This window comes from Schistocerca piceifrons, chromosome 2, assembly GCF_021461385.2.
Source record: "Schistocerca piceifrons isolate TAMUIC-IGC-003096 chromosome 2, iqSchPice1.1, whole genome shotgun sequence".
Classification (NCBI taxonomy): Eukaryota; Metazoa; Arthropoda; class Insecta; order Orthoptera; family Acrididae; genus Schistocerca; species Schistocerca piceifrons.
In genome coordinates, this window is record NC_060139.1 from 122,192,841 (window position 1) to 122,264,929 (window position 72,089).

Sequence of the window (72,089 nt, forward strand, 5' to 3'; positions counted from 1 at the left end):
TTTGAGATGACAACTATATTGACACATGAACTGTGGGAAAACAAACACAAGAGAATCTAAGCATTTGAGATGTGGTGCGGCAAATGTAGGTTGCAAATCAGGTGGACTGATAAAGTAAGGAATAAGGTTCTGCACAGAATCAGAGGCAAGGAATATTTGGAAAACAGACAAGAAGGGACAGGATGATAGGACATCTGTTCATACATCAGGGAGTAACTTCCACAGTACTAGAAGACAGGGTGGAGAGTAAAAACTGGAGGGCAGAGATTAGAATACATTCACCAAATAATTTAGGATCTTCATTGCAAGTACTACTCTGAAATGAAGAGGCTGGCAAAGGAGAGGAATTTGTGGTGGCTACATGAAGTCAGAAGATTACAACTCAAACAACCAAGACACTAACATTAATTTGCCAATTAGGCCGGTATTACACTACCAAATTTCTATGTCCAATATCTTTGTCAAAGATATTTGATGGTGTAATAGGGACTTTGTCAATGTCGTCCAATATTTGATCAAATCTAGGGCATCGCTGTAGATTTGATCAAAGAAATCGCTTGTCTTCTGTTCACTGCAATGTGACATGTTACCACATGGAGCACTAGCATCACTGTAGCGTTCTGTCGTCTAGTGTTTTTATAAACATTGCCGGTAAATACAATTGGTGTGTGCCGGCAACTACAAAATTAATAGAGATGTATGAAGCTGATGAGGTGCTTTACAACGTGAGGCACCCTGAATACAAAAATAGATTAAGAAGATTGAGACCTGACCTGACCTAACATAACCCTCTCCTGTAGCAGGGAATCTGAGTGTTAACAGTGAGCCTGTCTTCTGAAGATGTAGCAGAGCTTAAGTGAATATTGTGCTTTGTGATATGAGGATACACTTCACTGAGCACATACAGAAATGTATGCTCATCCATTTTTAAGTAATTTATGTACAACCTGACATCTTCCGCTGTAAGCTCACGTAACAAGTTTTGCTGAATGCTTCTATCGTTTCATAGTAAAACCCACGGCTTCACCCTGATTAGATTAGTTTTTCGTTCCATAGATCCGTACTGAGGAGATCCTCGTGGATGTGGAACATGTCAATTTTTTTAAAGCTGAAGTAACAATACTAATAGTATGAATAAATACAATACATCATTTGTTTCTATTAAAAATTTTGTCAATGGAGTAGGAGTTGGCCACTAGTAAGTCTTTCAGGCTCCTTTTAAACTGATCTTTATTTGTAACTAAATTTGTTTCCTGGCAAATTATTGATACGAGTGATCCTGAGTAGTGGACCCCTTTTTGAACTAAAGCAAGTGCTTTTAAGTCCTTGTGCAGATCATTTTTGTTCCTGGTATTGTATGTATGAACTGAATTGTTTGTTGGAAAAAGATATTTAGGACAAATTAAGGAGTAAATATACTGAGAGGCAGTAGTTAGTACACCCAGTTCTTTGAAGAGGTTTCTGCAGACGTCCGTGAATTTACTCCACAAATAATACGTATTACACGCTTTTGGACTCTGAAAACTTGTTTGACTTTAAGATTTACCCCAAAATATTATCCCATATGACGACATGGAATGAAAGTAGGCAAAGTATGCAAGCTTTTTCATTTTTATGTTGCCTATGTCTGCTAACACTAATTGCAAATACAGGTGACTCTGCAGTTCTGTGGTGTACTCTTCCCAACTGAATTTATTATCAAGTTGTAATCCCAGGAATTTAAGACTGTCTACCTCATATGTATGGTTCCTTTTTCCCCCACTTCTTTTCCGCATGTGCACACAATGCAATTGTGGTACGTGCAACTGCTGCGGTTAATAACAAGTTGTCAGCAGCCATCTTTAACTTTGACGAAAAATTTGATGACAGTGTAATACCCCTTCTAGTGCTACGTCAAAGATCTTTGTCAAATATATTTGACGGAATATTTGATCACATCTTTGATCAAATCTTTGACAAAGAAATTTGATAGTGTAATACCGACCTTACCAGTGAAACTTCAATACGGTAGGCTGACATCTTGGGCCAACTATACATACATCTAAGTTGCAAATATATCAATTAACTTGTCCACAACACACCACTACCATATATTAACTGTATTGCTACTTGGCAGCACTCTGACCACTTCTATTCCTGACAGGCTGTGTGAACTAAATATAGTTCTCAAAAATACAGAAAACAAGGGCAAATAGCAACATTACTCAGTTTATATTCATTTAAGAAAGTATGCACATTTCATTTACTGCAAATCCACTAACCTTAAAATTTTACATGCAAAACCCAGAAGCAGGGAACTACACTTTTAGAAAATATTTACCTTGATTATCTGTATCAATCCCATTCCCAAACCAACTATCTTGCAACTTGAATTAGGGTCTTAATTTATACTGTCTAAATTAAGATTTGTCAAATCAGTGTGATACTCCATTCCAAATTTTCACACAACCAGTTTCATATATAAGTATGCCATCAATCCAAATCACTAGAGCCTTCCATTGTAGTTTATCACATGTTAATAGCAAAGATTTCTCTGAAAAAGTATTCTGTCAAACTGAACACATCAAATTTAATATGTAGCCACACAGCCTTAATTTAAACAAAACCAATTATTTCAAATCTTCATTGAAACCATAATTATGGGCTGGAAAATTCACCGACACCAACACGACACTTCTTCACACTCCAAGTTTCACTTGGAATGTGTTCCATTGATATTGATCCTGGTAAATGCAGACGTGACTAGCGAGCACTTTAATAGAACCATTCCTCTAAAAATTCAATCTACTTTTCTCCACAATCTCAAAGTACTCAAAATAATATCCCCCTGCAACAAGATCAGGATACTACAAAACGCTCTCATTTAAATACCACTTCGGTTTTTTTGTTTGTTCGTCTGTGCTACAGTCCACATCTGAAAAACTGTATTTCAGGAAAGCTTCACAATGAAAGACAGTACAAAATTGATTAGAAAACTTTATTCAATTAATGTACAATAAAACTGTACAACTCCATGTGGAATGAAACAATTTAATCGAAGAGACCTGAAACAAAAGATTCAGAATTAGGATTTCGAAATCTGCCACTGAAAATTAGTAATTGTACTGCAAATGCATCATAGAATTTTTATCTTCACTTGTATCAGAAGCTAATACAGTTAATCATCTCAAATCTAAATGTATATTTCCAGATTTAAACTTATCTCTCAATCACAAATTACATACATATTTTCACTACATTTATAATTGCTCGTCCTTTGCCAACTACAACTGAAAGTAACATTTTCCGGGTCTAGTGTAGCAGGGGATACAACCCGTCGGCTTTGAACAATGATGTCACAAGTCGCCAGAGAGCATGTATTACAACGATGAAAGAGCTGAGGAGAATGTTGAGAAACAAAGGAATGCGAGAGAGAAACTTTATTTCACATATGTAAGCGCCAGTAGTATTTTCACATTAACGATATCGCGTGTTTGTATCTTAGCATTTCTCCGCAAAATACAATGGAAAGAAATGAATGAAATCACTAGCAAAGAATACATCACGTTACATGTATGTCAGTTTTATCTCAAGTCTTTCGAACTGTATTGCTTAAGTGCAGTACGGGATACAAGTTCAGCGTAGTCGATTTCTTAGTTTCAACTAGCATTGCTGTCCTGCTGTTCACTTGAACTATGTATCCCCTGCTTCACTAAACCGCAAATGAAACCCGATACAAATTAAAAGCTCATTTGAAGTGTTTTGCTTAAGTACAGTCCGGAATACTAGTTTGTCGTAAGGCGATTTCTTCGTTTTCACTAGCATTACTGTCCTGTTCTTCACCTGAACGATTTATCCTCCGCTTCAGTAAACCCTAAGTGGAACACGGGATACAAATTGTAGATGTGCTGTTTATTTCGTCTCCGCTATTACTAACATAAAGCAGTATCAGCTTATTCTATCTTGTGAGATTTTTTTTTAAAGCCAAGAAACACTTATCAGCTACTGAAGCATCTGAATCTAATATCAAGCGATCGCTTTTAGATTCACATTCAATTATTTTAATGATACCGCTTATTAGAACACAGAACTGCTTTATTATCTATGCCTCGAAGTGAAGACATTACTATCTATGACTAAGGAATGACATTGTTCAAAGCCGACGGGTTGTATCCCCTGCTGCACTAGACCCCATTTTCCAATGACTATCAACATGAACTTTGTAAGTGAGAGATAGCTGCAGAAACTTGCCGTCATTAAACATTCTTTGTAAGTACGTAATATCCAACCAACAACATGTTATTCTGATTATCATAACCTACAAAGCTGTACAGGGCCATATTCCATTTATGAAGTAACTCACCAAAACCCATGTCATCATCAGATTCCTCCGATTCTTCTTTCTTTTTGGCTTCTTCCTTCTTTTCAGCTGGCGCAGCCTCTGGAGCAGCACCGGCAGCAGCTGGGGCTGTAAAAACCAAAGTTTCATAGTAAATTGTTTTAATAACGTTTCAAAACCGCCATAAGAAACTTGGAAATAAAGTTTTGACTACTGCTGGAAAGCACACTACACAAATAGTTCAGCAACTCTCAAAACAGGCTAGCATTGCCCTGTATTTCCTCTTTGATGAAAGAATCCGTAAACTACGTTAGGTATAATAATGCAAATACAACTAATACACAGCCCATGTCTTATTAGCTTATATATCCCGTCGAGCGTTTAATTGTTAATGCCAAACCCAGATTTAATATAACGTTCGTAACTTCGGCATAAATTCATTTCCCCCTGGAGAGCGCAAAATTGTGCTAATGGGAAGAAATACAACTGGTGGGGCTCTAACGTCTTACTGTTAAGTACTCAATTGCATATACCAACACAATTCGCGTAATTTGAATCTGAGTATGTCGTGGACTTGCCTAATGTTGGCAAGTAACTAATTTACAAACAAATACTACTACTATTACTACTACTACACATAAAGAAAGAAAATAACTACCAAGAAGAAACACTCACCTGCTCCAACAGCGGGACCAGCTCCAACGCCAGCACCCACGTTTGTGATTAAATCTTTAACATTAATTCCTTCCAGTGCCTTTGCAAACAATCCTGGCCAGTACGGATCAACATCCACTGCTGCTGCCTTCAGAATAGTCTGGATTTTCTCGCCCTTAAACAAAAATTTTATATTATAACCAATGTCACTGAGAATCAAACAACGTTACGCAGTTAGAAATCACTTACAGTTACTGCGACCTCATCGTCAACAAGAATCAAGGCAGAGTAGATGCACGCTAATTCAGACTTGTTAGACATGATGTCCTTAGTATCTCCTTTGCTACCTAATTTCAAGTGCAAGTCGCCAAACAGGCCTTAGCTCCTTACGAGAACAAGCACATGTGCAAGAGGAAGCCCGTTCGTCACAATTCCCACTTCTTCATTTCAAAGATGTTGAATTTCCGCTGAAGACAAAATGCAAGTACTTCATTTGATCGATGGTCAAACAATCAACACAAAAAGTCGATTCACACTTGAAGGCACGGAATGTCAAATAATCTACAATCTATTTCAAATGACGTCGACAGAGCGGAAACGGGCGTCAACGTTTACTGCTAGAGGCCAATTCCCACTTTCCGCCACGTCGCATCCCGTCACAACATTCTGCAAAGCATTTCAAATGGTGCTATCCACGCTGGTCGCCCCGGCACGTCACGTCACGCTACATATATTTAAACAAATTTTTTTCAGTGTCTGAAGATTTCAGTTCATTTCTTTATGAAACACTACAAATGGATGACAACTTTAAAAGAAAGTCCACCTACTAATCAATTTGTTTCTATCCACAATACTTTTTTCATAACAAGTTGCACCCACATTACAATCCATTTCGTTGTACAATAAGAAATAAGACACCAATATCTATAAGTACCCACTTTATAAATGCAGTAGAGGGCGAGTAATTTAGTACACTTGTATCATACAATTTAGACTGCTACGTCAATGCTTCAGTTAATCTTTCTTTATTTATTATAAATTTTAAAAAAGAAATAACGAAACTAAACAATTTATATCAAATAACGAACAACAAACAGTTTATATAAACCAAGAAAAGCGCGATGAAAATAGATAGGAATAACTGCGCATAACTGTATATAGGGAGGAAATGAGCTTGGGGGTCACTTGGTCAGTAACGGACAGATGACCGTTAAAACTTTCTTCCTGAGAAACTGTGGCGGTGCTCTGCTGTGACAGGACGGATGGCGCCATTTAAATGCATTGCAAAATGTTTTGACGGGACGGAAAGTGACGTGACGCGATGGCCAGTGTGAATTGGCCTTGAATGCTCTTCCACAAAAGGAGGCCAGGTACCTGATAGCGAAAGAGAAGTTTTACAGTACCTGCACAGAGAAGAAGCCTATACTGTGCATGAATAAGAACATAAATTGATAAGTAAATTTTATCAAGTAACCTTTCTTCAACACTGAATAAATCAGCTCTATTGAAGAAGAAAAATGAAGGTAGTTGTTTCCACATTATTTAAACTTGGAAACGGAATGGATAAGATAAATGTAACGTATTGCCTTACAAATACTGTCTGATGTATTTGTATGTACATATTTTTGATAGCAAATACATGTCGATTTCTTGAATTGATTGAATGACACTTTCCTTGTTGTTTCACTTTTCAGTAGTCTACCACACAAACTTTATCAAGAACATCCACTATGAAGTTCACTTTTGCTGTTAATAATCTTTAGCATTAGCTGTTCCTTAATTCTGACACTATAATAACATACCGTATTTCATACACCATTTTCAGTACTGGGTTAAGAGAAATGACATGTTGATGATCCGCCTATTGTGAGCATACGACCATTTGACGTTGACGTCGCCTGCCGTTCTGTTACCATCTATTGGAAGTCCGCAGTTCGTGATCTAGTGGCTAGCGTTGCTGCCTCTGGATCACAGGGTCCCAGGTTCGATTCCTGGCCAGGTTGGGGATTTTTCTCTGCCTGGGGCTGGGTGTTTGCGTTGTATTCATTAATTCATCATCATCATCATTCGTGACAGTGGTTAGTCTGGACTGTGTACAAAAACTGGGCAGTGTAAAGATTGGGACCTGGTACAGGCGCTGATGACCAGCAGTTGAGCGCCCCACAAACCAAACATCATCATCGCCATCTGTTGGAATCGTCTTTAATAGCGGTTAAACTCCATGACTGTTGGAAAAATCTTGAAATTTGTGGTAAGGTCTTATGCGACCAGACTGCTGAGGTCATCAGTTCCTAAGCTTACACACTAACCTAACTTAAACTAACTTATGCTAAGGAGGACGCACACACCCATGCCCGAGGGAGGACTCGAACCTTCAATGGGGTGAGCCGCGTGGACCATTGCAAGACGCCTCAGACCACATGACTACCCCACATGGCATGACTGTTGATTAAAGTTCTTGGAGAAATGCAATAAGCTAGCAGGCTTCTGTATTTCTTCAAGTAACTTACAGTCTCTGTTCGAAGAGCAGAATGAAACCACCATGTGTAAACTCGGGTTCCCAGTGGCAACAAAAAATTTTCGTATGGACCATCCTACCACTGCACCTGCCAACCAGCCGGCTGTGAGAACACCTTGCCGATGACAGAAAATTTAAAAGCCATTCAACTTACTAGTTTGTGCAACATCGTCTACTGTCACTCAAGGGTTTCAGCAAGTGCCAGTAAGTGGATCTGCACTCATTCAGCATTCATTAATTCGACACCGGTCTTGAGTTGTTTGTTTGCACATATAGTCAAAAAATAGCTTTGTCATCGACTATATACACTATGTGATCAAAAGTTTCCAGACACCCCCCAAAACATACGCTTTTCATATTAGGTGCATTGTGCTGCCTCCTACTGCCAGGTACTCAGGCACTCCATATCAGCGACCTCATTAGTCATTAGACATTATGAGAGAGCAGAATGGGGCACTCCACGGAACTCACGGACTTCGAATGTGGTCAGGTGACTGGGTGTCACTTGTGTCATACGTCTGCAACCGAGATTTCCACACTGCTAAACATCCCTAGGTCGACTGTTTCCGTTGTGATAGTGAAGCGGAAACGTAAAGAGATGCGTACAGCACAAAAGTGTTCAGGCCGACCTCTTGTGATAAATGGCAGAGACCACTAACAGTTGAAGAGAGTAGTAATGTGGAATAGGCAGACATCTTTCCAGACCATCACACAGGAATTCCAGACTGCATCAGGATCCACTGCAAGTACTATGACAGTTAGGTAGGAGGTGAGAAAACTTGGATTTCATGGTCGAGCAGCTACTCATAAGCCACACATCACGAGGGTAAGTGCCAAACGACGCCTCACTTGGTGTAAGGAGCATAAACATTGGACTATTAAACAGTGGAAAAACGTTGTATGGAGTGACGAATCATGGTACACAATGTGGCGATCCGATGAACGTCATCTGCCACTGTGTGTAGTGCCAACAGTAAAATTCGGAGGCGGTGGTGTTCCGGTGTGGTGGTGTTTTCCATGGAGGGGGCTTACACCACTTGTTGGTTTGCTTCACACCATCACAGCACAGGCCTACATTGCTGTTTTAAGCATCTTCTTGCTTCCTGTTGTTGAAGAGCAATTCGGGGATGGCGATTGTATCTTTCAACACGATCGAGCACCTGTTCATAATAAACGGCCTGTGAAATGAAATGAAATGTCGTGTGGCTAGGGCCTCCCGTTGGGTAGACCGTTCGCCTGGTGCAGGTCTTTCGATTTGACGCCACTTCGGCGACCTGCGCGTCGATGGGGATGAAATGATTAGGACAACACAACACCCAGTCCCTGAGCGGAGAAAATCTCCGACCCAGTCGGGAATCGAACCCGGGCCGTTTGGATTGACAGTCTGTCATGCTGACCACTCAGCTACCGGGGCCGGACAGTGGCGGAGTGGTTACACGACAATAACGCCCCTGTAATGGATTGTCCTGCACAGAGTCCTGACCTCAATTCTATAGAACACCTTTGAGATGTTTTGGAACGCCGACTTCGTGCCAGGCCTCACCGACCAACATTGATACCTCTCCTCAGTGCAGCACTATGTGAAGAATGGGTTGCCATTCCCCAAGAAACCTTCCAGCACCTAATTGAACACATGCCTGCGAGAGTGGAAGCTGTCATCATGGCTACAGGTGGGCCAACACCATACTGAATTCCAGCATTACCGATAGAGGCGGCCACAAACTTGTATGTCATTTTCAGCCAGGTGTCTGGGTACTTTTGATCACATAGTGTAACTAAATACTTGGTAAAATTTTCTTAGACTTTGTAATAAGAGTTTCATTTCATCCTTCAGCAGCCTTTTACCACTGAATAGAATGGAAATAACTCAGTATCATTTACCGCAGTGCAATGTATTCATCTGCAGGTATGTCAATATTTTAAAGGTATTTTGATTTCAGTATAATGATAACAAGTTTTTGCCCCAGCCCTGAGTGCAGATATTAACTTCTCAGAACTCTGACAAAGAATAAAACAAAACAGAACTGTTCAGATAAGAGCCTTAGTTTCAAATGCACCTATAGGGTACCATACTGTAAATAGCAGCCAGCATTTCATAAAAATCTTTGAAGCTGTGGTTTGAGGAACGCAAGAAATGTATGATATGGTAGTATGAGCGACTCTGCTAGGCGCATACCTCAGTGTTACCTGAAAGCACACTGATATCTAACTTTTATGTACAGGATGAAACAAGATCAGAATTAAATCAAACTTTGTTTTACTCACTCAAATTTATTTTTGAATATCGCTTCATTCCCTGCAAGACTCCTTTATTAGCATGTTCGACACCCATTATGATTTGTATAAGACACCTGTTTCCTTATTCAGTATTTGAGAGGTCCATTCTCTACATTAGAAGTTCTTGAGGTGAAATCTACACACAACTACGTTTACAACTACGAGAATAACTTCAGTAGACACCATCTTGAAAACTTTGCTAGTATAAAATCCGACCACACATGTGAAAACATTTAGCGGCCTATCAAGGTGATGGTGCGGAACTGAAGTATGGGAAAATTCTGCAGCAAAGCACATAAATAGAGTATTCGTCCTTTAAAAAGATTAAAAAACGGTCATTAGGATTTTGAGCAACCTTAGATGTAATGAGTGAAACAAAGGGACGTTGAGGTGTAAATCACTTACACTGCCATTAATTTGGATCCCTAAAACTGTACAAATTATTTTAAGATACAAGCAGCACAACAGTCTAAACAAAGACGTCCATACTTACAACGCTGTAAGAGACGGTGATTATCGTCTGGAAAGACATAGCTCAAAAGGTGAAGACAACACCCTCTATTACATGGGGTACAAACTTCTGAAGTATATACAAAGTTTGAAGCGAAGTTTCGTTGAAGTGGCTTTAAAGGAGTATCTTGCTAATAAGTGATAATAAATTTCCCTCAGAGGGTCAGACTGCCTTCATTTGCAGTACAGTAGTCGTAGGTAATTGAAAGATATTGGGTTTTCGTAAGTGATCCTAGAAAGTTGTGACATGAATTGTACCATATTCCCACAACCCAAAAGAAATATCGTATTTGTCTATGGACAATAAATAAGTGTACGAGTTTGTTCCCTGCAGAAACAGGGCTTAAAGCTATATTTGCACAGCCAGTGAAAACTTGCATATGAATATCGCATCACTCCGCTTGCCAGCCAACAGGCCTGTGGAAACACCCTACTGATTCACTATCACGCCAGTTTACATGACAGTCAGAGAACAAAAATCCATTTAACCTACTGGTGATTCCCCCATCCCCACCCAATAGCTTCAGAAACTGACACTAGCTCAACATGCTCTCATTCTGCTTTCTTGTACAGATGAATAACTGGCATTATCACACAGAAATGAGCTCTGCATTCATCTACATACATAAATACTTAATAATGTGGCAAAATGTTCTTAAACCTAATGATACGAATCTCATTCTAGGCTTTGGCAGTGCCTTTCAATCACAGATTATCTGGGATGAAAATTTGCCTTGTATGACGAGATGTGTTGAATTATGCTGCTGTCTCTTGATGGGTATGCAGAGCCATGCACTGTTAGTGTAAGAACGTCACTAGGGGTGCAGCAATTGGAGTAAGGTACATATAAAATAGCAATGACAGTCATATTCACAAATTTTGTTCTTTTGTGGTGAAAAGTCATGCTCAACAGTGGTGAGTTTCAGTATGCAGCTTTTAACAGGCACATTATTGATTGATATGCAGGAATATCTGTTGTACGCTCATATGGAAACAACAGCTTATTCACGATAAGAAATGACGTTGGTGAAGTGAAAAGACAGGACTTCTGGTAAGGTCAGTAGAGGATTATCAACACAAAAACCAAATGGGGGTAATGCATGAGTAGGTCTAACAATGGATAAAAAATATTAATACAAGTAACGCAATATGAACAGCAGAGTCAACGCATTATTGTAACCCTGCAGGAAAGAAGCTAGTTCAGCGCTATCAGTTGATATTCCTAATAGCTCCAGAGATGATGAAGAGTTTCAAATAATCTGTGATGAATTAAAATAAATCATTCAGATTATTAAGGGAGAAGCAAATTTATTTCTGATGGGGGACTGGAATCCAACAGCAGTAAAAGGAAGTGAAGGAAAAATATTAGAATAAAATAGAGAAGCCCAAAAGAATGAAAGGAGAAGAGAGCTGGTAGAATTCTGCAAAGAGGGTGATTTAATATTTGCTAAAGCTTGTTTAAAAAATCTGAAAGAAGGTTATATATGCGAAACAGACCTTAAGACTGTTGGAGATATGTGAACAAAATTTTTTCTAGTGCATATAGTTATGTGTATGATACAATGTGTCAACTGCATTAGACCTCTATGAAATGGCATTCTATGGTTATTGATTGGCAACATGGTCTTGTGCATAGCCTATATATAGAATGTTTTATGTGTTAATAAAGTTTAAGTTTTATTTTGTTCCTAAACAATTTTTACAGCCAATTCCCTGCGATAAGGTAAGGAATCCAACAAAGTCAATGAGAGGTTTCACATAAATTATATATAGAAAGACACAGATTTTGTAACAAAATTTTAAGCTGAAAAACATTTCCAAGAGCAGGACAGATATGGATTCCTCTCGTAATGTATTGGTTATGAACAGGATCATTAAGAGATGAAATACTGAAAGTAGCAGAGGATCAAGTAAACAAAAAGCCAAGCCCAGTAGAAATCTTTGGTTAATACATGGGATATTGAATGTAACTGACTAAAGGAGAAAATGTACAAACGCAGCAAATAAAGCATGCAGATGGGAAGACATAAGACTGACATGAAGTGCAAAATTATGAAGGAAGATAGAAGCATGCATGACAATGGGAAACATAGGTACCACTAACAATAAATTTAGAGAAACTTAGGAGGAAAGAGAAGCATCTATATGAAAATGACAAGCTCAGATAGCACAGCAGTACTAAGCAAACAAGGGAAGGCTGAAATGAGGGAAAAATATACAGTGTAGGGTGTACCACAGTTCCTATTATAGGCTTCTAGTGGTGCAGAGTAGACTTATTAGATAAAGTTTAGATAAGGGATCCATTTCCAGCAATGTAACATTTGGACATAAAAAGTATGAAGAGTGGATCACTTTTAAATCTCTCACTTCACAAATGCATGCAAACTGAGAAGAGTGTGCTGTCATCAGTCCCTTTTATAATTATGGCATTGTAAACTATTTTCGTCCGACTACAATAACAGCTGCAAAAAATGGTACATTCACAATGAGGAGGTTGATTGTGGTATTCCTTGGATGCACCACATTCTCAACTTTGAAGAGGATAGTCTTTGTCACGTCGAAGAGAGGTGGATGACAAGTACTTGAAACATCGCCCACGTCATATTCCCTGCAGATCACACAGCTCAAAGCTCATTGTCTCCACTGTGTGCGTAGTGTGAAGTGGCAGATTGGAAACTGTTTCAGTCTTCAAACTTATTTTACATTCAATGGTACTTCCTCAGACATGGATTATCAAACCTTTATCTACTAAGTCCTCTCAGTAACATGTAGAAGCCTTTAATAGGATCTGTAAAACAGCCTGTATGGAAGGACTATGCAAGGGAAACGAACGATTTATATTACTAAATAGCTGAAACAGTCATCTGGTACCCCCAACCGCATGCTGCCTGCCTACTGGCTTCCAGAGGTACCCAAAATTTGATTTTCAATTTTCCATATAATCATTCACCGAATTTAAAACTTTTAAATACCCACTCGTTAAGAGGTACAGTCTTACATTAACAGGTTAACTCAGTAAGAGAAGTATTAAAGTTAGAAACTTAAGGCAGCATTACTCGCAGTGAGTAAACTACCTGAACTATATTTACACAGTGTTAACACTTCCAAAAAGCTTCAAACGTCATTTGAGAGCTTTTTGAAATTTTTTCTCACTGACACTCATCACTAATTAAGGAAAGGAAAAAAGTTTATCGTTTCCTATATTTTTGCTGTTCATGTAATAAATTTTCTGCGTCAAGAATGATGTTTCAACTTATTATTTCTTTACTACTAACTCTATCCGTAACACATTTACTAGATGGTATCCACTTATGCCACTGAACACATATGAAAAATTGTATCATTAAACAACACACAGTTCAGAATATATGACTTCATAAACAATGAGATGCGTGGAAAACTATATTTTCTTAAAATGGAACACAAATTGTCCAAATATACTCATCCAGTGTTTGATAATGGAGCACTAAGCGACTTTCTGCAAACTTTAAACATAATTTCAAACCTATTCTAAGCTTTTTCATCAGTCTATAGGTGAACAATCCCAAACCAATAATTCATTTGTAAGGTAATCGGGCATTTGAAACTGTCTTACACTTTTAAGTTAGATTCTTTACATAATAGTGGGTGGGCTACTAGTGTTATAGAAAGGGGAGAAGAAGTACGTGAAGATAGGATGGATGATAGGATACTGTGAGAATAATCTAACAAATCACTGAAGAACTTACGTAGGAACGAGGCACTTAGAGTAGATGACACTTCCTCAGAATTGTTAAGATCCTTGTGTGAACATATCATCATAAATCTATTCCATTTGGTATGCGAGAGAAATGAAGGGCAAAATATCCTCAGACTTCACATAGAAGGCAGGTGTAACAGTTTAATTAGTAATGGTTACAAAATAATGACACGAATTATTTATGTAAGAACAGAAAAGAGGTCCACCTCAGAGAAGATTAGTTCAGCCTCCAGAGAAATGTAGGAACATGCAATGCAAACTGACTTTACGACTTATCTAACAAGGGCAACTCCCTATCACCCCCACCCCTCAGATTTACTTGTGAAATGGCCCATTGGATATCCCATCAAGAATTGAACATGGATCAAGCATGAAAACATGAAAAAGGTGTACTGGTCTGTGAAGAAAGAAGCAAAATAGGAACAGTGAATGGTCCAAGCTCACATGCAATGCAGAGTGAACGTGAAAAGCCACGGCACTGTGGTTCTGTGGTAACGGTATTGGACTTAGAAGCAGGAGATCAATGTTCAAATCTCTCTCATGTCCATTATTTTTTTGTTTCACTAAATTATGAACTTACTGTCTGGTCATTCGGATGTTTGTTCTCCTTCTGTAGTCTTGGCAATTGTCGTACTCTCTCATGTCCATTATATTTTTGTTTCACTAAATTATGAACTTACTGTCTGGTCATTCGGATGTTTGTTCTCCTTCTGTAGTCTTGGCAATTGTCATACTCTCTCATGTCCATTATTTTTTTGTTTCACTAAATTATGAACTTACTGTCTGGTCATTCGGATGTTTGTTCTCCTTCTGTAGTCTTGGCAATTGTCGTACCGTACATTGGTTATAGAATATGAGTTATGTGGTATGAATATATTACTGTCGAAACTAAATGTGATGAATAGAGAGAGCAGACGAGATGCTGAATAGACCTCTCACAGAAATGAAAACAGCAAATAAACGGATGTGGACAATGTTTCAACATTCGAATTTAATAGCCAAAACTTCCAAAATGGAACGCAACCTTCACAACATGTGGTATTTGTGTAGAAGAAATAGGAAATACGTACATCTGGGGGTCCATACCTCACACCTAGCAGTTGCAGATGGATGCTACACCATGACACAGTCACAAATTTGAATACAGCGAACAGATACGTCATCGACCAGACGTACATTTCATAATTTTGTGAAAAAAACATATGTGGGGACATGGGGGGTTTGAACACGGATCTCCCCCTTCACAGTCCAGCTCCATGACGATATAACAACGGTAACATGGTTGTTCAAGTTCACTCGATGCTACATATTTTAACATTGGACTGATCACTGTTTCTGTTTTGCTTCTTTTTTCACAGTTCGGTACACCTCCTTCCTGTTTTCATGTTTGATCTATGTTCAGCGTTTGATGGGCGATCCACTGGACCATCTTACGACTAAAACTGAGAGGGGTATGACGGGGAGCTCCCTTGTAAGAAGAGAGACTGAAAAAAGGCAGACCTACATTTAGAGTATTTCTACATTTTGAGAAACCATTTGACAATGTTGACTGGGAAACTCTCTTTGAATATAGAAAGTAGCAAGAATAAAACATGGGGACCGAAAGATAATTCACAAATTATACGGAAAGCAGACTGTAGTCAGTCGAAGGACATGAAAGTGAGTCAGCAACTGAGAAGAGAGTGAGGCAAGGTTGAATCCTATCCCTCCTGTTACTCAATCTTTACATTGACCAGTATACGAAGGGAACCAAGGAGAAACTTGAGAAGTGTATTATATGTGACAGAGAATACTTTAAAACCCTGGGGTTACCTGAATCCAACTAATTCTTTGAGAGATGCGAAAGCAGCTGTAAGAGCTGCTGGACAGAATGGATAGCAACTTGAATATAGTTTACAAGACGAACATCAACAAAAAAAAAACAAGGATAATGACATGTGACAAATTAAAACATCAAATGCTGAGGAAATTAGAATAGTAAACGAGCCAGTAAAAAGACGAGTTTTGCCTTTTGTGTGGCAAATTAACTGATGATGACTGAGGTAGAGAGTATACAAAATGCAGAATGGCAGTAGCAAGAAAACTATTTATGAAAAGAGATATTTGTTAACAATAAATATAAATTTAAACATTAGAAAGTCTTTTAAGAAGTTATTTGTCTGGAATGTAAGATTCTAAAGAAGTGAAACATGGTTGAGAAACAGTATAGACAAGAAGCGAATAAAATCATTTGAAATGCGGTGCTCCAGAAGAATGCTGAAGATTCGTTGGATAAAACGAATAAATAACCAAGACTTATTGCATCAAATCGTGGAGTAAAGAGTTATGTGACACAAGTTGATTAAAAAATGGAATCAGATGCTCATGAGACATAAAGCACTCCATCGTCAGGCCACGAGTAGCCTACCGTGACCATCCGACCGCCGTGTCATTCTCAGTGGAGGATGCGGTTAGGAGGGGCGTGGGATCAGCACACCACTCTCCCGGCCATAATGATGGTATTCTTGACCAAAACTGCTACTATTCGGTCGAGTAGCTCCTCAATTGGCATCACAAGGCTGAGTGCACCCCGAAAAATGGCAACAGCGCATGGCGGCCTGGATGGTCACCCATCCAAGTGCTGACCACGCCCGACAGCGCTTAACCTCAATGATCGTGCGGGAACTGGTGTATCCACTGTAGCAAGGCCATTGCCCATCAGACATAAAGGAATTGACAATTTGACTAGTGAGGGAAATGTGGGAGTAATAATTGTATGTGGAGACAAAGATTTGACTACAGTAGACAGATTGACATAGATGGATGTTACAGCAGACATGCAACAATGAAGAGACTTGAACAGGACAGACTAGTATGGAGAGCTGCGTGGAACAAGTTATGATGTGCCACACATTAACCAAGCAGAATATTACGAAGGAGAATATCATATTCGTTTATTTGCTACTCTCCTATCTGGCGGTAATATTGTGTCAAACAGTAACAACTTCTGCGTGAGAGTGTCATGACTGTATATATTAGACTGTAGTTCTAGCAGATCGAAAAATGATTGTGTATGGAACCTAAATCGTCTGCATATAGTGTCTTTGGAGTTCTGTTAGTTAGTCACTTGGTTGCATGTTCCACTGATCAGTTGCATGGTACGGTAGCCATTATGATGTGGAACGTATGAAGTGCACAAAAAATACACATATAAAACAAGATTTTTAATATATATATTATAATACAGAGTTAAAGATTAATATTTCAATTATTTACCCCATTCCCTTAAATGGCACAAAATGCATATACTATATTTATAGATTTATTTATTCCTATTCAAGAATTCATCTATGGTATAGAAGGAGTTGTCAAGGAGATATGATTTCAATTTATTTTTGAAGCTATTACTTCTGTCTGTCAGACAATTTATTTCATCTGGTGATTTGTCGAAAATTTTTATAGCAACATATTTTACCCCTTTCTGTGCCAAAGATAGGTTGAGTAAAGGATAGTGTAAGTCTTTCTTTTTTTTTGGTATTATAATCACGAATGTCACTGTTGGTTTTAAACTGGTCCATGTTGTTGAGAACAAATTTCATTAGTGAGTAAATGTACTGTGAGGCTGTTGTAGGAATTCCCAATCTCTTAAAAAGATGCCTTCATGATGTGCGACTATGAACCCCACACATTATTCTAACCACTTTCTTTTGAGCAGTGATCACTTTTTGTCTAAATGTTGAGTTAACCCAAAATGTTATTCCGTATGACATCAGAGTGTGAATGTATGCAAAGTATGTTAGCTTACTAATTTCTGTATCCTCAAAATTAGCAATTATTCTGATTGCAAAAGTTGCTGAAACTAGTCGCTTTAGACGATGGAAAATAAGAATTTTCCAATTAAGGTTCTCATCTATGCATACAACCAAAGACTTAGTATGCTCCACCCTGTCTACTGACTTCTGTTGATGTGTTATATTTATTGAAGGAACTGTACTTTTTGCAGCAGAAAATTGGATGTACTGTGTTCAAAGTTTAGAGCAAGCCCATTTGCAGAAAACCACTTAATGACTTTTCCAAAGACCTTATTTATATATATTCAATTGGAGTTTCTTTCACTTGATTAATACTGATGCTATCATCAGCAAAGAGTGTCAGTTCAGCTTCCTGTTTCAGATAGGAAGGTAGGTCATCCACATAGATCAAGAACAGAAGGGGACCCATGATTGTACCATGTGGAACACCTAATGTAATTTCACCCCAGTTGGATGAAGTGGCAAACTTATTTAAATCACTTGACCCATATAAGGAAACTTTTTGCTTCCCGTTCTGTTGGTATGACTTAAACCACTCATGTGCTATTCCATTTATACCATAGAATTGTAATTTCTGTAACAGAATGTCATGGTTCACTCAATCAAATGGTTTGGACAAGTCTCAGAAAATTCCTATTGGTGACATTTTACTATTTAAAGACTCTGTTGTGTGGACAGTGAAATTGTATATTACTGTCTCAGTGGAACAGCATTTTTGGAATGCGAACTGTGATTTATTAAGTACCCCATTACTGTTGAGATGGCTAACCACTCTTGAGTACAATACTTTCTTGAAGATTTTTGAAAATGCTGTAAGCAAGGATACTGGCCGATAATTGTTGACATCTGTGATGTCCCCATTTCTGTAAAGAGGCTTGACAATGGCATATTTTAACCTGTCTGGGAAAATACCTTGAGTTAGTGATGCATTACGTATGTGACTCAAAACATCGGCTGTAATTGCTCCACATTGTTTTAATATCTTATTAGAGATGTCACCTACTCCAACAGACGTTTATTTTTCAAAGATTTAATAATTTTACGTATTTCACAAGAGGTTGTTAGGTGAAACTTAATCTGACTAATTTTTTTCAAAACAGACTCTTCCATGAACTGCCTGGCTTTTTCTTTTGAACTGTTCTCACCAATTTTTTCTCCTACACTTAAGAATTGGGCGTTAAATACATTAGCTGCTTGTGTACTGTTGGTTAGGAAAGTCTCATTCTCTTTAATAGTAAAACTACCTACCCCAGTGGTTACTTTTCCTGTCTCCCTTCTAACAAAATTCTATATTGATGTTGCAACTCTTCAGGTTTTGCCGGCGAGATCTTGACATATGGAATAATCGGGTCTACTGCCGGATGTTTGTGTCGCTCTGGCACAATATTTCGGCCACGTAACTCGTTGCCTTCTTCAGGTGCTAGCTGAGACTGCCATATTGGAGGATCTTGTCCAGTATTTATGTCCAGAGGGCGCTGGGTGCTCTCTCTGCCGTCCGCGCTTGCCTGGCGCTGCCTGTAATGTGTTGTCTCTTCCCCGGTGCTCCCTCGGACCTGTTCAGGAAGACCTGTCTCCTTGAGCAACTTTCGGGTCTTCTTGTCCAACTTGTCAGTGGGGTCGCCATCTAGTGGTTTGTAAGCAGTGTCTTCCAGAAGTTGTTGCACCTTTCTATCATACTCCTACTTGTTTAAGATGACCGTGAAGTTACCCTTATCAGCTAGCAGAACTACAACGCTGTCATCCTCCTGTAGCTACCTGAGTGCCACCCTCTCCTCGCTCGAGATGTTGGATTTAGGGGGCTTCGATTCTGGTGAGTGTTATTTTGCTCCACAAATAGCAAAACTCCTTTACTATTTTCAGTATCTCATTTCCTAATCTAATTCCCTCAGCATCACTCGACTTAATTAGACTACATTCCATTATCCTCATTTTGCTTTTGTTGATGTTCATCTTATATCCTCCTTTCAAGACACTAACCATTCCGTTCAACTGGTCTTCCAAGTCCTTTGCTGTCTCTGACAGAATTACAATGTCATCGGCGAACCTCAAAGTTTTTATTTCTTCTCCATGGATTTTAATACCTACTCCGAATTTTTCTTTTGTTTCCTTCACTGGTTGCTCAATATACACATTGAATAACATTGGGGAGAGGCTACAATCCTGTCTCACTCCCTTCCCAACCACTGCCTCCCTTTCATGTCCCTCGACTCTTGTAACTGCCATCTGGCTTCTGTACAAATTGTAAATAGCCTTTCGCTACCTGTATTTCACCCCTGCCACCTTCAGAATTTGAAAGAGAGTATTCCAGTCAACGTTGTCAAAAGCTTTCTGTAAGTCTACAAATGCTAGAGACGTAGGTTTTCCTTTCCTTAATCTACTTTCTAAGATAAGTTGTAGGGTCAGTATTGCCTCACGTGTTCAAATTTTTCTATGGAATTAAAACTAATCTTCCATGAGGTCGGGTTCTATTAGTTTTTCCATTTGTCTGTAAATAATTCACGTTAGTATTTTGCAGCTGTGACTTATTAAACTGATAGTTTGGTAATTTTCACATATGTCGACACCTGCTTTCTTTGGGATTGGAATTATTATATTCTTCCTGAAGTCTGAGGGTATTTTGCCTGTCTCATACATTTTGCTCGCCAGATGGTAGAGTTTGTCAGAACTGGCTCTCCCAAGGCTGTCAGTAGTTCTAATGGAATGTTGTCCACTCCCGGGGCCTTGTTTTGACTTAGGTATTTCAGTGCTCTGTCAAACTCTTCACGCCGTATCGTATCTCCCATTTCATCTTCATCTACATCCTCTTCCATTTCCATAATATTGTCCTCAAGTACATCGCCCTTGTATAGACCCTCTGTATACTCCTCTCACCTTTCTGCTTTCCCGTCTTTACTTAGAACTGGGTTTCCGCCTGAGCTCTTGATATTCATACAAGTGGTTCTCCTTTCTCCAAAGGTCTCTTTAATTTTCCTGTAGGCAGTATCTATCTCACATCTAGTGAGATAAGCCTCTACATTCTTACATTTGTCCTCTAGCCATCCCTGCTTAGCCATTTTGCACTCCCTGTCGATCTCATTTTTGAGACACTTGTATTCCTTTTTTCCTGCTTCATTTACTGCATTTTTATATTTTCTCCTTTCATCAATTAAATTCAATATTTCTTCTATTACCCAAGGATTTCTACTAGCCCTCGTCTTTTTACCTACTTGATCCGCTGCTGCCTTCACTACTTCGTCCCTCAAAGCTACCCATTCTTCTTGTACTGCATTTCTTTCCACCATTCCTGTCAGTTGTTCCCTTATGCCCTCCCCAAAACTCTGTACAATCTCTGGTTTAGTCAGTTTATCCAGGTCCCATCTCCTTAAATTCCCACCTTTTTGCAGTTTCTTCAGTTTTAATCTACAGTTCATAACCAATAGTTTGTCTTACAATTTAAAACCTGGTTCCTAAATGTCTGTATTATCATTATACAATCTATCTGATACTTTCTAGTATCTCCAGGCTTCTTCCAAGTATACAACCTTCTTTTATGATTCTTGACCCAAGTGTTAGCGATGATTAAGTTGTGCTCTGTGCAGAGTTCTACCAGGCAGCTTCCTCTTTCATTTCTTACCCCAAATCCATATTCACCTACTATGTTTCCTCCTCTCCCTTTTCCTACTGCCGAATTCCTGTCACCTATGACTATTAAATTTTCGTCTTCCTTCACTATCTGAATAATTTCTTTTATTTCATCATACATTTCTTCAATTTCTTCATCATCTGCAGAGCTAGTTGGCATATAAACTTGTACTACTGTGGTAGGCATGGGCTTCGTATCTATCTTGGCTACAATAATGCATTCACTATGCTGTTTCTAGTAGCTTACCCGCATTCCTATTTTCCTATTCATTATTAAACCTACTCCTACATTACCCCTATTTGATTTTGTGTTTATAACCCTGTAGTCATCTGACCAGAAGTCTTGTTCCTCCTGCCACCGAACTTCACTAATTTCCACTATGTCTAACTTTAACCTATCCATTCCCTTTTTAAATTTTCTAACCTACCTGTGCAATTAAGGGATCTGACATTCCACGCTTTAATCCGCAGAACGCCAGTTTCCTTTCTCCTGATAATGACATCCTCTTCAGTAGTCCCCACCCGGAGATCCAGATGGGGGACTATTTTACCCATGGGGGCGCCATCATCATGTATCAGCTGATATACGAGGGCCGTTCAGAAAGTAACCTCCGGTTGATTTAAAAAAATACACCAAGTTAAATAAAAATATTTTAATATATACATCTTACAACTGCATCTTTGCACTATTTTTCTACATAGTCTCCATAGCGATTGAGGCACTTATCGTATCTCTTCACAAGCTTTGAAATTCCTTCTGCATAAAAATCACCCGCTTGTGCCTGGAGCCAGCCTGTGATCGCATCTTTGAGCTCTTCATCGTCATCAAACCGCTGTGACCCGAGCCATTTCTTCAAATGCATGAAGAGGTGATAATCACTTGGCGCCAGGTCTGGGCTGTAAGGTGGATGGTTGATAACGTCCCACTTGAAGGACTCAAGAAGGGCCGTTGTTCTGCGAGCAGAGTGAGGACGGGCGTTATCGTGCAAAAAAACGATACCGGAAGTCAGCATACCACGGCGTTTGTTCTGTATAGCCCGTCGTAACTTTTTTATTGTTTCACAGTACACGTCTTGATTAATGGTCGTACCACGTTCCATGAATTCAACCAACAACATCCCTTTGGCATCCCAAAACACCGTTGCCATCAGTTTTCTGGCAGAAAAATCTTGCGAGGCTTTTCTTGGTTTGGTAGGCGAATTTGAATGTGCCCACATCTTTGATTGTTCTTTTGTCTCAGGGTTCACGTACTTAATCCAGGTTTCGTCACCAGTCACGATTCTGTTTAACAATGGTTCTCCTTCGTCCTCATAACGTGACAGAAAGTCTAATGCAGAGGCCATTCTTTGAGTTTTGTGGTGGTCGGTAAGAATTTTGGGCACCCATCGTGCACAGAACTTACGGTAACCCAATCTTGCTGTCACTATCTCGTACAAGAGAGTCTTAGAAATCTGTGGAAAACCAGTGGACAACTCCGACATTGAGAAACGTCGATTTTCACGAACTTTTGCATCAACTGTCTGAACGAGTTCGTCAGTCACCAATGATGGTCTACCACTCCTCTCTTCATCAAGAACGTTTTCTCGTCCACTTTTAAATAAACGTACCCATTCACGGACAACTCCTTCACTCATAACTCTTGGTCCGTACACGGCACAAAGCTCACGATGAATAGCTGCTGCAGAATATCCTTTGGCTGTAAAAAACCTTATGACAGCACGCACTTCACATTTGGCGGGGTTTTCTATTGCAGCACACATTTCAAACTGCCACAAAAACTAAACTAGCGCAGGTACGACGTTCACTCGACCACGGCTTGATGCCGACTGACCTGTAGAGTGCGTGAACGCACAGATGGCGTCGCTACTCCCCCCACAACCCGCACTGTGACCAATCGGAGGTTACTTTCTGAACCGCCCTCGTATATATGACTTGTATCTCGAACTCCTGTCGATCAGTATAGCTTAGCTGCAGTGAGGTATATAGGTCAGTGAGCTATATAGGTCAACTGAAGAATAGGATACTAGTATTAGCAAATGGGAAATAACGACATTTCTAACATGTGTATCCTGTACTTCAGCTGACCTTTGTACATCAACTGAAGAATAGGATACTAGTGCTGATGAAGCAGAAAAATAGTGACATACCTAACATTTGTATCTTGTTCTTCAATTGACTTATATAGGTAAATGACATCAATGTTGCATATGTCACGTTTTTCGTCTATTTAGTACCAGGATCCCCTACTTCAGTTGACCTGTATACGTCAACTGAAGTATGGGATACAAACTTTACGTATGTCGGTTTTTTCGGCTTCAGTAGTCGTAATAACACTAGTACTAGGTACGGTAAAAAGAACAACGACTGCAAAATTTGTATTGCGTACTGCAGCTTATGAACCCATACTTAATGCAGAACAATATAATACAACAAAGAAATAGACTGAATTAGACAAATTCAGTACAATATAAAAATAAAAAACTAAACTTACCATACGCCAACTTCACCACAAAAAAACTAAAGCCCACCTTGAAAGACGTCAAGAAAAATCACATGCACAAGAAACAAAACATCACAAAAAAGAGACATACACACATACATACAAATATATAAATCCAAAAGTTCACATCAACAAAATGAAGTAAAATAATTAAAAATATCCACATAAGAAAATTACCTAACATAAGAAAATGAAGAATGATGGATCAATCCCAAAAAAATCCAAATCATCATTTTAACCATCCTGACCAAACCCATCCTTTTCCTTAATTATCAATTACACTCCCCATCCGCCATCCCAACCTGAAATTAATGAACAAATTTTGGACAATACATTTGTCCAATACATTTAAGGAAACACTTAAATGGGCAGTATGTATCTGGTACACTAAGCCTCCATGAATATTCATCTAAAGGGCTCTGTAGTGTCGAAATGCGTCGTATCCCCTCCCTACAACAGATTTTATGGCTGACCAACAACCTTCTATGTTATTGGTACAAGCTCCGATTGATGGAGATCTGAATTCAGTATCATGATTCACGACAAGATACTAGAAACCCCTATGCCCCAACATGAAGAAAAACCATCACAAATAACTACAGAGCCATCTGCAAAATGATCTTCTATTAATTTCACCAATGCTTTCTTTGTTCGATTAGGAACTAATTTAAAAACTTTTATCATCACATTGTGAACCAGAAATTACAGCCCCCCAAACCCACAGTCCCACTGCAGGTCCCCCCCCCCCCTGTTGTACTTGGTTTTGCCAAAATGAGACTCATCCTCCCTCCCTCCCCAATGGCCCCCTATACTTTATACATTCCCCATAAACTTCTCTACAAAACGAATACCAGTCTAAAACAGTACACTCACTCATACGGCATTCATGCACACAAAGGATACCTGATATATCAACAGTATGTAATTTTTATTATATCCCTCAAAGGCCAGCTCCGATATAGCAAATCATGCTCCTCATCTAAATGAGCGCCGTAGTCGATCGTTGCTGCACCTCCATATGAATAAATCGTGTGTACGACGAGCACACACACTTATCAGGTGCATATCTTCGCTGCACTCACGACATCGAACATAATCAGCAAGAAGACCAGATGTTTGGAAAAATCGAATGATTACCATCATATCTACTCGCAAAGCCTGCTTTAAGACTTCCAAATTCAAGGGAATAAATAAATCCATAACTACAAACTAAAATGAAAAACTAAACAGTCTTCTAGATGCAAAGTGATTTTTCCAAATTCTCTCAAACTCACTTAGATTAAAATTAAGTACCGAAAGAATTGGAAAGAACTAATTATTTAAATCAATGCAAACGAAAAAAAAATTTATGCAATGTCTAGCAAAGTCTTTTAAAAACACACTCATTTATTTCAATTTACAATGATGGCGCTAATCGACAGCAGAAAACGGATTTATTATCTATGGTTCGAAAGTAAAGACATTAATATATATGAGCAACCTATGACATCATTGGCCAAAGCCAAATTGCTGTATCCCGTTCTTCAGTTGACCCATTTTACCTTCAAAATACCGGGGTACGTTCCTGTCGAAGTATAGGCAGTTGTAGACGGTGTCATCTAGCACCATTCCTGTAAGTTATTTGAATCTGGATTATATCTACTTCATATCATTTCTCCATCTTCGGTATTCTGCCCATCGAGCCTGGGAACAAAGTTTTCCGCAGTGCGTGGTACCACCGATATGTAGTCATTTACTGCATCTTTGAGTTTGGCTAGCTCCATTTTTATTTCATCGAATTGCTCACTAATGGCCTTTCCACATGTCTCCAAGTCTTGATTCAGTTTTTTGGTCGTCTTATGCAACTCAGCATCTAGCATCTCATCAGGCCTATTACTTCCCTTTGATAATTTGGTAGAAATCTTTCTAGCCTCTTCTTGCAGCTTCATATCTGCCAGCTCCGAAATTTGTTCGTCCTTTGTCGACATCCAAGAAATTAGATCTTTGGTTAATATTTTCCTCTGTGAGTCAAATTGATTGCTTTGATTTTTTTGTTTCGTAGCAGGGTTATCTACTTTATTTGTTAGTTCCTCAAACGTTCCAGATAAATTACACTTTGTCTGCTTTACCTCACACAACTCGTGAGATAATTTCTGTACGTTCCCCGGCATTCCAGCGTGTGTTAATTTTAACGTGGTTATTTCATCAGATAACTCCTTTGTCAGTGCATCATGTTTGGCCAAAAGTTTGGTACTCTCTACTGTAACAAAATCCTGTTTATTCGCAAACTCGGACGCCATTGCATCCAGCTTTTTAGATAACTCATTTTGTTAGTTCACAAATTGATTATTTTTTTTTTTAGATAAGTGATTTGTTTGCTCGTAAATTTACTTCCCCAATTCAATAAGGTCCACATCTTAGATGATATCATCTCTAACTTTCTGAGTGATGCTAAAGGCTCTGTCAGCTGACTTGCTTGCATTATGGAACACCTATGAATTCGACACTGCTGTATTGTCTTTGATGGGATCCATATTTAGCATTTATGCATATGTTTTTACCACATCACGTAATTACTGAAATCCCCCCCCCAAAACTGTCACTTTTACTCTGTTGAGCTCTATTGAACAATGAATTCTAGTACTAAATGTCTTAAATATCGTCTCTCAATAACAGAGACAAGATTACCTCATACTTTCATAAGTGTTGCAGCGGTATGTAAATCTGATCTCTCGTGAGTTCAAAAATGCCATCAACACATAAAGTGCTTCCAAACTGTTCTAAAATTACGGCACCGAATTCTGAGTTACTCTAATCGAGACTTGATCAAAGTAAGCCAGTATGAAAAAAGTATAGCTTTTCACTCATACTTGGCTGATCCATCGATGAATACCTTCTTCTTTTGGGGTGATATGACTTGACTCTTTTATTACTTCTCCACTCAAATCTAAGTTATTTTAGTTCTATTAAAAGGAAAACTACATACACTTTAGGACACACAATACACAACAAATAAAATTTTTGTACCTGGAATGGGCGCCAAATATAATGTGCCACACATTAATCAAGCATACTATCACTTTCCTATATATTCTAATTGTCCCGTCTTGTTGTAATATTCAAAAACAAATCTGACTTTAATGTGACCCAAAAATAACGTTAATCTAATAAAAATCTCTCGGTGTATTCAAGAAATATGCCGCGAAAGACTTCGTAGCCAATAATGTTAATCGTTGGAAAGAAAGGTCCAACTATGATTCCAATGTGGTACAAGCCACAGTCTGCCAAACAACATTAGTACTAAGCATTTTATGGCATGTAATACTGGCACAGAGCACCCACTGGCCCACAACATCAGTACACAGCACTGTCTCCCTTATAACACTGTTATGAAGCAACATCTGGACAACATCAATACAAACTATCCCCCACCATATAAAATAGGTTAGAAGCATCCTCCACCATAAAGCATTGGTACCAAACACCCTCCGCCAAGCAACATCTATATGAAGCACCTTTTGTCACTCAACATTGGTAGAGTGTGTTGCAACATCAATAAGCAGAGTCGACAGAAGTCGAACGCAGACATTAAAATGATAGTTCATCTGTGATATGCAGAATTGTTTTTGTCTTTGTATGATTAGCTTCTTTGCTACTTGTGTGTGACAGACCACGTTTTGTTGGTGGTGAAAGTGTCTTACTATGTGCAAAGTGTATTTAATACAAATATAGTGTTAATCGCTTATAAACTGTATAAACCACATGCATATTTGGAATGGAACCAACCATTCCCACAGTGGTGATCCCAACGTGAAATAAACACACAACCTTCTGATATTTCTGCGGCCTCTGTCGCCAGGGCCCTCCTAAATTGCTGGTTCTCGACATTTGGCATTCCACAGGTTATTACAATGGACAGGAGTTGGCAGTTAGAGCACCAATTATTCAAAGTGCTTTTGAGAATGTGTGACTGCAAGCACATTCGAGTCATGAGCTAGAACCCTGCCAACGACTGGATGATACAGCATATACACTGAACATTAGAGGTGGCCTTGGGAGCTGTGCATTGTTCTGAAAGAGAACTTGGGTTGTTCGCTCACTCAACTACTCTATGGTGAACATTTAAAGGTTCCGGTAGCTTAGGCTACTGGTGAGGGAGTTAGATGCATTCTTGCACAGATTTCACTCGCATATGTGTCATCTCTTGCTAAAGAATTCTGTTTGGCATGGTGACAGACTCATTTTCTTTCATAAAGGTTTATTCAGATATGATTTTATGTGTCTGAGGGATGACAGTTGAAACACCACACTCTCCACAATTTACACACCCATTTGAGGTCATAGACTGTGGGGATAAAATATTCATTATTGAGAAAAATGGGAAGCAACATACTGTATCTGTTGAGTGTCTCAAGCCTACTTACTCAGAAGACACTCCATCCACAGTAGTGAGTGACCTAGTCAGAGCTGTTCCTTCACCATAAAATTTAATGCATGATGCATCAGATGCGAGACTGCAGGTGCCTATTCCAGATCCTTCTAAAAATAAGTTAATGTATATGCAGTCTGCCATACAAATAACTTGTATCAGTTGGTTAGAGTAGCCCCTGGGTTTTCTAATTCTATCAAGTGAGTAGCTCCTAGGTTTTCTAATTCTGTCAAGTTAAGGAGTGAACTGCATGGGTGGAAAAATGGGATATACTGCAAGACCCTCCAAGCCACAGCTCTTAGAAAAAGAGGGGGAGCGGTCTGATGTAGCGACATCAGTAAGCAGATTCGACTGAGGTCGTACGCAAACATTAAAGTAGTAGTTCATTAATGATATACATAACTGTTTTTGTCTTTGTATGATTAGATTCTTTGATACTTGTGTGTGACAGTCCATATTCTGGTCATGGTAAAAGTGTTCTACTATGTGCAAAGTCTATTATTGCAAATTAAGGGTTTTCGCTTATAAACTGCATACATATTTGATGTGTAATCAAATGTTCATACAAGTGCACCCTCCCCTACACAACACTGGTGTGAATCACCCTCTGCCATAAGAAACTGGTATGAAACACCTTCTGCCAGAAAGCATCACATGAGCAACCATGAAACGAAGGAGGACATTTGCCACTAATGGCAAAGCATCGTTTGCACAGTGCTAGAAGACTTTCATTTATCATAGTTCAAGCAATGTGCACAAAATATTTATAAATTACACTCAAAAACCTTTCTTGTACATCAGTCTACCTATTAGCTAAAACTATATCAAAATCCCTGCAGTGCTTTTTGACATTAGGGCAAAACACACACAGATATCTATTTATATATGTATAGAAGATAGAAGTAGTATATAAAGGACATTTCTGGCACAGAGTGTCATCAATGAGTCAGAGGATTTCCTCATCTACCATCCCTCTCCTTTCTGACAAAGGCCAATTGCCCTACGTATTAAATGGTGGGAAATTTAAATTTTGATGGGCATAAATTGTCAGGATTAGATTAGATTCAGTTTTCGTTTCATAGCCCTAAAAATAAGATGATCCTTGTGGGTGTGGAATTTGGCAGAAAGTATCACATAGAAAACATAGAAAATTTAAATATAACACTCACTTCGCTGATAATTTGCCAGGAGATTGTCAAGATATGTAAATACATTACAGTAAACTGGAACTGCTAATGTACAAAATTAATGCATTGGCAGAATGAAACAGTTACATACTTTTAATAAATTTTTCATACACAAAATACCTAACCTTGACTGCTGTGACCAGGTGCTGTCAAACTGAAATCTAACAGACATTTTTTGAAGCTAGTCTAACAGTCCCTGTTAAGATATTCATCTATACAGCAGAAGGAGTTGCCTAAAGTCTTTCAAACTCTGTTTAAACTGTGCTTTATGTGAAATCAAGATTTTTATGGTTGTTGGCAATTCATTGATAATGTGTGTTCCTGAATACTGTACCTAAATCTATGTTTGACTTGCTATTTGTTGCAATTTTTGTATCATCTGCAAACAAAACAAACTTAGCATCTGGCAATGTAACAGACGAGAGATCATTAATATACACAAGAGAAAGCAACAGACCGAAGATGGAACCTTGAGGAACACAACATGTAATTAATTCCCAATCAGATGAAGACTGATTGCTTACTCAACAGGCATTTCACAATGACATCCTTTGTTTTCTGTTAATTAGGCAAAACTCGAATCATTTTGCAGCACTGCCAGTGACACCATAATATTCTAATTTACTTATGAGGTTGCTGTGATTCACAGTCAAAGGCTTTTGAGAAGTCACAGAAAATGCCAGTAGCCTCTAATTAGTTATCTAATGAATTAAATACATTCTCACTGTATGTATACATAGCCTTAAGGTTAAGAGGTTTGCAACACTACAAGCACTTGTTACCAATATCTCATTTATTTTTAGAGGTATTTGTTTCTTTTCCTTTCTGGCTCCACCCATACCTGTCTTCAGTATATTCCACACAGTTTTTACTTTGTTGTCCAATTCAATTATCTTTTTCTCTTAATAAAGCTGCTTAGGTTTCCATATTACTTGCTTCAATATTTTCCAGTGTTCTTTGTAATTTGTTACAATGCTAACACCAGACCTGTTGCTACGTAAGATGTAGTTTCCTTTTGTCCCACATAATACCTGGGAATACTGGGATAAGCTCTGTGGCGTCATAATCCAAGACTTGGAATATTGGGAGAGGCTCTATAATATCACAATCCAGCTCACACCTGTTTGGCTATTTATAACAGAGTAGAAATCTGGTATACTGCTGCAGTATTGGAATACTGGCACTAGCTCTATGACATCTGTCAGACTATTTGTAATAGCGTGGAATTCTGACCCAGTCTTGAGACACTGAAACAGGTTCTATGTTAACAGGATCCAAATTCTGGAATACTAGCACTATGATGTCAGAGATAAAGGATGTTTATGCAGGTCCAGGCCTATCTACTGGCCTTGATGACATGTTTCTGACTCCAAGCTGCTATTCAGCCAGTGGTGTATGGTCACTGCTTCTCCAAACTCTAAGTTTGGAAGCCTCTTTATTTAAACAAATACTAAGAAGGGTGCTTTGCACCTGCTGCTCCCGTCACCCTTCAGTAACTGACTGGTGCTGGGCTATAGCATCAATGGCTGGGCTGTGGTGCCATGAGTCTTGGCATTGCTCTGACTTTGGGGCTGCTGACACTGCCAAAAGCTGGCCATGTCATAGCCACCACCAGACACTGGACCACTAGCCCCATGGCACGCCAGGGCAGCCATCACCATTCAGGTTGGGAACTCTTAGCAGAATGAGTGGCTTGTGCCATCACCACTGCCGCTGCTGTGACATTACCATCGTGCAGCCAGTCTCACCACAACAAAGGGCTTGCTGCCCAACTGCGAGTAGGCTGATTAGTACACTACTGATGCAGTGCATGATGTTACACTAATAGCCCTCTCTACCACCGCCCTGTCACAAGACTGTGCATGCTGATAGCCTACAGCTGCTGCATGAAGCCACCCAGCACACTAGCTGTCACGCGGCGATCACAGCAATGGTTGCCACACCCATCAGTAACTAATTATACCCTTCAATGCCACACTGCGGCGGTCACAGCATCTGTGTAACCAGAGAGACATTCATGTAATTGGAATCTCTGACATATCATATCCTGTATGCTCGGCTTTCACCTTCTTTATAGTTAGGTGTCGATACAGAGGGTATTTGTGCAACATGCTAGTTACTGCCACATATTTTCACCCTACAGTCCGCTGTTCACAAGGATTCGTTATTTAGACAGTAACCAGCCTGTTGTATATGTAGCCACCATGCTTTTCCTTTCCACATTATTCACTCAAAAGTAATTCCTATGCTATTTGTATCAAGCTCAGACGAAAATTACGCTTCTCAGGAATCTGAACAAATATTTCACGTGACTGATGAAGTCTGGCATTTCAGAGTAAGAGAATTCTTCCTGAACACTCAGATGTGTTGATAAAATAACACACCGATTCTATGATAGTAGAAAACAATCAGTGAACAAAGAAGCTTGAATATGTTAATCGTACATCAATAGTGTCTCTGTTAGGTCATCATCCAACTAAAAAGAGATTTAAGCTGTGTAATCAGTGTAGTGCGAGTGGTTTACTCGTTGATTCCACATAAAGTTGTGGTAGCATGTGCTCTCAACACACATAATCTTCTATCCTAGCAAGGATTCTAACATTAGGTTCCTGCCCCTCACATACAGCTGCAAGACATCAATCACACACTTTTTTCCCTGTAGTTACCGACATTGCATTGCGAAATAAGTATATATACAGTCGATAAGTAATGCCTTTACTTTACAATGTGCAATCAGGGAGGTAACATCGGCTTCATGAATTGCCAGGCCCCACCTAAACAGTAAACATTATGTACACATGATCAATTTTCTTGGGTAAATGTGTAGGAGTAGTGTACTGTGGACCTGTGGCTTAGCTCGTTTTATTTTCCCATTTCCAGATAATGTTGAGATGTACCTTCTAACAAAAACATCTCAGCAGGAGTACATATCGATTTTCAGTATGTCTTTCAGCCTAAACTCGAGTGGGTATAAACGTGTTAGCTTAGGAGTGCTATCTGATAGTGAATTCAACCCAGTAGTAATTTTTGTGAATCCACCTATTGCTGTAAAAAGGTAATATTAAACCCTACACAGTGAAGCAAGCTGTATGACAACTCAGTAGCCATTGCATGCATGTTAACTCAAAGTACTCAAACACCACCTACACCATATAAGATGATCACAAGATCAATGCTGCTAACTTTATACAAACGATAAAATGTGTCAAACAGAACGGAATCGACTCATATACTGCAACAGATCTTCAAGAATTTGATGAACAGCAGTTCTGCCACACAGCACACACTCGACCAAAGACTGAGCTCTCAGCCTTACGTTTATATCTTCTAAGACATATTAAGGACTATTTACAGGCACTTTTGCGGCAAAATTAGAATCCCAAAAAAGAATGTGTAGCTTAGTATTTCCATACATGTAGAACATCAATACGCAGAACTTTATATGACTTTACAAGACTCGAAGTAGTCATAGAATTGTGACCTCATTTGTTTACATACACACTGATCATCCAGAACATTATGACCACTGACCTACTATCGATATAAAGCCGTCCAGGCGATAGTAGCGTCATCTGGTGAGGAACGACTGCCTGTCAGACACACATATGGTGCATGTAGTATCAGTGAGCATGTTGTCTGTGGGTAGAATGAGGAAGGCGCGATCCATCTGAGTTTGAGTGAGGGCAGATGGTTTAAAATGGCTCTGAGCACTACAGGACTTAACATCTGAGGTCATCAGTCCCCTAGAACTTAGAACTACTTAAACCTAACTGACCTAAGGCCATCACACACATCCATGCCCGAGGCAGGGTTCGAACCTACGAACATAGTGGTCGTGCAGTTCCAGACTGAAGCGCCTAGGGCTGCTCGGCCACACCAGCCGGCAGGGCAGATTGTGATGTCCCAGAGGCTCGGCACGAACATTTTGGAAACTGGAATGAGATTTTCACTCTGCAGTGGAGTGTGCACTGATATGAAACTTCCTAGCAGATTAAAACTGAGTGCCCGACCGAGATTCAAACTCGGGATCTTTGCCTTTCGCGGGCAAGTGCTCTACCATCTGGTGAGGAATGACTGCCAGTCAGTAGAGCACTTGCCCGCGAAAGGCAAAGGTCCCGAGTTCGAGTCTCAGCTGGGCACACAGTTTTAATCTGCCAGGAAGTTTCATTTTGGAAACTGCACGACTTGACATGTGTTCAAGGAGTGCTTAGGTGAGTGTCTCCAACACGTGACGAAACCAAGGTGAAACCATGTCCAGACATCATGGGGTTGGGTGGCCACCCCTCATTTCAAATATCAGACATTGTAGGCTGGGCAAACTGGTAAAACAGGACAGGCGACGGTGTGGCGGAATCAACATCAGACTTTAATGGTGGGCAGAGTAGATTTGCACCTGAACACACAGTGCACTGAACATGCATAATGATGGGCCTTCGCAGCTGTTGACCCATGCATGTGCCAACGTCAACATCATGACATCCACAACTACAACTGAAATAGGCATGTGACCATTGACACTGGACGTTAGCACAGTGGCAGAGCGTTGCATGGTCTGATGAACCCTGATACATTCTTTATCATGCCGATGGCAGGGCGCGAATCCATCGTCTTTCATGGGAACAGCTCCTTAACACCTGTGCTGCAGGATGGAGATAAGCTGGCGGTGGCTTTGTTATGCTCTGGGGAACATTCACATGGGTATCCATGGGTCCAGTGAAGATTGTGCAAGGCATTATGACACCAAGGAATATCGTACACTGGTTGCATGCAATGTACACCCCTTCATGACGACCATGTTTCCCAATGGCAGTAGCATTTTTAAACAAAATAATGCGCTATGTCACAAGGCTGAGAGTGTGATGGCGTGGTTCGAGGAACGCAGTGGCGAGTTCTAATTCATGTGCTGGTCACCCAGCTCGCCAGATCTCAACTCGGTCGAATACATCTGAGCACTGTTCGCAACTGGGGTGCGATCAGCTCATCTAAGGCAAACTGAGGAGCTACTCGGTTGAGGAAACTGACAACGGCTGGAGAATGACACAGCAGTTGGTCAGTAATTTTGGGCCTTCCGAGACCTGTTTGGACAGAGTTTAGTTTTTTAGTTTAGTGAACCAAACAACCAAATGAGTTTTGATAACTTCATGAAAAGAAGTGTGTGATCGATGTATTGGAGCTGTATGAGAGGGTCAGGACCCTGCAGTTAGGATGTTTTCCACGACAGAATATTGTGTCTGTTGAATGGACATGTTACCAGAGCTCCTTGTGGGTCAATGACTAAACCACTTTGGCTACACTGATCACACAGCTTAAATTACCTTTTAGGTGGATGATGGTCTAATAAAAACGCTATTAATGTACGATTATCGTCTTCAAGCTTCTTTATTCGCTGATTCTGCCAGCTTTGAATCAATGTATTCTTCGATCAGTATATCTGGATGTTCAAGACGAATTATCTTTCTCTGATGTCAGTAGAATTTGTGAATCATGTGAAATAGATTTTCAGATTCCTGAGAAGGGAAATTTTCGTGTGGGCCTGCTACAAATTGCGCTGGAATTCCTGCTGAGTGAATAATATGAAAGGGAAAAACATGGTGGCAATATACACTGATCAGCCAGAACATCATGACCACCGACTTCCTGTCGATATAAACCTGTCGAGGCGATAACACTGTCACCTGGCAATAAATGACTGCTGGTCAGGCACACACACGGTGCCTGTAGTATCATTGTGCATGCTGTCATGAGTGGAATAGGAAAGGCGCGATATGTATCTGAGTTGGAGTGAGGGCAGATTGTGATGGGTCAGAAGCTTGGCATGAGCATTTCGGAAACTGAAAGACTTATTGGGCCTTCAAGAAGTGATGTGATGAGTGTCTTCAGCACGTGGCGAAACCAAGGTAGAATCACGACCATACGTCATGACATTGGGTGGCCACCCCTCATTACAGATGGCAGATGTTGTATGCTGGGCAGACTGGTAAAACAGGACATACAGCGAAGTGTGATGAAACTAACATCAGATTTTAATGCTGGGCCAAGTATAAGTGTGTCTGAACACAGCGCACCGAACAGTCCTAACGATGGACCTCCACAGCCGATGACCCATACATGTCCCAATGTTAACACTACAACATCTTCAACTATGACCATCAGCACTGTATGTTGGTGCAATGGCAGAGTGATGCATGGCCTGATGAATCCCGATACCCCGATGGGGGGCGGGGGACTTGAATTTGTCGTTTCCCAGGGGAACAGCTCTTTGACACCTGTACTACAGGTCAGAGGTAAGCTGATGGTGGCTGCATTGTACTTTGCCGAACAATCACATGAGCATCCATGGGTCCAGTGGAGCTCGTACGAGGCACCATGATGGCCAAGGAGTATTGTACACTGCTTGCAGACCTTGTACACCCCTTCACGATGATCATGTCTCCCAATGGCAGTGGCATTTTTCAACAAGATAATGCGCCATGTCACAAGGCCAGAAGTGTAATGAAGTCTTTCAAGTAAATCAGTGGCGAGTTCCAATTGATGTTCTGGCCCCCCAACTCAATAACATCTGGGATGTAATTGCACGTGGCTTCAGAGCTTATCGCCACCTCTCCGGAATTTATTGGAATTAGGTGACTTACGTGTGTAGAAGTGGTGGCATCTCCCTCCAGCGACCTACCAAGGCCTCCTTGCTTCCATTCTGTGACACGTCGCGGATATTGTCTATGAAAAAGGTGGATAAACTGGCTTTTAGGTAGGTGTTCATAATGTTCTTTCTGATCAGTGTATATAGCACGCTGGTTACTGCCTAAGTAGCAAATCCATTCTAAGGTGAAAATGTGTGGACATAGCTAGCGCATTTATATGAACATCCTCTGTCTTGACTCTATAATACGCCAGAGTGTTCTGTCACATGAATACTTGTCATGTTGCTCTCTCACTAAGACCAGTGCAGTGGTGTTCCAAAGACTACAGTTAGTTACTGATTGCTCTGATAGCCATTTTTGATACAGGAGTGTCATCACGCAACAACTAGCTCAAGGGGTTTCTTTGAGCAGCAGCTGCAGCTGAACAGCATGCACAGCTGGCAGTGGGGCGGTGGGGGCAGGCTATTAGAGTAACATCATGCACTGCGTGAGTAGCAGACTTTTCAGCTTGCCCCCAATCAGGCAGTAAGCTCATTGTCATTTGGGAGCACCTGCTCGATGGTAACACCCACAGCAGTGGCAGCGGAGATGTTGTGCACCACTCACTGAGTTACTGAGCTATGAGCTCTGAGCCGGAGTGATGATAGCTGCCCCAGTGGGCTACAGCACTAGTTGCCAAGACTCATGGTCCGGTGCCAGTCAGTTACCATGGGATGTGCTAGTGGGGAGAGTGGAGGACAATCCTCAATGTTTGTTTAATTAGAGATGTGTCAAAACTTAGAGTTAGGAGAAGCAGTGACCATACTTTTCTGAATTAATAGTAACATGTCAAGTAGACCTGGAGACAGGCCTGTACAAACATCCTTTGTCTTTGACATCAAAGCTCCAGAACTTTGACTCTATTGTCACAGAGCCTGTCCCAGTATCTTAAGTCTAAGCCAGAATTCCACTCTGTTATAGATAGCCCAACAGGTCTGAGCTGGATTATAATGTCATAGAGCCAGTGCCAGTATAACAGCTCTGGCAGAGTATGCCAAAATTTCATATCGTTATAAAAAGCCCAACAGGTCTCAATTGGATTGTGATATCATAGAGCCTTGTCCCAGCATGCCAAATCTAGGAGTCTGACTTCATAGAACTTGTCTCAGTATGCTCTGGTTGGCACCTTGCACTCTGAATTTCCCGCCAATTTATTTTTAGTACAAACGTCCTGCTTCCACAAGAAACATATTGTTGCAATGGGACTATTTTTGTATTTCCCGCAAAATTTTGAATTTCCCCCTATTTTATGTATAAGGCAATTGGCCTTTGGTTAGGGAGGGAGGGGTGGGGCATGAGTAAATCCCATGACTCGTAATTCATGCAATACATTCTGTGGCAGGGCTCTGTTTAATTACTGATAGATAGTAGGTACAGAAAAACGAGACAGCTTAGAGGATTTTCCAATTACACTAGAACTCACTATTATTTACTTCAACAACTAATATTCAGTGTGCAAAACAGATGTCTCACATGTCTGTCAACTACAAAGGGCCCAATTAAAATTGATTTCCTGCTCTGCCACATGCTCATGACGGTAAACTGAACATTTCTCCTTACTACCAATGGAGACTAACATCCTGGGGTTTTCTGACCAAAAGTACAGCTTCACTTGTAGTGAATCAACGAAGAGAAGTTGATAGTCTGAAGTTTCAAATTCCAGAAGTAGAAGAGTTTGATAAACTGGAGATGGGTTGCTTCATTTTATTTTGTCTTCTCTAGTGGCATGGTAACTTCTATATATACTAGTACAGCAGACATATACCTGTAAACAAACAAACAATTAATTATGCAACTTTATTTTTGTGAGGTGATAATTAAAATTTTATGACTATCCCGCATACAACAAGACAACATGTTTATCAGTATTGAACCGAGCGGGGTGGCGCAGTGGTTAGACACTGGACTCGCATTCGGGAGGACGACGGTTCAATCCCGCGTCCGGCCATCCCGATTTAGGTTTTCCGTGATTTCCCTAAATCACTCCAGGCAAATGCCGGGATGGTTCCTCTGAAAGGGCACAGCCGACTTCCTTCCCAATCCTTCCCTAATCCGATGCGACCGATGACCACGCTGTCTGGTCTCCTTCCCCAAACCAACCAACCAACCAACCATCAGTATTGAAGTCGCAAGACAAGTTTGACCAATTTTTCTTTGAGAGCCTCTCCAAGAGTTTTTTCTGAAAACTGGTAAATCTGATAAAAATCATGTGGTTTGACTATTACACAGGATGAACATTAATAAAACCCACAAACTGCAGGGACGGATTCATGACCGGAAATGAAGGAAATAAGATCCTGTTAACATGTGTCCAGAAATGAATTGTCGTCATGGTAGATGGTGCTTACGAAGTGTGTTGCACACTGTGTGATTGACGCAGCGTACTGTAAGCAGCAGAATGATCCGGTATTAATGTCGAGAGCAAGACGAGATGGTGTTTGTGAACGGGCCAGCAGATGGAAAGGGTCGAGAGGCATCACAACTATACCAAAACAAGTACTCTCACGGACACCAACCACATCACACAACATTTCAAGTCCATTATGCGCGTTTTTGTGATGATGGGTCCTTTCAGACAAACGAACGTGGTAGGAGGCGACAGACTGTGCATGCGCCAGATTCGGAGGATCAGGTTCTACAGCAGGGGTGGCCAAGATTTCTGCTCGCGGGCCACGCCGGGGCCCAAGTGCCAAAAGCGTTCAGCAACACTTCACATTTCCCCCACCGCTATGCTACACTGTGCGATTTCATTTTATATTTCACATAGATCACAAACAAATTAAGTTTTCAGTATTAATTAATTATTTTTGGCGCGCTGAAGACATAACACAAGTATCTGGTACAAACTGTCGGCACACGGACAGAAGCAGACAATTTCACGGAGTTTCGCATTCAAGCTGCCACGTAATCGTGACTTGGTTTCATAATCGAAAAAAGGTCTTTCACATAAATATGTCGATCGAAATATTGTAGCACTACCGCAAACTCATTATGGAGACGTGGAAAATCTACCTCAGGAAAGCAATGACAGTTTTGATTCAAACTGGAAGTATTTTGTTGGTCAGTCAGTTACGTCTGCCCATGCATGGTGGTGTTTTCAACTGAAACAGCATATGGTCTCGAAAACAGCTCGAAAGAGACTTAAGACTGACAGTGTCCTCAAAATCTTTATAAAACCTGCCTTTCAATTCTTGCAAGGCCACAATGAGTGGTTTCTTTAACACCAGTGCGCTTAGAGAACTTGACTACCTTTGTGAGAATGTGTCCCTTCTACAAAATAATACATCCCCATAAAATCAGAAAGAAGTTACCTTGCAATGTTTTACTGTGGGCGATGTGCAGTCAAGTTCACTTAAAATGCGAAGTCTGTAATTCATTCTGGATGTTCTAATGTTCGTTGCTGCACTCATTTTTCTTTCATAAATTCAACACTAGCGAGTTTTAAACAGAAAAATTGCTCGAGCCATGTCCCTTGACTTAACCAATGTACTTTGCAGTAGTACATGAAGTCTTCATACTCTATGTTCATTTCCACTGAAAACTGTTGCAACTGACAATGGAATAATGGGTGCGAATTCAGGAATTTTACTACTCGTTCCTCCACTTTCTTCAAGTGCTCTTTGCCTGCAAAGTTAGGACCAAGTGCTTCTGGATGTACAGAACAATGAATCCCGTCTCTCAACTGTTGTAATTTTTTGCTCTTTCATTGTCATCTAAATGTTTAAATTCTGACAGACTTCTGTTGGCTTCTGTCTCGGGTTCTTTGGCCTACGTCTGTTTGATGAGTTTTCTGACGTTTCACCAGCGCGAGTGGCTGGCATTGTCAAAGCTTAACCCTCCATCGCTGGTGGTGAGCTCGAGCCGAGCTCGCGGCCGCAGATAATTTGTACCTGGAGTGCCTATGTCCAAGGGCAATATCAGCCACTCATGCTGGTGAAATGTCAGAAAAATCACGAACCAAACATCAGCTGACGAACCTGAGGCAGAAGCCAACAGGCAGTTTGTCAACAAGTGGCCACAGAAGCCTCAACAAAGTTGTGTTTAAATTCTCTCTGCGTAAGTTGTTTCGTAGCAAGTAAGCAGTGTCCGTTACTTAAGCTGATTGATAATTCTCTTCCCTCTCTTTGTCATTCCCATTCATTTTAAAACATAGTGTCGACAGGTCGCTTGCTGCTTCTTTATGTGCAAACAGCCAGTGGACCTGTGAACGTCCTTCATACCACGAACAAATAGCGAAGATTAAACAGCGCTGACACCACGTTTCTGCCGAACTCGAGAGTAGTGCCGACCGGAAAATGCCGCACTGCAAAGCTAAATGAAATGTCGCGCTGTTCTGGGTATTCCTGAGGAGGACCAAGCAAAGCCGAGTGACAGGCCAGGCCTTGGTCCGCACGTGGTTCACAAACGCTGCACGTGTGGAGTTTGCCTTGCCGTGGCCGGCCCTATTCTACAAGATATTGAGACGAACCCTAGTACAAGCTCCAGGCAAGCGGCCCGCCAACGTGGTGTAAGCGAGAGTAAGAATATGTGTATCCTGCATGACAACAGCTACTATCTCTATCATGATTGCAAGGATTATCAGTACCCAATTTACCTCTATTAAAAGAATTTTGTCTTTGGTTTTTGCATGCACATCATCCATTTCAGAACCCATGCTCATAGAATCTTTTCTGCTCCATTTCCACTCAGAAATCCGTCCCTGCAGTTCGTCGGTTTTATTAATGTTCACGCTGTATATATCCTTACCAATTACTCTAATGAAGAAAATCCTTTCCTCCCTTTCCAGAACGCCATAGTTTGCAAATACCTAGAGGACATTTCACTGTGGTAATGGGCATCGTACTTGAAGAACACATTACCACCACAGTATCCACTCTGAAGCATTCATATCAAACCAAAAAATAATCCACTGCCAACCAGGCACTTAATAAACTGTAATCTTTCCTGAGCAATGCCAACTACAACAATTTATTCCCAGTACGGCTCATATTTCATATTTGTTAGAGGTTGCAAAATTTGACTATGATATGCCAGTGACTTTCTTTCATTTAGCAAAACTGTCTGAAATATCCTAATTTTATGACTGGTAAGTCTTACACTCACCACTAAGGTAGTGAGGTTACAGGGATGCAGTACATTCCATTGATCCCAGATGTATACAAGATGGTGGTGATGGTGTCATCCAAGATTGCGGATTTTGGCGGGAAGATAAGCCAATTGGGCGACCTCCACTAACCCAACCCCTCCCCTCCAACAGGAAATGGCGGAAAGTTCAAATTCCATCAGAATAATGAATCACACCACGGTTATCTCAACTAACCTAACAAAATCGATGGAAGATAGGTCACTTGGACTACCTCGGTTAACCTAAATCACCAAACCACCACCTCATCCTAGGAACTGGCGGGAAGTTTGAATTTTTGGCAGTAAAGGAAGGTCACTTGGGCTTCTTCTACCAACCTAAGAAAATGGCAGGAAAGAAAGGTCTCTTGGAATACCTCCGCTAACTTCAGTCACCTGACCACTACATTGTCCTAGGAAATAGTGGGAAAAGGACTTGTCCTGTGCTAGACATAAGTCTATATTATTTTACATGCACTATTTATTCAAACAACTAGAGACAACACCACCATCCAGTGTGTTCACCACAACGTCGGGACTCAAACTGTCCTAATATACGGTACCACCACCAGAGTGCATTGTTGTCTGTTCCGTGACGTAATCTAAGATGACGGCCATGACGTCCACTGATGACGCAAGTACTGTTATCCAAGATTGTGGCAAACACTGTGTTCACGACAAGTTCTGGACCTAGTACACAGTACTGCCACCAGAGAGCACTGTCGTCCATTCTGTAACATATCCCAAGACAGTAGGGGTAAATGGTGGGAAACGTTGTGGTCACCACAAGGTCTGGACCTAGTACACAGTACTGTCACCAGAGAGCGCTGTTGTCTGTTCTGTGACATAACCCAAGATGACTGTCTGGAGGGGGAAATGACTCAGACTGTGCTGGGATGCTGGAGAGAGAAAGGAGTGTACTTTATTTATTTCGGAACAATTTATTTAGGGATGATTTTGAGACATACACGCTCTGACATGCTTGGGGTCACGCCACACAGCCCACAGACCTGTAAACTACTCCTAAATAATACACTACAAACAACTCCTAAATAACTGAAATAATTTCAGTACAGACATGCAAACTCCTCCTAAATAATGCAGTACACTGATGTGCAGACACGAAATCAACACATAAACTGTCCAAATTATGCATAGCATCTGCTCACAAAATAATGCAACAGACATGCAAACAACATACGCAGACACCGCCCGCCACCTCATGTCCATTGGACCACACAGGAGGCTATCACACATGTTCCCAATAGTCAGGATACACGGGCACCCCTCACGAAGTCATGCACAGGTGCCCATTCGGGTCCCACAAGCATGAGGCGGCGATATCCCTTTCATATTTGACACCTGAGAAATACGTGTTCACCTATGCACCATTGCTGACGCGACCATATGGGAGCGAAGACATATTTGGAGAGCGCGCCGCCACCGCCGCGAGCCACCACCAGACGCAAGCCAGCATGAGCCAACACTCTCATACCGCTGATACCTGCAGCGAGCAAGTGAAAGTTGCTTCTATTTTCGGGTATACAGTTAGAGTTCTCTGAGTGTCATACTGACATCACAGAACTCCAATGCGCGCTCACGGCGGTGCCAGAATAACCTCAAATGCATTCTTCCTAGGCACCGATGCTGGCGCGACAACTCATAGCTCTGGTGGGCGTCCAGCGTGGAGAGAGAGCTGTCGCAGTGCTTCACAGAATAGCACAGGGTGCATTCCTCGTAGCAATTCTAACGGAACAGCCCATCCGTCAGTGAATTCACCCATCAAACTGCTGCTGCTGCTGTCAATGTGGGATGATCCACTGCAGAGGCCAGTTTAAAGTTCCATCACCTGTACTATAGGAGGATGGTCGTATCCTACAGACTATACTGTAAATCGCAAGAGATGCTCCCTGTGGCCCTGTCTCGTTGTTTCAAACATTATTTTTTTCTGCTGTAGCACACTTTGTACATTGCCATACCTTTTGTTTTTCTGCCTTGACTTCGAGGTCTGTGTCATGTTGTAAACTGACATTAAGACGCTCTGATCTATGGCCTACTGCAGAAAACTAGACGTCGCACCATGTAAATCGTGTTATTACTGTGGTTGACATAACACGCCACACACACACACACACACACACACACACACACACACACGCGCGCGCACACACACACACACTCACACACACAATGGACGATTTTACATAAAAGAGAGTTACAACATAAGCAAATTAGGGGAATTTTTGCTGCGTTGTGGAGCGTTTCTGAACTGCTGTCCAAAAGTGATTCGCAATCTCTACATTTAAACTCATCTGTCACAGTGATGGAATACCTGATGGCTCTGCATTCTGTTTCAACTGATTCCTCACATTGCAGTCATGTATGCGATCACTGTTTCAGTTCTATCCATCCCCAGAAAATGCTGTCCCTCCACCAAAACTCTTTCTCCAACTCAAACAAGTGATGTCAGTCAATCATTATGTGGTAATCAACAGCGTGCCAGTGGATGGATGTGATGGAAAATACACCATCATTGTACTCTAATAATAGGCATCACAGTTGATAGTGTGAACAATTTTAGCAATTTTACAGTAATTGCAACACCGGCCAATGCTGTGACAGGATGGTTCACAGTTTCAGTATCATAGCGAAACCACCCCTTCTCCACTTTGCCAAGCGTCATTGCGAATGTGGATAGATGACTGTGCAGTACGTCCATTCTTTGTTAATTCTCGAACACATACACCATCATAGTATATTAGACATATTTCTAACACCTCGAGCATAGTGCTTAATTTACGATCTATCTCTCTGTGTATGAGAGTCACAGAGCATTCTCGCTGTCTTATAGTAAAATTAGAGAGTGAAAGATCCTCCTCACAATGTCATTGACCAACCCGCCCTGCAGCATCATTCCCGATTTGATCTGCAACCGACCAGAAGTAGACTGCTACTTTCCATGTCCCGTGAATGAATTGAGCTTGCCGAGTCCTCACCCATCCAAGTGAACAAGATTTCTTGAGATGCAGCTATGTCGAGGAGGTTAGCACTCCTTGCTGATGTGTAGTAACAGATTTGAAAGTGTCATGATGTAATAGCAGATGGTTAAGAATAACAAGAAATGAATGATTTTTATGTGTGATGTATCTCCAGATGGACGGAGTTGGAAACATTTTTACGTAAATCAACCAAGCTATCAATTTTAAAGTTTTATTCCGGAGTCTAGGATCAGTACCTGGAAGGCATTGGTAAGAGCAAACATAAACACTTGCACTCCTAAGGCTACAACGTTCTGCACTTAAAATGGGCTATAATGTTAGATCACTTGCATTTCCGACCTATGAGTCATATGAAATGTAGCGCTGTTAATATTCCAATGTAAGAAATATATTTCAAGCAAATGACATACATCCTTCTTCCCAGTTTCTCTACAATAAACTATGTTATCAAACCATAAAACGAAAAAATTACTTCCGTAAAACATTTGCCCTGCATGATACGAGCACAATATAGCTTTCCAGAGATGTATAGCGTCGACTGTTGACATCTGATCACGGTTCAGAAATTATACCATGCCTGCATCAGCCATATATACTGTAAAATGATCGTTTGTAACAGGGGATACCTCTTACAAGGAAACAGATAAATGCATAGCAGTAGCGTCAGACACGTGAAAATTACGAGTCATTCCACCACTAACTCTGTCAGGTAAATGTATTCACAGGGATTGCTGTGCCTCACAAGCATCTATACCCGACAGGTTTACCGTTAACTATCGCAAGTAGACAGTGCTTTAAACCACATACAGAACACGTTGCTGTATACATGTCAAACACAGGCTATATCATGTGACTCATGCATCCTGACCTGCACCAACTTCTCTTTCTCTAGAATGCATCATCAGTCAACCATTAAATCGTGCCTCATTACGGCTCCAACTCAATCAATCACTCTGTTCATTCTCTCTTATCCTTTAATACAGATGCAAGTAAGTTTGAGGTGGATGGTTCCTGTCTTCCTGAAAAGCATCAAAGACAATAGTCAACTCGCATGTATCACTGGTACCTCAATAGACATACAATATAATGCTGCCTCAATGGAGAAAAATTGACTGCTTCCCTGATTCCCTTCATTTCCATGACGACGTTTCCTCGGATTCCTCTTGCTGCCGCATACTTATTCCCATGTACAAATGGTTCTGCACCAACCAGAAGATATGCAAGTTTCTCCTCAATTTCCCTACATTTCGGTGTATATTCAGCCAATTTATACCTATTCCCCCATCATTTTTCATAATTCTATCGATTTTTTTATGTCACTTCTATCCATGCGATCATGGAATATCCTCTGGTTCTGTGTTCTAAAACTGATTGTATGTGTAGCCTAGCTGCCAACACCTAGCCCAAATGCACTGATTGGGAGGTGTAGTATAGCACTGAATTCGATTGTATCCAGTCGCCTCCCCATTTGGAGAGGGTTTGCTCTGTTTTCTGTATGTCTGTGTATATGCATGTGCTGCGGAAGGGTTGGAGCTCGGTTTCATACTCTAATAGTCAAGCTCCTGTTCTCAGTGGGAGAGCAGTAAAATTGAGTAAGAATCTTTCCATATTTGACGATATGTAGGGGCACTTTGCAGGGTTTAATTTGCGGTCCAAATGGCGATCTGAATAAAATCGTTTTTTCCCCTCTGGAAGTCTTGTCTGCAGAAAGAAAGAAAAGGCGGACGGTGCTTCCACACCAGCGGCATCAATAATTCGGAGGCTAAATTCGATAAGAGCCAATCATAATGCTTGACTAATTCACACGACATCCTTCATGCTAGGATATAGGAGTCTCTACATAGTGGTGAGAACATTTGCGTATGTTGAAAGTAGGAAGGGTAACACGTGATGGACGAGGTGCTACGTTAGGACCGCGAGGAAGAACGCATTTGAGGTTATTCTGTGCTATTTTCGTAAACAGTTTCTGTTAGGGCAAGAATTTCAGTGCATACAAGCTGAGACATAACGAAAGCGAGTATCAACTGTTTCTGGGACACTCGGTCCTTATCTTAAATAGCCGTGTGAGATCAGTATAAGATTGAGAACTTTGTTAGATCCCCTTGCGATGGTTTGTAGCTACGCGCGCGTATTTTGCGGCGTTGCGTCAGTCACACTGGGCAGTTAAGCACGGTTAGACGCGTCTCGCATTTCGCGCTGGGAACAATGCACTCTGTGCTATTCGGTGACGTCAGTATCCCCAGGTATTGCACCAGCAATTGTAAAAAACACGTGTTGCTCAGAGGTGTCACGCATATGGGACTGGCGTGAGCGCGCTGTAACGTATTACTATGTTTACGACATTTCTCGTCGAGCCATATATGTTATCTTGCAATTCTCGCTGCTTCTGTCACACAAATAATGATAAAAATCCAGAAATTCAGGATCGCCATCAGCCCAAGCCCTTCCTAACCATTTAGAAAAAACAGAGCTGGGAAATTATTAGTTTAATTACTTTAATAATTTAATTACAAGCATGCAAATTTCTTTAAGTAGCCAGATAAGTAGTACTTCATGTTGTGCATGAAGCAACTTGATTAATTCAGGATTGGGAATCGGAGTAAGTGGGTAAGATCAACACCACAGAATTTATCTTTCACGTAGATTATTTATTGTATCTAAGTATTTGGTTGCACATCCTAACTACACAGGGTGCCTGACTAGAAATATTTAAGCAAGAATTATGTGAGAACGTAGCAGAGCACAATTTAACTACAGCAAGAAGAAACACAGAAAACGGGTGTAGGAGACAATGATACTATCATCTCCTTTGCATTGATACCATAAAAATATCTCAGTGGGATTTGCATTTTGATTGTACGCATGCACTATCCTGGGCAGAGGTTTAACCAATACAGGAGGTTGTGCGATAATTATTCAACATACTAACTGTATCTGCTGCTTGCAAACGGCTGAACAAGAGCACGTGGTGCATTCCGAATCAAACTGTTGTGCTGCTTTGTAGAAATCGCACGAAAGAACAGATATTCTTGCAGAAATTACAGCTCATTAAACAAGCAAAATGTTAAAATAAAGCCTATTGCAGTGCTGTGGTGGACCAGAAGGGTCATTGATTACCAAACACGTGGCACAAAATCGACATACAAAGAAAAAGCAACTTCCACAAAATAAAAGATTAAAAATCATATTCGCTTCGACACAGTATTACACTCACGTACGGTTGAGGTGATCCTAACCAGCTTTTCCTAATCAGATTTATCGTTTGAAATTCTACTTCATTGTTGTTCAAAATGAACAAAGTAACTTCCACACTTTTAACTCAGACATCCTATTAAAAGCACAGAACAGACGACAATGCACTCTGGTGGTGGTACTGTGCACTAGGACAGTTGGAGTCTGGACCTCCTGCCGAACACACTGTATGGCTGTACTGCATCAAATTGTTTAAATAAATAGTGTGTGCAAAATAATAAAGACTTATGTCCAGCACAGGCCGAGTCCTTTTCCTGCCAATCCCTAGGAAGAGGTGGCTGTCGGGTGACTTAGGTTAGTGGAGGTACTCCAAGTGACCTATTTTCCCGCCATTTTCTTAAGTATGTTGCATTGTCCTGATGGAATTTAAACTTCCAACGATTTTCTGGGTGAGGGAGGGTTAGTTTAGTGGAGGTAGCCCAAATGACCTATCTTCCCGCAAAAATCCGCCATTTTGTATAACGTCATGGCCGCCATCTTGGATGACATCATGTGATGTTGCCAATTCTACACGCCGCCATCTTGGATGATGCCATCGCCACCACCTTGGATACATCTGGCCCAGAGTGGAGCCGCACCCATGTAGCCCCCCTACTCACTAATACCTCAGAGCTTGGGATTGGTGCTGTACACTCTCATAAGAACCTCAACAGAACAGAGCAACTAATTGCATTCGGCCCTAAAACTCATATATTCCAAAATAGAAAAGTAGCCTTGATATGTCATACAGTGTTAGTAAGATGCAAGTGTACTTTCATGGAAAAAAATTCCACTTGACAGGAGTTGACTGCTCAATTGATTTCACTAACCAACTGATTTCACTGTTTGGTCTATTATCTAAGTTCATGGAACACAGCATGGTCAACACAGAGGTAAGGCTTAAGTAATTATTGGTGTGATATACATTATTGGCATCCACCATTCAACATGTCAATGCTAATGCCTTTCCCCCTTGGTCTGTGGTGACTGATATTCAATTAAAGAAGCATGAAACCAGGTATTTTCAAAAATAAATGACACCTTCATCACACTTTAGAATATTTACCCACTACAGCCCCAGTTTATTATGTGAGTTCCTTAGTAGTGCAGAAAGGGCGAGCAGAGGATAATTAGAAACAGATGGACCAAGAATAATGCATTATCATCTTGCAGCACCATAGGTTCTACACTGGTAACAAAGTTTTGTTCTCAGTAACAGAAACGATGAATCCTTGGTTGTCATTCTACCTCTATTTTGGCCAGACGTCCTCTAGTTTCTCGATCAATCACTCTGTGGTACAGTTCAAATGGAGGCATTGGTATAATGTGATGTCTATTGGACTACTGGCGACAGGTTGACTCTAACATTGAAAGAACAGCTCAGTCCTGAATGACAACAAACAAAAATATATGTATACATCATATATGGATAAAAGAAAAATGAAATTATAATTAATAGTGCGTCCACTCACCTGCAGCGCCGATAATTGTGTGGCATCGCCGAGGCATGCTTGAAACCAAGTATTCCTCGTATTCAGGTGGAAGATGCCTCCTAATGCATCGACTTTGCGTTGATAGCTCTTTCAAAGTGAAGATATATTTTTTCCTTGCAACATATTTTTGATGTAAGACAATACATTTTCAATAGCATTAGCGTCAGCTGACTGTGACGACGAATCCAGTATCTGCACACCTTTCTCCTTTTTCGAGTTGCAGCAAAGCCTGCTTTAGTTCTTCGGATCATTGTCCTCCTGCAGTACCTTATCTTCATTTTTGTTGATGAACCAACTTTGGGAAGTTGGCATCAAACACCTTTGTTAATGCAGTGGGTAAGCTGCAGTCACGTCTCTTCTTGTGTATCTTGTAATGGTCGCCTAGTCGTTGATCTTGCTAATTGCTGTAATCGCACTATTTCACTCCCATTTACGGAGCTTGTTAGCACTTGATGTTTGGTTGGCGCCATTAAAATGCGTTGTAGTAATCGCTGCTGCTTGCTGGATCGCTGCTGTGTCTCGATGCTGATGCTGGCTCTAAATCTGGTTGTCTAGGGTTAAAAACATGAGGTCCCGTGTTTTTTATGTGCTTTTGATGATAAAGAACGAGCAAAACCAACAAATATGTAACCTTCAAATATTTATTACTCTGGTGGCCATCTTAATTCCACTGTCCACCAAAGACCATGACACAACACAAAGTAGTACTTCCATTACATGATCTTTGCATTGTTTATTCACCTCAAACAATAACACACAAACACACTCTACCAAAGTGACATTCCGACTGCCTCCTCGACCCTTCTTGCTGCTTGTATTTATAACATTGTCAAAGAACTACTAAAAAGAGATATCGTTTATAAGTCACATGTACATCTGTTATCATAATTTGTGCAGATAAGTTATTAATTTGCATCGAGTGACATAATTTAACATGTTATGAAAATGACAGACAGATTTGTTGACTTGACAGAATAATTCTTTGTTACAAAAAGGCCATTTTTTAGAAGTTTGTCAATTGACTTCTCTAATTTGCATAAATAAGTAATTAACATGAATTATTAAGAATTACATTGGTTTTCGTCTAAAACAGGATTGATTTCGTGAATACTGAGTGAAACCGCTTCTAGTGAACAAATAGGTTTCACCGAGTGATTTTTATTTAAGGAGATCCAAAATACCTAAGTTGGCCACTCTTTTTCGTACCTCATATTAATTATTTAAGATAAACTTAGTGTTTTTACATGATGACATTTGCTGTATCAGTGATCAAGTGATATTAACTTTTGTGTGGGTCAGTTATTCAGTATAATTTAATGAGTTGACTGTTTATGGAGACATGTTGTGCAATCATTGTTAACATACACAATAACTCTTCTATAATCATAAATACTCGTTAAACTGGTTGAATTTGGAGGGTATCACTTACTTCATTAAAGTAAAGCCTTTAATATGTTCTGTTACAATACCCCCCTCGGGTAATATCATTTACAGAATGTTAATGATATTAGCCGACTAGGACAAATGTGTCAAATGCTTAAAATTTGGAAAAGTACTACTTTAATAATTTTTTTTTTTTGTTTTACTATGCATAATGTGTATGTACACCATGACCGTTACACCGTTTCAAAATGACTTTTTCCTGCAAATATTTTAGTTATGTTGTTTCAAATGCACTTTGTGTTATGGCTCTCAGTATGACAGCATAATAAAAATATTTAGTAATATATGACAGTAAAAAAAAACTTAATCTTTGCTCCCAGTGAGCCACATGGAAAATGATCAAAAACAGACACAAATATATCACATGCGATCTTAAGATATATAAAAAAATATATGTAAATTATTTCAAAGTCAGCTCTCATTGAGTCACAGAATAATCAAGATAATAGAAGGAACATAAACATATTACATAGATGGACAGGTCAGATGTCCATAGGAAAATATTGCAACTGTCTGCTCTTTTTGAGCCACATAAAGGAAATGAAAACAAAGAACATAATTAGAAGTATGGACATGATATATAAACACAAACACTAGAGAAGTCACATGTATGAATATAATATGCATTTAAAAAAAAAGAAAATATTTAAAAAACTTGTCTCCCATTGAGACACAGTCAAGATAGTACAAGAACATATTAATACTAAAATTGGACACTTAAATTGGTCACAACATAACACAAACATCAAACTTGGTGAACACCTGATTAGCTGTAGAAAATTGTACACAAATCTTATGCCTAAGAAAACAATAGTAACAAAATGATGGGTCTTGCACAACAATTTTTACACTGTCTTTTATATTTGGTGCAAGTATGTCCCATATTCAACAATACAAACAGAAAGTAATAAATGTTTGTCACATCTTTGGGTGCATGGTTAAACTTGCCCCTTGCAAGTAAAGAAGATGTCTCCAAATTTAATATTCAATAGCGACAATAAAAATATAAAAACATTGTCTCAGAGATCTGGAACTTTTCCAGGGTCTGTAGGATGAGTGGTAGTTGCTATTTGACACACCCAGTAAAAATCTTTGCTGATAAAATGCTTTACGGAAAATGGGTAAGTAACTGTATTCAAACAGGGAAATGTGCTTAATCATGTTTATATGGTTTCAATTCAGTGATGTTTCTTAATCCAAATAACCTTCTTGATCTGGGAAAGATAAGTCTATACACATTAGGATGTGGGCTTTCTTTTATTTCAAATGGACCAATGTAAATGTTTACTTTAACATATGGACAACCTAGCTCAACATCATTGTCTATTTCAGTATTTACAAACAAAAGATCATTTTCAATTTCTTTAGTTCCTAAGTCTAATGTCTCTTTCCTACACTTAGACACATCCCTCTCTGTTTGCAAAGCATTGACATTTAAACATAAACCTTTATTTTCATCTGTTCCTCTTAACACTGTGTTGTCACTTAACAAACTACTGTTTTCACCCCATTTTTTATAAAGTCCACTACGGATTCTTGTACACCATGTAGGATACAAGGTTGCACTTACCTTTGCTAATTCTTTCCAAAAGGCATCTTTGTTTATACAGATTCCATAGTTGTTCCACAAAACTTCTAAAAACTTTTCCTCTTTTTCTTGAAAACACACATTTACATTCCATCCCTTTATATTTTCTTTATTATTATTATTATTATTATTACCATTCTCATAGATTAGTGTTTCATAGTTCCCAATAGGCAATAGCTTGTCCTCAGATACACATTCCCTAGTCTGCATTTCACTTAAATTAACTGCATTATTACCCATGTTTGTCACATCACTTACCTTTACTACATCATCACTTTTCAATTCTACAAATACTTTTATTTCTTCCTCCACACTCTCATTAATAACATCACTTGATTTAGGATCATTATTTAAATGTCCCTCTATTACTTCTTCCTCCTCCTCCACAACAACCCCATCTTCAGTTTCCCCCCTATGTATCTGAATCTCAGCAATCGAGTCTTTGGCTCCATTAAACACTTCGGCATCCCCCTTCTTATCAAATAAACCCCCCAAAATTGATTCTATTTGTGGTGTGTCTGACTTTTTATTAACACCAGTATCTTTTTCAGCCCAACTATGGAACTCTGCAATACCTTCAACTTCTGCACTTTCACTAACTACCTGTGCTTGAACCCTGTTTTTATTAACTGTATCACTTTTACTCATAGTATCCCAAAACCTTTTATTAAATTCTAATTTATTCATTCTAACAACATCAGTATTTTCATGGTACTTACTCTTTACATTGTATCTTCTCCTTTTCCAGTTTCGGTTATGTGTTGACCTGTCATAATATTGTCTAGCCCCAAAACTACGAACATCTAGTGGGACTGTCCACCGTTTCCCGGCTGGTTCCCTCAGTCTGTCCATTTGTAGTTGTCGTTTTGTTCACTAGTTTCAACAAACCCCCTTCTATCTTGTTCTCTTCCCCAATACCTATTTCTATCATTCCTGTTGTCTCTCCTCCATCCTCCCTCCTGTGTATTGTTTCTGAAATCATTTTCATATCTCCTATCTCCCCTATTTGGAGCATTATTTCCAGAATTTTCTAAGTCTCTCCTCCCATAATAATCTCTATTTACATTCCTGTTCCACCCCCCATACTGGTTGTTGCCAGAGCCAAAACTTTGGTTATTTTCTCTTTCCAAGGCCCTGTCTAATCTATCTACAAATTTCAAGAACTCTTCCATTGAATCGTCTGGTCCATGGACCAATTCCCACTGCAGTCTCTCTGGTAACCTTCTTTTTAAAACATCAATTTGTGTCATAACGTCAAATGAGTTATTCAAATGAGCAAGTTTTTTCAATTGGTCTCTGCAAAATTTTTGCATTCCCCCTATTTTCCCTCTATACACTGGTCCATTTAGAAATTCTGACTTTAATCTGGCTTGTATGGATTGTGACCAAAATTTACGAATGAATTTAGCTTCAAACTCTTCAAAAGTATTCCAAGAATCATTATTCTCATTTGCCCAGGATAGGGCCTCCCCTTCTAGAAACCGTTTTACTAACTTAATTTTTATGTTATCTGACATCCCTACAACAAACATATCCTTACATTGGTGAATAAAGTCAATAGGGTGCAGATTTTCACCAGGAAAGTATTTCACTTGGATGTGCCCATACATTGTATTATGATTGTAAATCGTTTGTTTGGACATCAATGCGTCCTCCAATTGTGTATATTTAGTGTGCATCTTTTCTACTTTTGTATCTACATTAGTGGTATACAGGTTGTATTCTTGTTTAAGGTTTTCTGATGTTTTGTCTATTCTCTGATCTAATCTTTCAAGTTCAGTATCTACTCTGTTGTAGATGACAGCAATGCTGTCTGTGTTAGCTTGTATATTTTCATTTAAACTTTCAACTTTAATTTGAAATTCTTTTCTGAAGTGTATCAGCTGTTCGCTAGTGTCCTTACTGAGGGTAGTTTTAATTTCCTCACACTTCTCATTGAGGTGAGTAGTTAATAGATCAAAATTCAAACTTAACTTATCCAGTCTATCTGTGTTTTCTTTAAGTTTCAAACTTACTTGTTCACTCGATTGTTTAAGTTGCGAGCTTATTTGAGTTGCAAACTCTGCTAGCCACTCTGTTAAGTTTAATTGTTCACCATCCCCTGGTTCAATTTTTACATTTCCTACGATCTCATTACTCTCAGGTAGAGACATGTTAAATATATTTTTTTTTTTAAATGACAACAACAAAATACCTTGCTTTATGTAGCTATACTATGATGTCGTGATCGGTGTTCTTGTTGGCTTTTTTCACATCTATTCGGTTTTATCTTGATTGATGAATTCCATTGACAATCCAGACGTTAATCTTCCAAGCGGTGTGATGATAGTTTTTCGTAATCGCACATACACACGTTTTTTTGTTTTTCACTTTGACATATCTTCACTGTTGCCACACTGCACAAATAAACTTTTTTTTTTTTTTAAGTGCTAAGCACTTACGAAATTTATCGCTGCACTATTATCATCGATGCACTTAAAGATCCCGGACAAGCCCCCACTTTTGTAATGGTCGCCTAGTCGTTGATATTTCTAATTGCTGTAATCGCACTATTTCACTCCCATTTATGGAGCTTGTTAGCACTTGATGTTTGGTTGGCGCCATTAAAATGCGTTGTAGTAATCGCTGCTGCTTGCTGGATCGCTGCTGTGTCTCGATGCTGATGCTGGCTCTAAATCTGGTTGTCTAGGGTTAAAAACATGAGGTCCCGTGTTTTTTATGTGCTTTTGATGATAAAGAACGAGCAAAACCAACAAATATGTAACCTTCAAATATTTATTACTCTGGTGGCCATCTTAATTCCACTGTCCACCAAAGACCATGACACAACACAAAGTAGTACTTCCATTACATGATCTTTGCATTGTTTATCCACCTCAAACAATAACACACAAACACGCTCTACCAAAGTGACATTCCGACTGCCTCCTCGACCCTTCTTGCTGCTTGTATTTATAACACTGTCAAAGAACTACTAAAAAGAGATATCGTTTATAAGTCACATGTACATCTGTTATCATAATTTGTGCAGATAAGTTATTAATTTGCATCGAGTGACATAATTTAACATGTTATTAAAATGACAGACAGATTTGTTGACTTGACAGAATAATTCTTTGTTATAAAAAGGCCATTTTTTAGAAGTTTGTCAATTGACTTCTCTAATTTGCATAAATAAGTAATTAACATGAATTATTAAGAATTACATTGGTTTTCGTCTAAAACAGGATTGATTTCGTGAATACTGAGTGAAACCGCTCCTAGTGAACAAATAGGTTTCGCTGAGTGATTTTTATTTAAGGAGATCCAAAATACCTAAGTTGGCCACTATTTTTCGTACTTCATATTAATTATTTAAGATAAACTTCGTGTTTTTACATGATGACATTTGCTGTATCAGTGATCAAGTGATATTAACTTTTGTGTGGGTCAGTTATTCAGTATAATTTAATGGGTTGACTGTTTATGGAGACATGTTGTGCAATCATTGTTAACATACACAATAACTCTTCTATAATCATAAATACTCGTTAAACTGGTTGAATTTGGAGGGTATCACTTACTTCATTAAAGTAAAGCCTTTAATATGTCCCGTTACAATCTCAGTCAAGATTTCAAAGTAAACTAATGTTTTGTAAACATTGCATGAAGGACAAAGATTCCCTCTGTTGGGTTGTGAAAGAACTAAGACGATATCTTTTACCTTCTGGGTAATGCAGACCACGCTCTTACTTAACAGTCTGTGCTAATCCAGCATCTTCCGAAAACCAAAATTATAAAATAATCTCCTTGAGGCAATCAAGTGGTTATCAGTAATCACAACAATGAGGCAGTCAACACTGGAACAGTCAAAGCATCGAACTTACTGGCATGAACTGTGATGATGTCGTCACACCAGTTATAAGCTTTGCCCGTTTTCTAACATCGTCTAAATAAATTCACTTCGTAAGGGACTCTACTTGCTAACACGTACTGACTTAATATGCGGCAAAAACAGAGCTTATTATGCGATAACTGTGGAGCTGACGTTCGCCACACGTCCGCTCGATCCAACCACTAGCTGCATTCTCGTAACAATGGCGCGCCACGTTAATTTATTGACTACGAGTGCCATAAGATGAGCATGCACAGTGTACAGGAATACCACTGCTATTCTCAAGTAGTTCATACTTTGCCTTCCCACACTTTAAAGATTTCTGTATGTGCAATGTGGCAGGCCTGTAACACCAAACTTCACAAGAGGAAAATTCAGTCAATCCATTTAGGCTGTATCATGTGCTTGCCATGAGTAGGGAACAACTATACTAAACACAATACTTTCAGTGCATGTTGATGGCAATGGGGAGGAAATCATAGGCATGAGAATATTTCAGAGGTAGTCCAGAAAATAAAGTGCAATGTCGTATTTGTTCCATGTAAATTAGTTTCTAAAGATAAAATGCAACGGATAGATTTGCTACTTGAAGAAAAATGAAATATTTCAAGGCTAGCAGGCATTAAATAGCAGCTCTTCTGTATAGTTACTATCTAAGGAGAAGCTAACAAAAAGTTACTAACTCATGAATGGCTATTAACAGCGGTATGTTACCCATTTTCTCAAGATGAAAAACTACTTTTATGTTGGTTATGTATAAAACTTATACCACCATAACTTTAATATGCATTTGATTGGTTCCCTTGCAATAGTCTTTCCTACATTTATATCTTCACACACGCCAACTGTAAAATGTATCCAGACACCTAGCTATTTAGTCTTTGAACCTTGTTTACATGCTGAATTATGTGTTAAGTAGTCTTCCATTTAGGTGTACTGTAAGTTTTTGAACACTTGGGATAGCCGCTTTTTCTTTTATATATCCAGTAGTCAAATTTTCGTAATGATATGTATTGAATGTGTAGGAGTGAGGTTAACATGAATTTATTTCTCACAACCGAACCTAGAGAGATTGCGTCCATCAGTTGTTCACAGTGAACTGAGGACAACTCGAATGAGAAAGATATTCTTCCCTATGGGTTGGCTAACGAATATGACTCGCAAAGGGTTTCATTTGTGCGATACTTTGTGTCATCAATGGCGACGTCCCCAAAGAGCACCCCACCCCCTCCACATGGAGTGTTAAGCACTGGCAGGAGGAGGCCAACGAAGGTCCCAACCACTTGTGTATTCTTTACGCAGTTGTATATGAGCAGCCATGCCATGGCCAGTTGCCAGGCAACACATGGCTGGACTAGTTCTTGGTGAAGAAGAGTAGTAATGGTGCCAAACGCCCCCTCCCCCCTCCTCCCTTTAGTCCAGGTGATAATGATTAATGTAGAATATGGCCATAGCAAGATTGCTGTGGGTCTCGAAGTTCTTGAGTTGTGGTGAGGGAAGGGCTGTTCATGGTGGTGATAAATGAGGTGGTGTGTTGTCATCTCCTTCCTTCTCTGTGATGTCTTCTGTCTGAGTGGTGCTTGCATTATCTGTGCTGGGCGTTCCATGCAGAATACAGGCAGGGTTGAGCCGATGAGTGGAAATGGTTGCTGGCTTCCTGTTAGTAGTATGTTGAACGTGTTTTCTCCCCATTTTGGTAGCTGATGTAGTCCAGAATACGGTGGCGTCAGAGCTTGTCTGATTGCTCATCTCATAATTTAACATACTCTTAGTCTGCCACAGCCTTGTGCTCGAAAATTTTTGGTGAAGTATGGCCATGGGATGGTGCTGTTCTTATGGATGTAATACCACATGTCGTTCCACCCTCTAGACTAGAGCTGGTATCTCTGTAGTGGCTGGTGGTTGTACTGGAGATGTGAAATCTGCTGGTAGGATGAATGACTCACCATATGAAAACTCTTATAGTGAAGCTGTAAGGTATTCTTTGAAGGAAGCCCAACAGCACCCGGGGTAAGAAGTCTGTCCACTGGCCCCCATGGTACATAATGTAAGTGCTGCCTTGAGTGTACAATACCACCATTCCACAAGTTGGTTGCTCTGTAGACGGTGGGGCCGGTCGGGGTGGCCGAGCGGTTCTAGGCGCTACAGTCTGGAACCGCGCGATCGCTACGGTCGCAGGTTCGAACCCTCCCTCGGGCATGAATGTGAGTGATGTCCTTAGGTTAGTTAGGTTTAAGTAGTTCTAAGTTCTAGGGGACCGATGACCTTAGAAGTTAAGTCCCATAGAGCTCAGAGCCATTTTGTAGATGGTGGTTAGGCCGTGGTGTGGTAGTGCTTGGCACTGTGAAGGTTACGTAGCTCAGAGGACAATAGGGAATGAACTGATGGCCTGTTGATTGTGGAAAGAATATGCTGGTAACTTTCTGATTCCAGTAGTGGGTCTACCAGATAGAGGTGGACATGTTGCAACCATCCTTTCGGTATTTTGTATTGCCCTTGCTTCGAATGTGCCGTCAACTGGTCTTGTAGGACTGGCAAGCTGTGGAATTTTCGTGCGCAGTTTAGCAGTTTTGCTTCATATCAGGCTGGACATGGATGGTGCTGTTCTTATGGATGTAATACCACATGTCGTTCCACCCTCTAGACTAGAGCTGGTATCTCTGTAGTGGCTGGTGGTTGTACTGGAGATGTGAAATCTGCTGGTAGGATGAATGACTCACCATATGAAAACTCTTATAGTGAAGCTGTAAGGTATTCTTTGAAGGAAGCCCAACAGCACCCGGGTAGTGCTTGGCACTGTGAAGGTTACGTAGCTCAGAGGACAATAGGGAATGAACTGATGGCCTGTTGATTGTGGAAAGAATATGCTGGTAACTTTCTGATTCCAGTAGTGGGTCTACCAGATCGAGGTGGACATGTTGCAACCATCCTTTCGGTATTTTGTATTGCCCTTGCTTCGAATGTGCCGTCAACTGGTCTTGTAGGACTGGCAAGCTGTGCAATTTTCGTGCGCAGTTTAGCAGTTTTGCTTCATATCAGGCTGGACAACACAGTCTGGAACAAACTTAGTAGTAGATTGTATCCCCAGGTGCGGCAGTTGAACTTCCTCATAGTTAGCAATGGGCAGAGCTGGCGTTAAGATACATCACATCAGACTTACATGGAGAAACTGTGGATGGTGTATTGCTCCAGTTTCAATCTTTTAGAAGTTCGCGGATTTGCGGATCCAGTTGAGCCCTAGTGAGATCTTCGTAAATGATGTTAACCGACAGTGCATTGACTTGAGACAGGTAAGACCAACAAAATCGAGTTCCTGGTGGTTCCTTCGCCACAGGAGTTGACGGGTGAACTCTTTCTAATGAGTTGTAGCCTAACTTAATTGACGGAGCGTCCTAGAAACTGTACTTCTTTTTGTTGAATCTGGCATTTGTCTTCATTCATCAATACTCTGCTATGATCAAGGGATTCAAAAATAGGTTTAAAACGTTCCTCATGCTCATACAAAGGCAGCAAAAATACCAGAATATTTTCTAAGTACGAGAAACAGAATGGAATTTTGAATAGAATTTTATCGACGAAACGTTGCCGCATCTGGGCTGGATTTTTAAGCCGTAATCCTTAAACAAGAATTCATAGAGACCAAACAGTGTTATTATCGCTATTTGGGGTATGTCTTCAGTAGGCCATAGGAATTTACAGCTACGGTTTTATACAATCTAGAGCACTGAACACGGGAGCGCTTGACAAAATGTGAATAAAGTCTTGGATATTCAGTACTGGGTAACAATAACGTAATGTGCAGGCATTCAGGGCTTGGTAATCACCATACAGTCTGCATCTTCTGTCTTTCTTAGGAACTAGATGTGTGGGCACGCCCACGGACTGTCCAATGGCCTGACTACGCTTGCTTTCAGCAATTCGTCAATAGTGGTTTTTGCCGCTTGTAGTCTGTCTGATGCCAGTCATGCTTTGTGGTAGATTGGTGGGCCTTGTGTGGTGTTAACTTTGTGCACTGTGTCATGTCTGACGCATCTCTGTTTACAAGTCGGACACATTGTATGGAGAACACAGGGGGCACATATAGTTTGTGCATGCACACTGTTAAAAAGTTCATCGTACTGACATGTATTTTTAGTGAGTCATATGGTGCAGCATACACTAACTGTCTGTATGTGCAGCCTGTTCACATGTCGGTGGGTGCTATCTCATTCATGCCAGAAATTTGCAGACAATGGTGGTATTCCCGCTTTAACTGTCTTAGATAACATTGTGTAGCATCCAGATCCCTACATATCGAATGTACCTGAGCGCCCATCTCGAAATTTTCGTTATGTAACCTGAACACCTCCCCTTTTGTTTCTTTGTAATTTTTCATCTCCACTTTTAGCTCAGATTCTAAATCCCACTGGGTCGTTAAGTAGTTGTATGTAGATAACATATGTAAGGTTTGAACGAGTTGTACTGCAATAGCCCCATCTGAAGATGCAAGTGAATGTGCTAGCGGACTGCCAATAATACTGGGTAACGACTCTCCACTGCTCGTTTGCCTGAGGATCCCTAGTTTTAGGTCAGCGGACAGGTGAAATCAACCCAGGAAATCCGCTCCCAAGATTGGTTCTCAAAACGTCTGCAACCACAAGCTGCCATGTCAATTACACGTGGAAACTGAGGACTAAAATGTGTGTGATTGTTCGAAATAGCTTGATGCTAGTGTTTTTTGTGGCACTTAGTTGGATGGCATATATCATATGTATCATTTGCAGCGGTTCCCCAAGTCTGGTGCTCACTTCAGAGCCAGTTTCTATAAGGAAGTATTGAATTGTTGCACTGATTTTATCAGAGAAGCAAAAACAACATTGGTCAAGCCCGCTGCTGCTCGCACTGAAACAGAGTTTATTGTGCGGTATCGTTCCCTGTGTCTCCAGTAAAGCCAATAAATGCCCTTGAACAGTGCAAGGAGATCCATTACCAGTGCTTTGCTGGACATAATTTCTTTGGGTCTGGTTCATCCAAATATTATGTGTCTTTTAATTTCCAATGTCTCACATTCGAATATCAAATGTAATTTGGTTCCCTCGCCCACACCACACATCCTACTTTTGGGGTCTTCTTCTATTATTCCCATTGTATGTAGGTGTTTTCTGAAATTCCCATGGCCCGTCACTAGTCCAGCCATGAGTTTCATTTCTCTCCTGTTCAAGCCCAGGATTGAGAGACTTCTCTTAGGACATGGCTTCGGCATCAATACCTTGTTATGTTTTTGCTTTTGGACCTTAGGCCAATATTCTACATGCTGTCTCCTTGTCCAATCTCGTAGTTTTATTTTAATCATCACCTTGGTGATTGTCAGGACAGGTTCTGGTCCAATAAATGGTATCATCGCCCCTATCCTGGCCAACCTGTCGGCTTGCTCATTACCACTGATCTCTGTGTGACCAGGGACCCACAATAGGTTTACCCTATTGCTTTCTCCTAGCTCCACAAGGACTTTGTGGCATTCTGGCAATACCGTTGATCTTGTTGCAGAGGCTGCCAGTGCTTTCAGGGCTGCTTGGCTGTCTGAATAAATGAAACTGCTACGACCTCTGTAGTACCTCCGCAAATTTTCCTCCACACACACCCTGATATTTCTGCTTGAAACGCAGTGGACATCTTCCCAAGGGAGATTGCACTCTCCAGCCTTGGCTGCACTCTGTATACCCCAGCCCCATCACCTTGGTCTGTTTTTGAACTGTCAGTAAACCAAACTATGTCCCCAGTATGGTGTCGAAATTCGTTCTCCCAGAACTCCCTACTTCCAATTACTAGATTGAAAGGCTGGTTGTTGAAGCAGCTGAGAGTTATTATATAGTCGGTCGGTATTTCCCCAACCATACCTATGTCTGTCTCACTCAGTATTTTAGTGTGAGATCCTGGATTCCCCAGTGAGTTCCAGTTTTTGCCAGTCTTTAACCTGTGTGCTCCAGCTGCTGCCTCCATCTTTACCCACAGGAATAATGCGAGCATGTCCAGCATTGTTCCCATCCCAGCAGTGGGTGTGCTGCTAATTCCACCTGTAATGGCTAAGCAGAGCAATCTCTGCACCTTAGCAAGTTATTTAGCAGCTACTTGCTATTTTACCTTTTTCCACAACACTGTAGCCCCATAAGTGGTCATAGGCCTTACTACCGTGGTGTATATCCAGTACATATTCTTGGGGCTTAAGACCCAGTTTTTACCACAAGCTCTCCTGGCACTCATTGGAGTACCTTTCACCTTGGAACACGTGCTCCTTGCTTGAGGGGTACACGATAATTTCTCATTCAGGGTTACCCCTAGATACGAGGTGCATTCAAGTTCTAAGGCCTCCGATTTTTTTTTCTGATTAACTACTCACCCGAAATCGATGAAACTGGCGTTACTTCTCGACGTAATCGCCCTGCAGACGTACACATTTTTCACAACGCTGACGCCATGATTCCATGGCAGCGGCGAAGGCTTCTTTAGGAGTCTGTTTTGACCACTAGAAAATCGCTGAGGTAATAGCAGCTCGGCTGGTGAATGTGCGGCCATGGAGAGTGTCTTTCATTGTTGGAAAAAGCCAAAAGTCACTAGGAGCCAGGTCAGGTGAGTAGGGAGCATGAGGAATCACTTCAAAGTTGTTATCACGAAGAAACTGTTGCGTAACGTTAGCTCGATGTGCGGGTGCGTTGTCTTGGTGAAACAGCACACGCGCAGCCCTTCCCGGACGTTTTTGTTGCAGTGCAGGAAGGAATTTGTTCTTCAAAACATTTTCGTTGGATGCACCTGTTACCGTAGTGCCCTTTGGAACGCAATGGGTAAGGATTACGCCCTCGCTGTCCCAGAACATGGACACCATCATTTTTTCAGCACTGGCGGTTACCCAAAATCTTTTTGGTGGCGGTGAATCTGTGTGCTTCCATTGAGCTGACTGGCGTTTTGTTTCTGGATTGAAAAATGGCATCCACGTCTCATCCATTGTCACAACCGACGAAAAGAAAGTCCCATTCATGCTGTCGTTGCGCGTCAACATTGCTTGGCAACATGCCACACGGGCAGACATGTGGTCGTCCGTCAGCATTCGTGGCACCCACCTGGACGACACTTTTCGCATTTTCAGGTCGTCATGCAGGATTGTGTGCACAGAACCCACAGAAATGCCAACTCTGGAGGCGATCTGTTCAACAGTCATTCGGCAATCCCCCAAAACAATTCTCTCCACTTTCTCGATCATGTCGTCAGACCGGCTTGTGCGAGCCCGAGGTTGTTTCGGTTTGTTGTCACATGATGTTCTGCCTTCATTAAACTGTCACACCCACGAACGCACTTTCGACACATCCATAACTCCATCACCATATGTCTCCTTCAACCGTCGATGAATTTCAATTGGTTTCACACCACGCAAATTCAGAAAACGAATGATTGCACGCTGTTCAAGTAAGGAAAACGTCGCCATTTTAAGTATTTAAAACAGTTCTCATTCTCGCCGCTGGCGGTAAAATTCCATCTGCCGTGTGGTGCTGCCAACTCTGGAACGTATTGACAATGAACGTGGCCTCTTTTTAAAACAATGCACATGTTTCTATCTCTTTCCAGTCCGGAGAAAAAAAAACGCAGGCCTTAGAACTTGAATGCACCTCGTATTTCACTATTCCCTTCACTGGTAGAGTTTCATTGAGAAGCTTGAGATTCCAATATGTGTGTTGGATCTGCTTCGTTGTAAATGGTACTACAACAGTCTTCTTAGGACTGACCCTTAGATCCTGTTTCCTGCAAAAATTTTGAGCACTGTTCAATGCTCCTTGTGTCATAACTCTGACTGTGCTTGAATTTACCGAGTATTACTATGTCAAGATCGTCTGCATATCCCTGGCAAAAGTACTGTCTAGAGTGTAATTTTACAATGAGTTCATTCACCACAAGGTTCCACAGTGGAGGGGACAGGACCACTCCCTGCGGACAGCCTCTGGTGGTGTTGATTACCATTATTTCTTGCCTCATGGTGATCTCTACCTTTCTACCACTGAGCATGGCTCTAATCCACCTGCAAAAGGTGGTCTCCAAGCCATGCACCTCTGCTGCCTTAACCATGAATTCGAAGGTCGTGTTGCTAAAAGCCCCTTCGATATCCAAGAAGATGCAGAGAGCTATTTCCTGAAAGTGTAGTGCTTTCTCCACCTTCCCAACAAGTTGGTAGAGTGCAGTTTTACGCAATTTTCTTGGCTGGTATGCATGTTGGTTTATGTGTAGCGGGACCCTAGTTAATATCCTCTCCCTAACATACACGTTGACCAGTTTTTCTAATGTTTTAAGAAGAAAGGAGGACGGACTGATTGGTCTCCTATCCTTGGCCTTGGTATGATCAATTCTCCCTGGCTTTGGCATGAAGACGATCTTCACTGCCATCCAGACATTAGGAACGATTCCTGCTGCTAGGCTAACCCTAAATAACCTGCATAGGAATTTTATTAAGTTCACTCCTGCGTGTTGCAGGAGCGCTGTAAAAATTCCATCTGGGTCAGGTAACTTGATCAGTTGGAATGTTCTCACCGCCCACTGGATTTTATGGTCAACACGTTCTCTGGCAGATTCCCAGTTCTCCCTTCGAATACCTGAAAATCGATATCTCACAGGGATCTCGTCATGGTCTATGTTGTTTGTTGGAGTACATTGAGGAAAATGAGTCTTGAAGAGTAGTTCCAGCGTTTCATGTGCTGTCCTTGTATACTCCCCATCCTCTTTCCTTAAAATTCCTCCTGGATTAGTTGGTATCCAAGTGAGGGTTTTGTGAAGTCTGGCATACCCTCTAGCTCCTCACAGAATACCTTCCAGGACACCTGCTTTGCTTGCTTACTTGCAAGATTGTATTTGACAAGGGCCTCCCTATACTCTGCCCATTATCCTCTCCTTCTCGCAAGGTTAAGCAGTCTTTGTACTTGTTTCCTCTGTGATTCCAGGTTGTTGTTCCACCAGGATACATTCCTACTCATGCACTTCTTGGTGACTGAGCACTTGTCATGATATGAAGTCATGATGGCAGGAGTCACAGCTTCTGCTACCTCTTCAAAATCTGCTTGATTCCTTATCGAAGTACTGACTTCCAATAGGGGTCTTCCTGTACGCCTCCCACTCCGTTTTCCTGGGATTCCTATAGGACATGGTCTGTCTAATGACCATTTCAATCTCCAACTTAATATATGTGTGGTCTGAAGAGGATGGCTCTAAAGCCACATGCCATTGTTTGACATATTTACCCGTCAAAGTGGAACCAAAGGTTATGTCTGTTACCTCTTCCCTTCTTATATTCCTAAATGTAGGTTCATTGTCCCTATTGAGGATCTCTAAGTTATTAGCTAGAAGAAATTCTAGAAGGTACTCATCTCTACTGTTGGTGTCAGTGCTGCCCCACACTAAGTTGTGGACATTAGCATCACATCCAACCAATAGCTGGTCGCCCTGTTGTACACAGGCCTCCATCAGACTCCTTACCTCCTGAGAAGGAGGAGCACTGTCCTCGTAATGAAGATATGCTCAGGCCATTAGAAACTCCCTCACGATACCTTCCTCACATTTCTGCAACCTGATGGTCACTAAATCCCTAGAACAAACGTCCGACATCAGCATGAAGGAGATTCCATTTTTTACATAAATGCACGTTCTGGAGATTCTTACATTTCTAGCATAAACCATCTTACCTGCAGTGCCGCCAAGACCTGATACACCTCCTTTACATAAATAGGGTACCTGAATCAGGGCCATGTCCACTTCTTGTTTACCCAGAAGACGACTCAGGGCGCAATGGCCCTTTACTGTGTTGCAGATTTATCTGCAGCACATTCAGTCTCCATCTTGCTGCCATTGTCGCTTCTGATATATTTCGTTACCCTGACAGGAAGCTGCCAGAACACCAAGAATAGTCTCAGGTCCTGTTCCCGCATTGGCTTCAGGGACTTCTCTCCGACTTCCAATCCTCTATCGAGACTTTCGGGTTTTGAGACCCTATTTTCTCAATCAGAGTCTCTGGAGAGGTTTCCTTAAGGAGTTTTGGCACCCATATTAATATCTTAGCAGTCTTGAGAAGCCCAGCTGCTGTCTTCACCAGCAGCTTTGCATCCTCCCATGGTGATCTTAGGGGCACCTCGTCCTTAAGCCAGTCCACTGCACCCACCTCCTCATAGACAAAGATCAGAGCACTGTGATCCAGATGAACTCTCCTGAGTTTGGGTCCTGGACCAGCGTCCCCCCAATCATCTCAAAAAGAGCCATCTACATGAGCTCCTCCTGCTAGGCGATCTTGACCAGTGGATAGCATTGCTGGATAACTGTCATCCTACGTACTATAGGTCAGTTTCCCTCTTTCTTGCCTCGGCTTTTTCTGGATATGCTTATCCTGAGAAGTGGGAGTCTTAGATTCCTCCCTTGTTCTCTTACTGCCTGCCCTCAATGCAGAATGAGTTTGTACACACTCTTTGCCCTGGGATAGTCTTTTCTTGGAGGTCTTGGGCTCAAGCCCTTTTAGTTCCCTCCACTTTTGTTTAGGAAGCCACTCGTTCCCTTCCTTTAGCTTTTTTCTCTAAGAAATATCGTCCTCTGAGCCCCAGACAAGTCTTTGATCTTAATTTGGTTCAACTTCTTAGTAACCATTCCCACTTCTTGAATAAGTCTGTCCCCTTGTTCAGCTGAGGGGATGTTTTCCATCGATTCCACAGCCAATGTTTGGCTGTTTGATGTCTCAACTTGTCCTTCAGTATTTCTATTTTCTTTCATGTTTATTTTGGTCCCACAAGAGTTAGGGATCTACTTGGTCGCCACTACAGAAATCCCATGTGGTGCAAGGCTAATTTACTCAGGGAGGTCGTTTGGTATCCCTGAGGCTCCATTCACGACACATCTTCCCATGTGCCATGCACCCTTCAGTATGGATCGTATCACACTTTGGTTTGGGTATTGAGGAGTTGGGAAAGGACAAGGAATGGATGTGGGATGACAGGTCGTTGTGGGACACACTTAGTCTGGTCCATCGGCCAAGATCTTACCGACTGTAGATTCCCACAGCCAGCACAGCCCTCACCTTCATGCGAACACACAAGTCTCTCCACCCATACAGACAGTGCTACTTCAAGGTGGTCACCCCCGTTGAGGAGAGCGCCTGTTGCTGAACACATCTTGCATTGCGGTGATAGCATGAGGTGGAGCAGCTGCATGCCTGGTTGCTGAGACATGAGTGAAATCAACACAGCCACAGGCACAGCCCTTCGCTCATATAAGTATGTTATTGTATCCCATAGGAGTGGCAGTTATGGCTGGCCAAATGTCATCACTCCAAGAGTGGCCACTTGTGACATCACTCTCATGTGTGTACTGGTCATGGCGTTTCCTTGGAGCTGCTACAAGCACGTTGGCCAGGAATTTACTGGTTGTGTTCCTTGTTGTACTTCATATCTGAATATTGTCAGCGCTGTGGGATTGTGAAAAGTCTGTCAGCCAGAAATAGTCTGTTTTTCCTTGTATCGTATTTGTGTGAAATTAATGAGGTGGTAATTTAATTCATCAGAGCATGTTGTTTAGCATGACAGTTGGTTGATCAATTTCGTAGATGTCTCCGCAGCTGAGATGGTGTTATGTTGCCCATTCTTCCCTTGTTAATTGTTTATCATAGCTGTTCCTCTGGTGTCTTGGCGAGTCAATGGAGCAACACTGCCTTTGCAGTGTCGAATTTGCCTTTGTCTGGACGTTATTGTATGACATCAGTAGTAATGTAGACATAATTACCTTTGCTGTTTAGTAGGACCTGAACTTGGAAGTATCATCAGCAGTTACATAATTGTATAGTATGAATTCGATTATTGTGAATCATGTAGCCAGGTGTTCTGATTGGAAGATAGGTAGTTTAGGTTGAAAACCCAGTCGTACATGTGGTCCACAGAAGTCCAGTTTGAGGTTGACGGTGGACAAGATCCCATGCCTTGTGACAGGCATAGGCGGAAAACCTTAGAGTTTCTTGCATGGCCCAGCTGGCTGGGCTCCGCACTGAATTACGAAAGGATCTGCCTGGGTCATTGCTGTCGGAGATAGACCAGTAAAATTAAATGAGGTATTGTCATTCAGACATGAATTAGTTGCCAGAATACTGTTTTGTGAGGCAAGATTTGCCCTATCATCGAAATCACCAAGGATGTCAAAATGTATTTAACATTGTTTGTGCACACGTTCATCTTTGTTGCTGTTGGCAGTAAGACGCAACACTAATTCACTTCCATGATTCACACCAATTGTAGTCTGATCAGATCAGAAGAGAGAATTATGTAGGTCACTCATAAATTGCCATTTTTTACAAATTGTTCAAAAAAACGGGAGCCGTGGAACGACTCAATTGTTGAACCTAACACTTGATCGCAAAGTACACCTGATATGTCAAAGTAGGTGCTGCTAACTATTTCAGAGTCACCACTGTAGAATGAAGCTGGATGCTGGTGAATGGGGTTGACACGAGTTTATTACTACCACAGATTGTACTGACAGATGAGTTGTATACAATACAATTGTTCACAGCAAACGGAAATCAACTTGAGTGACAAAGATATTCCTTCCTGCAGGAGGACGAAGTAATATCGCTAAAGAGTCTTATGTGTATTATTTTCGCATATCGATGTTGGGGTCCACACAAATTTATATGGAAACAAAAAAAAAAGGCTTTGATGAAGGCATTTTGATGTTGGAGGCTGTGTGGGAATGAATTACTGTGATAGTATTAACATACAGAGAAAGCTTAAAGCTCAAAATTGTAACTTATTTATAAAAATAGACACAGAAAACTTAAAAACTGTGGGCATGGTACAGAATATCAAATTAAGCCCCAATGCAAATAGATGTCTCGATCTTTCTGGTTAAATACTCTTTGGAAGCATTTATTAACTAAACCAGTTTCAATCTCTCCACTGCCGACTTTTTGCCCCAGGTTTCCAGAAGTGATTTGGTCGTATCACTTTTATTTGCATATCATTGCTTTTAGCATATGATTCTCAATATGTTCCACAAATTTTCAAGATATGTAAATCAGAATACCAGAGTGTCTTCGCTATTTTTGAATCTCATATAGGAACCAGTTTACAGCATTTGTGGCAGTATGCTTAATACCAGCATCCTTTCAAAGAAACAGTTGTATTCGCTTACGTCTATACTCTACAATCCATCATATGGCTTGTGACGGAGGATACTTCACGTGTCACTGTCCCCGGTTGAAACCTTCCTTTCTTGCACTCACACAAGTTTGTCTTCGGTGTATTGATATTTAATGTTGCCCATTATGCCTTCATTAAAGTGCAGGTTCAGAAACAAGCCAAACTTATTAATCACCCCCTACAAACACTGATTCATCTCCATAATTTATTATGAGAATTACACTTCTGGAGTGCAGCAAATATATATATATATATATATATATATATATATATATATATATATATATATATATATATATATATATATATATGGTAAGTTAAAATATGAGGACTTCTACAAACTAAATAATATGCTTGATACAGGAAAGACATGATGTTTCCATTAAGCAATGAATAAATTGTATTTTTATATTATTTACATTTTTTTTTTTTTTTTTTTTTTTGTAGATGTCATGTGCCAGAATTTGTCTGCCTGCGATCAAGATTTTTAAAAAGCTGGTCACATTCATGTTGAAACTTTTCTGGATTTCCTATAGCCACACTCTCAGAAACAACTTCATAATGGTGTTAAAGACGCTGATGATGTGCAGTCAGCTCATAACACTAAGATTTGGCCTGTTCACCACTACGGTCGCAGGTTCGAATCCTGACTCGGGCATGGATGTGTGTGATGCCCTTAGGTTAGTTAGGTTTAAGTAGTTCTAAGTTCTAGGGGACTGATGACCTCAGAAGTTAAGTCCCATAGTGCTCAGAGCCATTTGTCCTATTCAGCTTCGCATGTTTTTTTCGACTAAGCATTTATGATTTTGAATAGAAAGTTTAAAACTGTGGATAGCAAATCGTCTGTTGCGTTTTATTGATGTTGCCTCTGAACTTCAAACAAATTAATGACATATAGTCGTTCTCTGCAGTAGTTGTTTTACGATATATTTAACTACTGTATGTTATGTTTAATAAATTGTATTTATACACCATATTTTGTGATCCTGAGTTTCTAGATAAGGCGCTGGAACGATTGCAGTGCATTCCAGCTAAATACAATTGGGTAGAGAAAGATAAAATTGATGTTATGCAAAATTTTGCGACAACTGCATTGTGTAATTAATGCCTACAATAATGCAGAATTCTGCAAGCACTGACTTTCCATAAGCACATGCAATCCTTAGTCTGACTGCGGTGAAACCCCACTCTTCAGGTAGGACAATCTAGTATTGTGCTTCACCCAACCTGAGAGCCAGTTTGCCTTGGCCTTCATCACCTTGGACGAAATTAAATGTATTTATGTGGTGGCTGTGCTTAACAAACAAATGGCTAGAGAAGTTTTAGCCGCAGTGTAAATGAATTAGGTACCATGACTCTGCCATGCCTGCTTCAGAAATGATGCATACACCAGAATATGTTAAACTAAACGATGGAACTATATTTTTGCGTATGGCGCTAAAATACAGAGCTCACGATTTTAGTATTATGCAGTAGTCAAGTCGAGGTCAGTGAGATCCTCGTTGCTAGCGTTACTAAACACATATGAAAGGAACACACACTAGAAAAAGAGAGATAAAAAAGCATGGAATAATTAACATACAAAAGGTAACAAAAACAAGGAAAAATGATCCGCGCTTCGAGCGAATAAACTCAGTGCCTCTGGCGGCGCGGAAGGAACTACTGACCCACGCGCGAAAATTTGACACTCGCGCACTCACACACACACACACACACACACACACACACACACATGGCAGGTGGCTGCGGATCACTACATCAGCCCCCTCAGCGGGACCGGAGCGCCATCCAGAAAACGCGCTGGGAAATGCACATGACAGCCAGATCTCGTGGTGCATTGTGTTGCAGTAGCTGCTGGTGTAGTCGATGTGGGTGACTGGGTCGTTTCTGTTGCTCGGGTCGGCGCTGGAACAGGAGGTGGGTGAGGTAGTAGTTGTCTGTTCACTGGGGGCGGCTCATGGGAAATGTAGGCCGGCTTGACTCTGTCGATAGTGGCAGTGGCACGTTTCCCGTTCAGGAGAATGTCCAGTGTGCGGTTTCCTCTACTGAGAACCTGGTGTGGGCTGGTGTAGGGCGGTTGGAGAGCCAGTTTGATGCCGTCACTATGTAGCATCATGTGAGAGCATGAGCTGAGGTCCTTGTGCACGAACAGCGGGCCGGTGCCAAGCCTGGATGGCTGTGGAGGTCATATCTTCTGTATGTGCTCTCTGAGATGTCTAGTGCACATAGAAGAATCCACTTCTTGTCTTGGAGCTGCTTCTACGAAATCACAGGGTAGCCTCAGCATTTCTCCATATACTAGCTCCGCTGAGGAACTACCCAGGTCGGATCTTTATGTGTTTTGGAGTCTGAGTTGGACGATTGGTAAAACTTCAGTCCACCCAGTCACATGGCACATCAGGGCTACTTTTAGGGTGCGATGCCATCATTCCATTGCTTGCCGGGTGGTAGCTATTTGTCCAAAAATAGTTCATGCCACAAAGTACTGACAGTTTAGCGAACATTTTGGACTCGAGCTGTTTGCCTCTATAGGTGGTGACGTAAAGCGGGCAGTCAAGCCGCAATATCCAGTGCGACACAAAGGTATGCACCAAGGTTTCGGCCAAGATATTATGTATTGGTACTGCTTCTGACCAACGAGTAAATCTGTCGATGATGGTAATCTGGTAGCATTGGTGGTCTGAAGGCAGCAGTGGTCCGACGACATCAATGTGGATATGTGTGAATTGCACTCTGATGTCAGGGAAATTACCTACTGGCACATGAACGTGTCTGCCAACTTTCCTGTGTTGGCACTGGAGACAACACTTAATCCACTCTTTATAATCCTGTTTTCCTCCCCCACACGAAGCGACCTAGAACCAGGCAGAGCATAGATCTCGTACCTAGGTGGCTCAGGCTGTGTAGGGACTCAAATGCTTGCCGTCGGAAGTTTGGAGGCAGGTATCTATGTGGCTTG

At 40.8% G+C, this 72,089-nt stretch overlaps 2 protein-coding genes across 2 annotated transcripts; both read right to left on the bottom strand.

The window, feature by feature from the left end:
- Positions 1 to 2,963: 2,963 nt before the first annotated feature.
- LOC124777000 (60S acidic ribosomal protein P1) lies at positions 2,964 to 5,415 on the bottom strand. Its single transcript, XM_047252248.1, has 4 exons — positions 5,222 to 5,415; positions 4,994 to 5,147; positions 4,343 to 4,447; positions 2,964 to 3,044 (listed from the first exon to the last, which is right to left on the bottom strand). The coding sequence occupies exons 1-4, from the start codon at positions 5,291 to 5,293 to the stop codon at positions 3,031 to 3,033; spliced, it is 345 nt and encodes a 114-aa protein (XP_047108204.1). The 5' UTR covers positions 5,294 to 5,415; the 3' UTR covers positions 2,964 to 3,030.
- A 20,156-nt stretch (positions 5,416 to 25,571) lies between these two features.
- LOC124775187 (kinesin-related protein 8-like) lies at positions 25,572 to 52,762 on the bottom strand. Its single transcript, XM_047250027.1, has 2 exons — positions 52,058 to 52,762; positions 25,572 to 26,216 (listed from the first exon to the last, which is right to left on the bottom strand). The coding sequence occupies exons 1-2, from the start codon at positions 52,760 to 52,762 to the stop codon at positions 25,572 to 25,574; spliced, it is 1,350 nt and encodes a 449-aa protein (XP_047105983.1).
- Positions 52,763 to 72,089: the final 19,327 nt, after the last annotated feature.

Bases quoted from the DNA above. Each gene is read 5' to 3' on its own strand.
- LOC124775187 (XM_047250027.1), bottom strand. From the start codon at position 52,762: ATGAATAAATTAGAATTTAATAAAAGGTTTTGGGATACTATGAGTAAA. The intron at 26,217-52,057 runs GTAAGTGCAACC...TTATCTAAAAAG, and splicing joins TTTGGAAAGAATTAGCAAAG to CTGGATGCAATGGCGTCCGA.
- LOC124777000 (XM_047252248.1), bottom strand. From the start codon at position 5,293: ATGTCTAACAAGTCTGAATTAGCGTGCATCTACTCTGCCTTGATTCTT. The intron at 5,148-5,221 runs GTAAGTGATTTC...TTTTTGTTTAAG, and splicing joins ACGATGAGGTCGCAGTAACT to GGCGAGAAAATCCAGACTAT. The intron at 4,448-4,993 runs GTGAGTGTTTCT...TGGTTTTTACAG, and splicing joins TGGTCCCGCTGTTGGAGCAG to CCCCAGCTGCTGCCGGTGCT.